The sequence below is a fragment of the Dipteris shenzhenensis genome, chromosome 22 (assembly GCF_047967505.1).
Source record: "Dipteris shenzhenensis isolate YYH24624 ecotype China chromosome 22, Dip_SZ_1.0, whole genome shotgun sequence".
NCBI classification, from domain to species: domain Eukaryota; kingdom Viridiplantae; phylum Streptophyta; class Polypodiopsida; order Gleicheniales; family Dipteridaceae; genus Dipteris; species Dipteris shenzhenensis.
This window is the reverse complement of record NC_141617.1, coordinates 44,888,721-44,959,651: the sequence shown is the minus strand read 5'-3', so window position 1 is coordinate 44,959,651 and position 70,931 is coordinate 44,888,721. Positions and strand designations below refer to the sequence as shown.

General features: G+C 41.3%; 1 protein-coding gene across 1 annotated transcript; it reads right to left on the bottom strand.

Moving 5' to 3' along the window:
• Positions 1–19,284: 19,284 nt before the first annotated feature.
• LOC147888158 (uncharacterized) lies at positions 19,285–60,123 on the bottom strand. Its single transcript, XM_087393601.1, has 5 exons — positions 59,948–60,123; positions 45,710–45,824; positions 27,478–27,567; positions 26,939–27,037; positions 19,285–19,846 (listed from the first exon to the last, which is right to left on the bottom strand). Exons 1-5 carry the CDS (start codon positions 60,013–60,015, stop codon positions 19,748–19,750), a joined length of 471 nt encoding a protein of 156 aa, XP_087249727.1. The 5' UTR covers positions 60,016–60,123; the 3' UTR covers positions 19,285–19,747.
• Positions 60,124–70,931: the final 10,808 nt, after the last annotated feature.

The following is a 70,931-nucleotide window of genomic DNA, read 5'->3' as shown; positions in this document are numbered from 1 at the left end:
CATCATTAAGGCATGCAAAGCTTGCACGATCCTTCAGCTTCTTAAAGATATGAAATGCGTAGTTAGGTATGTTAAACATTTTGTTTCAATTAAAATAAGTTTATTCAAACCTATGAAATCAGACACTTAGGCAAGTGGATAGTAAAAGAATCCAATTTGTAATAACAAACCATGAGGATGGCAGAGGGGGAGATTCTTTGGGGATCACAGAGACTCTAGGGGATTTCGTAGGTTGATCATTGCCCCTCTTAGCTATGAGTGGAATTGGAGTAGAATTTAGACATGGTAAATTGTATTGTGAATTTGTGATATCTTTTCTATTTATGCCCCTAATTCAATTAGAGACAAAACTCTCTTATGGGACAGATGCCATTTTAGAGCGAGAACCTTGTTGATGGGAGACTTTAACATGGTGGAAGTTCAAATTGACAAGTGTTATGGCCTTGGTAGTGAAATTAGAGCAATGGAGACAACATTTTGGCAAGAATGCAAGGGATTGGGTGTGCTAATTGATATCTTGATGGACACTTCTTTTACGTGGTGTAGTAACCAATGTGGAGAATGCCATAGAAGAGCAAGAATTGCTAGGGTGTATTTGTTAAAATCTATCTTGGAAGAGACCCTCCTTAGTAGATGTTTTGTACTTACTTCTCTTTTATTTTTTGACCACAAACCAATCATGTTAAGATTGGACAAAAGAAAAGTAAAACTGGCTAAATCTTGGTTAAACAATCTATTCTATTGAAAATTTGTTCAGGAGAAGGTCACAAAAATATGGCACTTAGCTTTTGGGGGCATAGCAAGAATCATTTATAAGTGGCTTATAGAAATTGATAGGACCACTAATATCTTTTTGAAAGGCATTAGGAAGAGGGAAAGCAAAGGCGTGAGCCAAACACAAAAAAGATTTAGAGGATAAATTTCAAGAATTAGATAGTGATATTTCAACATAGAGACAAATCAAATTTAGAGAGTGCAAATCAAATCTACAAGAGAAGAATTTATTGAGGATCAAAAAGCTCAAAACTACACTAGAATCTAGGGGGTGGGGAAAATGAGGATATGTTTAGAATGCCCAAGAAAAATCAGGCATAGGAAAGCATTGAGTCTAATAGTTTGAAGGTATGGTGGTCATGGAGGACTCAAAGCTTCTTAGAGTGGTGGCTGACACTTAGGAACATGAAATTAGATCTACATAAAAAATGAGAGTAAGAGGTCTCTGTGATAGAGCCAGACAAACAGTGTCCAGCTTTGTTTCCCTTTACCTTGATAAGGATTTGACAATGGAAAAATTACAAGGGGCAGTGAAGGAGAAGGCTAAAGAAAAAAACCCAATAGAGGATAGTCTACCAATAGAGTTTTATCAGACTTATGGGATGTGGTAGGATCTTACCTCCTGCTTCTATGTGAGGAGTCCTTAGAGTAAGGATACCTGGTCCAAGGATAAATACGAGAATGATCAAACTCATTCCAGAGGGTGGTCCAAAAGAAGATGTAAAAGATTGCAAACCCCTCACAATGTTGAATACTTGTTACAAGATCATCGTTAAGGCATTGGCACTAAGGTTAAAATTTAAGATGCAGGACTAGATTAGGGAGGAGCAAAAAGGGTTCGTTAGAGGTAGACACATTTTAAAGGAAATTCTCATTCTTTGGGAAGGTATGTTTCCTTAAGGTGGATTTCGATAAAGCATATGATAGGATGGAATGGGGTTTCATTCAATGTACTCTGAAAAATATGGGGGTAGGTCCTAGATTCAAAAAATATGTTGATGTATTGTTGGTGTAGGCAAGCGAAAAGGTTGAAATTAATGGTAAAACATCGACCCCCTTCAATCAAAAAGGTTCATCAAGTAGGGATGCCCTCTCTTCCCCATTTTGTTTGCTATAGCAAAGGAGTTAGAATGGCTCATCCATGAAGGTGTTGATAAAGAAGCTATCAGAGCGAAATTAAGATGGAGGGGGGGAAATGAATTTTGAGTCACCAACTTGCTATCGACACAAACCTCTCCTTAAAATGACCTATAGTTAATTGCAGCTATTTCCTAGTGCTCGAATACTTTGTGCTTAACCTTAAGATCTCTGATAAATCATAGTAAAGCTAGGATAGAGAAAGCTTGCTAAGGTTAAATGGAAATTTTATACTATGCCAAATAAGTTGGGTGGATTGGGTATAGTGAATATGGAGTTTTCCTCATACAAATTTATGGGTTATTGGATTCTTAAGGCTCTCTAGAACCCTGGTACACTGTGGGGCTCTCTAGTTGAGCTCAATATTTCCAAGGCTCAACCTATTAGGTGTAAACGCTAGAGAGACCTACCATAAGGAGTGGCAGTGTTGCTAAAGGTTTAGAACTTTGGAAAGGGATATGTAGAGCTTGGGGGACTTTCATAACCTTTTTGGTTTGGAAAGTCTTCTCCAAAAATATAGGAACCTTCTATAGCAAAGACTCCAGTTGGTTGTCTATCATCTAGAGCAACCACCCCTTGAAATATAGAGCGATTAGATGCATTAGGGATAAACAAAAAGGGAGAGAGAATGAGGTAAGATCTTTGGACGAGACACGGGGTCATTGGAAAGGGATGATGTGCTGAAGGAGATTACAAATTAAAAAGGTTTGACATTTCTCTAATCCAAGAGAGGATGGACCTGTGGGACAAGGAATCTCTCTCTTGGATGGGTGGCCAATTACATCCTTCCCTCAAGGAATATAGATGGATGGGGAAAAACTCTATTCTCCCAGTGCAAGCTATAGTGGACACTCAAGAGGCAGTGGTCAAACAGCTCTATCGGAAGTGGTATAGGAGAGACAAAGCATAGACTTGGTTCAAGAGATTTGATAGAATCTGGCAAAGAGACATACCCAAAAAATAGGCATTTTTGCTTTAGGATAAAATTGTGTGGACTACTAGTAGGGCAAGGAGGATTGGACAGGGTGATGGAAAATGCCAAAGCTACAAAAGAGCAAATGAGGACATCCCCATATGTTCACGAATTGCATGCATTTTGTCAAAGTTTGGGATCTAGTTAGAAGTAACATTGTTGATTTTCCCCCTCATTATGCATATATATTTTTAGGGGTTGTGCATAGTTTTATTAGGAGCAATGTTTTATGAAACATTTGGTCTCAGAGATGTTATAATGTTTTTAGAGGGGAGTATGTGGATGTAGGATATGTTATGATAACATGGTGGTTGACCTCAGGACCACGTTGAGAATTTGGAGAAAGTGGATATGTAGTTGCAATAAGTCCATAGCTATCTACAAAAAGATACTGTTATTGTCAAGCTTGTAGCAAAGACATGGCACTTGGTCGCGAAATCCTTTGACAATAATGAAGGCCCTAAGGAGGATGCCCCAGTGAAAAGGAAGATAAAGGATATGCCCCCCAAGACCAAACATGTAGAGTCAGATCCCCCCTAGAACCCCTCTACTATCCTTGGCTACCTGCTTCTCCCCTTGTTGGTTTAGATCTCTCTTCTAAAAGGTGCTATAGAGATATCCCCCCTTCCCTCCAAAGGGATTTGCTAGCTAGTGTCTTCAAAATATCTATTCCTTAAAATCCCCAAGTGCTTCACTCATCAATTGGTCTTGGTGTGCCTAGTGCTTCACCAATCACCCCTAATGGAAAGATCCCAAAGGTTACTGACAAAAGACTAGGTCACCACAGGATGTTCCTAGTACAAGAAAGACTGTCACTAAGACTTAAAAATCTACCCCTGGGGATGGAAAGGATACTGTGGCCCCTTCACTTTTAGCTCCTTATATAGCTCCAAGTCAAGTCCCTCCTTGTCCTTTGCATGTTCCAATGGTGACAGTTACACCTGCTGTTGAATCCCATCAACCCCCCAATTCTATGTCTAGATTGCGTTGAAGTCTAAAGATTAGATGGACCAAATCAATGAACATTCTGAGTCTCACTAATCCCTTGGCTATTACTCTAGTGTATCACCCTCAGCTTCATATAAAAGAAGAATAATATTGAAACAAGTCATGTTTTTAAGGCCTACCCTTTGATTCTACAGTTTTGATGTTAGATAGGATTACCCCCTAGTCGTTATTTTGGCAAAGATCAGATGTTTCTCTTTTTAATAGGGTGGGCCAAGAAATATTTTGATGTAATATAACAAACCCTCTTTTCTCAGAATATATATATATAGACACAAACACACACACACACACACACACACACACACATGTATGTATGTAATAGCTATATTAAAATATATTTCAATGTAATTATAATAAGTATGTTCAAACCTATAATTAAGTTTAAATACATTTAATTTATTAAAAAGTAGGTTGATTATACTAAAATATACTAAATTTAATTAAAATAAGTTCATTTACACCTATATTTCATTTATTTAGCATCAAGTTACTATTAAGTTAGATGGTAGATTACCTTACTTTACTTTAGTTTAGATTAACTTACCTTAGTTTACATTGGTTATTAGTATTAGGTGAACATTAATAGTTGGTTATATTGAAATATATTTTACTTTTGAAAACTAGGTTATTATAAAACCAAGTAGTACAGTAGCTTTAAAATACATTTACTTTACTCACTATCAGGTAGTAGTAATAGTTAATTATACTAAGATATATTTAATTTTAATTAAAATAAGTTTATCTAAAACTATATTTAATTTAGTCAGAAGTAGGTTAGCATTATATTGGTTAGTAGATTAGCTTTATTTACATTATGTTTGATCTTATGTCAAGGTAAATGTTCCTTGTCGACGAGTAGGCAAAGATTCGCACCTGACTCACCCATGCTCACCTTCTCAACCACCAAGCTCCAACCTACCTGCCATCATAACATTAAATATATTTCTTTAAACTTTAGTCAATTCCCTTATGGTTCAAATTTTTTAGACAACAACAAGATCTAACCCTTCCTAGCCTTTTTGATGGACAATATGTTATCTCTTAATAAATCTATACAATATAACATTTTAATAATATTTGGAACTACTTTCTTGATAGATCATGTCCATAGAAAAGGCTAGGAAGAGTTAGATTATGTGGTTGCTTTAAAGCATGTGAACTACCACGGGCATCGCCTAGTGCAATGCCTCCTACTCATGGTGGTGGGAACCTTGCAAAGGCTAGGAAGGGTGGATTGTGTGGCTGCTTGAAAACATTTGAACCACCATGGGCATTTCCTAGCATGATGAACCCTACCCTGTGGTGGTGAGAACCTAAAAGTATCAAGAAAGTCTTTGTTCCCAAGGGTTGGGGTGAGTTTTGTTGATAGATCAATGTCCATAAAAAAGGCTAGGAAGTGATGGATTGTGTGGCTACTCTCAAACATTTGAACCACCATGGGCATCGCCTAGTGTGTGTGATAACGTGTACCCCATGGTGGTGAGAACCCAAAAGTACCAAAAAAGTTTTTTGTTCCCAAGGGTTGGGATGAGTTTCATTGATAGATCAATGTCCATCAAAAAGTCTAGGAAGGGTTGGATTTTGTATCTCTAAAACATTTGAACAAACATGGGCATCACCTACTACAATGATCTCTACCCTGTGGTGGTAGAAACATAAAAGTATCGAGAAAGTTTTTTTCCCAAGGGTTGGGATGAGTTTTGTTGATAAATTGTTGTCCATAAAAAGGCTAGGAAGGGTTGAATTAATTAGTTGCTCTAAAACATTTGAACCACCATGGGCATCACCTGGTACAATGACCCTTACTGCGTGGTGGTGGAAACCCAAAACTACTGGGATAGTCTTTGTTCCCAAGTGTTGGGATGACTTTCATTGATACTTCATTGCCCATCAAAAAGGCTAGGAAGAGTTGGATTGTGTGGTTGCTCTAGAACATTTGAACCACCATCACAGGCATCACCGAATGTGATGACTCCTAGCTCATGTTGGTGGGAACCTAGAAGTACAAGGAAAGTCTTTTCTCCCAAGGGTTGGGGTGACTTCATTGATTGATATTTGTCCATCAAAATGGCTAGGAAGGGTTATATTGAGTGGTTGCTCTAAAACATTTAAACCACTCATCGCCTCGTGCAATGATCCCTAGCCCCCATCCCATGGTGGTGGGAACCCTGAAGTATTGGGGGCAAGTCTTTGTTCCCAAGATTTGGATGAGTGTCATTGATAGATCATTGTCCATCAAAAAGGCTAGGAAGTGTTGGATTGTGTGGTTTCTCTAAAACATTTGAACCACGATAGGAATCACGTAGTGCAATGACCCCTACCTCATGGTGGTGGGAACTTGAAGGTACTAGGAAAGCCTTTGTTCCCAAGGGTTGGGATGAGTTTTTTTAATAGATTATTTATATAACAAATTAACTTAAATTTATCATATTGGGCCTTTGGACACGTGCTCTATTGTTAGGGTAACTTTGGACACGTGCTCTATTGTTAGGGTGCAAGACTTCAAAAATATGAACATAAATTTTTGAATTGGAATAAGAAATACAATTTTGGATGATGTTATGAATTCAAAACTTCATGAAATGATAGGAAACAGTGGATCTATTGCAAGAATTACAAATTTCCAAACCAACCTTCACACACCCATACATGTAGAATTGAAGAGATATAAGGCACAAATGTGACTTCTCATATGCCATGGTATGTATACACATTAGTAATGACTAATCTAAGAGTGAATGCTTAGTGCATATCTTGTAAGGAATATTTGTGGTATTACATTGGCTTAGTCCATGGTTAGAGTTCATGGTCTAGACTCAAAGCTGCCAAAATGTTACTAAGATTAGTCCGCTGGAAGTTAGTATACCCTATATTGATGCAATCATGACATCAATCCAAGAATATGCCAAAACTTAGAGAGAAGAGCTCGATGCAATTCCAAGGTTCCAAATACCCCTAGGCATAGCTATCTAATAATCCTCAAAAGAGTGAATTGATTGTGCAGAAATAGAGTGTACATGCACATATGAAATTATAGTGCCACCAATTTTTGGCAACATGCCAAGGCTATGAACCCATACAATATAATGTCATCCAATCATGATTGTACAAAGTAAAAATATAGAACCATAGATGGAAAATTATGTCTCTTTTCCATTGTCATGGAGTAGATGTGAGATAAGCATCACATTGCTAATTTAGAAATCGTATTATGACGATACATATTATTAATTTTAATTTTCTAAAATTTATTATTATCAAATTGTGCTTACTTAAATAACAAAAATTGAAGTTTCTATTTCTGTTTTTACAATTCTTATTTCTATTTTTGTTTGCACATTGCCTATTTCTATTTTTTGTATTTTTAGTTCTGTTTGTTGTCTTGTAACTTTTATATTTTATGCAAGATGATGTGAGAATTTAAAATATAGAAAATGATAACTTTTAAGAAGATTGATTTCATATCACTAAAGGACACAATTTCTAAATATTTTTAGAAAGATATGAAGGTGAAAATGATCACATGAATTATGGAATAGATTTTACTGATTCAATGAGGTTTTATTAAGAAATATTCATCGATAGTTTTGTGAGTTTGATGATGATGACAATGATCTAAGTGGTACACATGCTCACATAAATGAAGATATTCATTATCACATGGTGAAAACATATTCAATTTTTTAATTCAAAAGATTAGGTGCAGTTTCTAATTCCTAAATAAATTTTCAGTTTCTATTTTAATTCAGATATAATTCTAGCAAAAATAATCTTACATAAATGTGAATATGATGTTAATAATATTTTTTATGATGATGGGATGGAGAGTGCATGAAAGTTGAAGGTGTTAAAAAGAATCACAAGAGTGGAAAGATCCCAAAAGAGTTCTCAAACAATGCCAACTTCATACCCACCACAATTGGTAAGCGATCAATACACAAATGTAAATGAAAAGATTTGACTTCTCATCCATTTTTGGGCTTCCTTACTAATCTAATCTACATGTACATCATATTGAAGTTAAAGAATGGATCCTGTAGTGACAATTTCTTCATCATATGCATACATACAATTTGATGACCATTATCATGAATATCATCAACTCAAATACTATTTTTCTCCAAAGCAACATTATCCTCCCATAGAATGCCATGGAATTTACAAGTTCCATTCTTGAATTATATGAATGATCCAGATATTGATTAAATCCTAAACTAGACTTGTTGTAAGGACTTATGGGTTCAGGTTCTTCAAAGAATAAGTTGAGGAGCTTCTTGTTTATACATCATATTGATTGCAAATATTGGTCACATCCAAAATATCTAGCAATAATTTGATCTTATTGAGAGTAAAATAAGTATCTTCATGATCTTGTCTTAGACCCTTGATCATGCATCTTCTTGCTACACCAACTATCTATAAAGAATCCGAAACTTACAAGAATTGGATGGCGTTTGCACTTGACCTTTTGGGATTTTCAAAAGTACATTCTGATTGACTTTGATGTGATACACAACTAGCTTGATCATAAACAAACCCTTCTAGGAACATGATCATAACCATGTCATTCATCATCTTTATGATCAGATTCAAAATTTGAATTTTTGTCAGATTTTGGCAAACAAATACACTTGTGAAATCTAAACTCTGCTTTGAGTCTCAAAAATATCCCAAATGAGTTGAGAATATTAAGAATCATGCCTACTGAGTTCAACATACCAATTATATGATTTAGTAAACAAATTGAAATAATTTGAGAGCTTTGCTTAAATTTGCTTCACAATAGAGCAAAAAACTTCATAACATTGTTGATTAAATAGCAATGGATAATCTTTATTCCAATAACCTTGTTGTGAATAATTTTTGCATAAATGTAGATAGTTATTTCCAATTAGATAATAATTAGATAATATTTCTTCCAATGACCTTTTTGTGAATAATTTTTGCATGAATATAGATAAAGTTCTTTCCAATTATGAGCATAATTATTTTGTGTTCTTAGAATTTCCTATGATGATTAGAATTCCAAAATCAAGAATAGAGAGGAATATGTATACAATTACTTTACATTTAGATTGAACAATTTAGATTCCAGATTCTTGTACAAGTCTAGTTCAAGATTCTGATTTAAGAACTCCACTATCACTTTCAAAAGAGGAACTCTGTTCATCGGATTAAAAGTCATCATCAGATTTAAGAACTTTGCCATCAATTTCAAAATAGGAAGTCCATTCATTGGATTCAAAATAGGAACTACATTGTCATTAGATTTAGAATACGAATTCTGGAATTGGATTCAAAATAGGAACTCCATCATCAGATTTAGGACAAGAACATGTATTTTGGAGCCAAATCCAATTCCATTTTGTCTATTTGAGTACTCTATTTCAAAACTCCATATTTTCAAAACACTGAACTGGAACTAACTCTTTGTCTAAGTTTAGAATGTACTCCAAAAGGTTTCCTAACTTTTGTCAGAATTTAGTATGTCTATCTGAATGTGACTTAAACAATTCCAACCTTTCCATCGTACCTTTGTTTGTCTGTGCATTATGACACTTTGCTTCGTTCTTCTATGTTGCTAGCTTGCAGTTCATTTGTTACTTTATTTAATTCACTCACTTAGACTCATTTTGCTAGCTTTGTTTCGTATGTTGATACCACTTCTTTCTACCCACATCCTTCTATTGGGTGGTTGCTTTTAATCCTTGCTTAGATACTCCCTCGTATTTGCTGGGCATGTCGCTATTTTTATCCTTATGAGCTTCCTTCTCTTTTCTCACACAAGTTGCTCGATTTATTTCATATGTAGGCTATACATTAGGGTAGGCTCCCTTTAGACTAGTTATCATGACATGAGGGAGAAAAGTTACTTATATTGAGATAGCCTTTCCACAAAATAAAGTGTTATTCTCCATATAAGTTGAGTGTTTCATCAAGGTTGGTTGTCCCTTCAATGAATACTGCAGCTTCTACAAAGAGGTCTTTTTTTCTATGAGTTACTCTCACAAGATAGGCTCTCTCCCAAACCAAGCCGTTCCTTTTCTTTGATGTTTGTAATCTCCTTTCCTCAACTAATATGGTGATTGTCTCTTAGTATTGTCTCGTCTCAAACACTCCTGAAGTATTGATCTTTGCAATTAAGCATAATTTTCTACCTTGCATCTCACAATTGCCTCATTTTTCATAAACGATCAATGCATTTCTCCAACTTGGTTAATTTTGAATGAATAATATTCACTCGGTTACTGTAATCTATCTGTATCTTAACCGTGCATTGAATATGCTCATGTGCTTTTGTGCTCTTTCATTCGACTCTATTGCTCTAGTTGATTGACTAGCAGCTATCATTCCAATTTTGGCTTTCTAGAGGATTACTAAAAATCAAGTGATACAAAACAATAAACTTCATAAATCCCCTATTCGAGTAGCAAAAAAATATAATTTATTCAAAAGTCCATATGTTTCCTGAATGCTAGAAGGTTAGATATGCATATAACTTTAAATCCACTAACACTAATTTCACATCACCCATAAGAGAGTTGGTATGCTTCATTGCCACGTCATCGTTAGTATCAAAGGAAAACTCTACTACAATCAAGTTCTCTCTTTCCACCATAGTAATTGAGATCACCAATGGAACATTCCACACAAGTGAGGTGTTTCCAAGGACTCCTTGAATGGATTAGTCTAGATTCTATGCATATGTAAATGCTTAGTTTTTTTAACTCTATTCACTCTTGGAACCAAACCCATGTTTCTTTGTTTTACTAAAAAACATCCTTCCCCAATGATTTACTCTTACAATGTACTAATCCAATCAATGCAACAAATTGATGACAAAGTCATATTTTGGTGCATGAAATTTACCTGATGGTGCAAAAAGACATGATAATCATCTAAGTCATGCCTTGCCCTTTGATTCGATATGTAACTTGACTCCATTTGGACTTGTAAATGAAAAGATACAAGGACGTGAAAATGTCATCTTTTGGGCCAAAACAAGGAACGCATTAATGCGCTCCTTGTGTTGGCCCAAAAGATGACATTTTCACATCCCTATATCTTTGCAAGTTGTCAAAAGAGTTTTAACATCCCTACATGGCATGATTTAGATGAACATCATTTTTTTGCACCATTAAAAAAAATTGTGTGCATCATAATATGAATTTTGTGAATTTTTTGCCAATTTGGTGCACCAAATTTAAAGCAAGGTTTCCCATAATAGGGAGCGAGAAGACACTATCTATTTTGGCAACCAAAAAAAATTCCAAACTTTGAAATCCTCTACCTTTTAATTGCACTTGGGGGGTCACTCTTTATAAACCCATAAAGCATGTGGGAGCAAGCTTGTGTTAAAAATTACCCCTATTCTTGCATTTTACTATTTTCTCATGTGATTGATTAAACCCTTGTATGGGTTTACATTTCAATCTTAAAATTGTGACACTCCTTCATAAATCTACATAAATAAATTATGTTAAGTTGCTATTTTGTAAATCTTGTCATGCACATAGAAGGCATGTAAGTCCCCCCATTAAAAAAATACCACTTAGTGCACTAAAGTGCTATGTTACATGTTTATGAGTGACCCCCCAGGGTAATTTCCAAAGCCAAATGCGGTCACGTTAAAATAGTCCTTAACTTTGGACTACTCAATTTCAAGAAATATGACACATAACCCCCCTTGTGAATACTTGCTACTTCAAGCAATTATTTTATGGGACACTTAGATTCTTTCTTTGCTTGCTTGATTTTCCTACTACTACAACAATCGTCTCTTGCTTTTTTGGGCTCGCTCACTTTTTCCTGCCTGCTCTATTGACTGCCTTGACTTTTGGCCCTATGCTTTAGTCTTTACTTAATTAGGACCTATAAGACTTTGGATCAATTTGCTTCTTAGAAATTTTATATGTTCATTGTTATCCAGCCTTAGACTTCTTTTACAGTCGGTTGAAACTTGAGTAGTGAGAACCTCCTCCATATTTCAATCACCTACTTTCAAACCTTTATACTTGAACTCAGTGGAGTAGGCTTTAGTCAAACATCTCTTTAGGTCCATTGCTTGAGAGTATTGACCCCTCTGAGTCAAATTAGAGTGTCATTTGGTCATGATAGATTAAACGCCTTTAGCTACCAATCAACCAATCTTTGAATTGGAGAGATGCATTTGTTTGTTGACCTTTGTGCTCGAAAGTGCACATTTTTCCATTAGAGCCATGGGAAGAATTTTTGGGTGACTCCCTCATGTAAATTCACGTTTCTATCAGTCATCCAACCCTCGTCCAATGAATTGAGCCAATTTGTTGATTGTTAATGGTTACGTGAAAGGATTTTACTTCTACAAACTGTTACTTGCAAACTCTGATATTTGATCTGCCTTCACCAACGTCTCATTCTTTCCTTCACTCCCGGCTGCTCTATTTGGAGCCTTTTGATCTTGGTTCCTCTAAACTTGGGTCATCTTTCACATTAACGACTTCTTGCAAGTTGCCTAAATCTCCACACAAACCTCTTTGTTTGACCTTGTCAAGAGCATTTAGACATTTGATACATTCAACTTAATCCTTTTTTGTGTGCCCCCTTATGGGGCATTGCCTTATTAGATTTTCTGCCCATTCGGAATTAGTACTTATTGTTTTACAAGATTTCATAATTCTAACTTGTTGTCTTCGATGGTTTCGGACCACCACATTTGTGCATGCCATTGGCGTGTGTGTCATAGTTGCTTGCTGGAACTCTAGCTGGTCCCATGCAATGGTGACCCTTCACTATATGGCCATGGTGATGGCCAATCTTCATGTCTCCTTCCGTCGATGGCTGCTCTGGGTTTCCTTATGTGGATGGCAGTGTCTCCATTCTCCATTTAAATTGGTTGTGTGCTTAATAAGCTATCAATAAGAGGGTGTTCACATTTCTAGTAGCTTAAATTGAGTTAGGAGAAAGTGTAGCTAAAATGTTAATTAGGAGATCCCTACGGCCGCTTTGGTGTTGGTAGGTAGTTGCTCATTGGGCTCTGGCAATTGGAGTAATGCATCTTTACATGATGTGGCTCCTTATGTTGGAGAAATCATAGCCAAAGAGTGTGTGTTGGTGTGTTATACTAGTTCTAGCTACTAGTGGTTCATGTGTGAGTGCCACTTGTCACCTTGGGAGTTATCCCATATGCACTTGGTACTAGAGTGTGTGTGTCTAGTCTATAAAGGATACCATTGTACACACTACGACATGAAGATACTTTAGCATGTCCATCATCAAATGATTATGTAAGACTTGTGGTAGGGTATGACCATTTCCACTAGGTTAGCCAATACTACCCACAAAAGATATCAAATAATAAAGGGAAGAAACTAAAAGGATACTCAAACTAAAAGGCTACTCCATGAATATTTGGATAGAAAAATGCAATGCAAAGGCACAACATAAGTGATGACAACAATGGAGAATTCAAAAACACTAAAGGAGTTATTATAGAAAAGCAATTCAATCCAATACATGACACAATGTCAAGAAAAGACAACATGAAAGAACATGACAAGGAAGAAATCCAATGTGTGATATGAACTCACAATCATCTACCTACCAAATAATATGAAACCAAAGCCATCATGTAGAAATCAATTCAAATATAAATAAGCACATTAGAAAGAAATGAAACAATGACAAGAAAGACAAAATGGAGCTTTGTATCATACATTTGATAGTCAACATTCAACATTAGTATTTTACATATGCAAACCTTTAAATAGACAGGGAAGGCATACATAGTCAGCCAGAAGTACTTTCTCGATAAGAAGAATCAAAAGATCCAAAAAATTTTGACAAAGGTATGAATCATGTCGACAAACAAAATGCATCAAAAGAAATAGAAGACCAATGAATGCATGGTCAACTTCAAGAGAAAGAACAACTCCAAGACAATGGTAGTCATAACAAGAGCCAAATAGACTAGTGTAAGAAGAAGCAAAACGAAAGAGACCAATATATGGCCAAAAGAAAGAGAAAGAACAAACTGCAAGACAGCATAGTCAACAAGAGTCAAATGGACTAATGTCGGAAGAAGCATAATCAAAGTAGAAAAATGCCAAAGTCTTGATGATGGTGATGAAATTTAGTTAGAAAAAACAAAGAAGAAGAAGAAACACTCATGAGCTTAGTCCACTTTGCAGTCCAACCAGATAACATGGACAATTGCGAAGGCCACATGGACAATTGCAAAGGTATCAAGAAAAGGAAAGCACAAGTCATGTAAATGGCAACGATAGAGACCCTAAACATGAAAGTCATCAAAAAATATTGACAAAGTTAAAAGACAATTAAGAACTATACAATGACGAAAAGAAAGAAGTAACCAAACTCTATAGAAACATCCAAACAATAAAGGTTTTCAATCTATGCAAATATTGTGGCAGATTTATGTATTGCACCACAGTGGCATCTATGACGAAGATAAATCAATCTTGATAGTATGTCAAATAGTGCTAGAAAAAATTGACTTTTAAATGTGTTTTTATCGACTAGAATTATAAAATATCAATTTTTCCATGGCCGTTATTTTAAGGACTAAAGGTTTAGAGATTTTAGTCTATAAAACCGACTAAAATTTGATTATATATAAGAGTAAAGTTTATTTTATGAAGTTAGAAAATCTTTGTTGCTACCATTGGTATCAATTCCATAAGAGAAAAGTCTATCAGCAAAAATAGACATCCATTAACATCGACAAAGTTCCAAAAGTAGATTTAAAGACACAAACATTCCATTGCTGTCACACCATAACCAATGAAACTCCTAGCACTTCTAGCACTCTTGATTTATCTTCTTATATAAGTTATACAAGTGTACTTGTCTACAATCAAAACTATAAGTAAATACTTTGATATTGTACAAGAATATGTGCTCATTGTACTATATCCTTATTATTTCTATGTCGATTTGCCTTATTACTCTAATTGCTACCTATAGCTATAATTACTAATTTTTGCCACATATTTGCCTAGGTTTCTTGTGTCATAGTTTCACTTCTAATCAGCTCACCTACCACCATCGCAGTGTAAAAAGTTCAAACTTATAATACTATTATATGGAAGATAGTCTTCAACTTTCACCAACATTTAGAGATTTCATGGATAATGATGAGCTACTAGAAAGAAAAAAGAACAATATCATAAGGTTTTAACAAACTAAAATAGTCAAGGATGTGTTCAAACAAAACTTCAAGATTATGTTACCACTCTGAGCAATCCCTCATTGCCAAAACTTTTCTACAGTATATACTTATCAATCACAATTGTCTCTTTCTATTCATCTAGAGTAATCTCATTGTTGGATAAGTTTTAAGTTTAGTGATGCCCTTAATATGTTTAGTTTTCATAGCTCTCAATTGGTGTTACTAAAAAACTTTTGTACTATTTTTAAGGCTTGGTACTCGTGCCTATTTGTATATATGTGTATCTTATAGTCTTTGTCAACAAGAATTTTCATCCATGACAATTACTAGTAACTACGAAAAAATCAATAGTTGCTCTTTGTATTTTGATACCAAGACTTTATATTCAAGATGTTTGTATGAATATCTTTTAGTAGTTCTTAAATAGCCTGCATTTGAGGTGTAGCTATACATTAGTGCACCATCTCTTTATTCCATGATCCATCTTGACTTGTACAAGACCTTGGGGCCTTATTCTTAGGGACCAAGCATAAGTTTCGAGTGTGTATTGGTTATGGATGCATGATTTTTGGGCTCTTTGCTTATATTTTTGGGTTTTGAACTCATTTTGGTGGATCCTGGGTTCATTGGTCTCGGAAAACTAAGGTCTAAATTTTGCTTGTAGTATTGGGTCCTAGGATCACTTAATATGAGTATCGGGCTATGTGTTATCAATGGTTCTAACTTAAGTATTTCATTTATCCAGATTCTTAGTGCCTGGGGTTACTTGTTCTAGTGTCTCGAATTTTGTGGTCTCAAATTCTAGGGTCCAAGCTAATCTATTTCAAATTGTGTAAACCCATATTTTGAGTTTTGAGTCCAAAGAAACCTAGAACTTTCAAGCTCCAAGGTTCTTGGGCTGGGTCTAGTTCCTCATTCCGGGTTATAGGTTGGCTAGCCCTGACTCATAGCTCACAGACTAAAACTAAAAGATTAGTGGACAAAACCTTAATCAAAGTCTAGGGCTAAATACTAATGTATCGAAGGCATTGTGTTGCTACCAATCCCATCATACATTATGTGGCTTGGAGGACTACAGTTATGACCTCAAAGTGGGATATCTAAATAAGGCGATAAGGATTGTATCGTAGGGGCATTGAGATAGCTATGTGAAGCCCACTTACATGGCACAACACTACATGGAAGCAAAAAAGGAGGGAAAATAAATAATAACGAGAATATCAAAACCTTCATGGCTACTTCAAGTCTACTATTGAGAATTTGATTCATTGCACAAAGCTGACGAATGAGAGCAATGAAGTCACTATGTGTGTAACCAACAACAAAAGGAAAAATTAACTCATCAACTGTCAATAACACTACATGTCCACCATGATACTTGTTGCAAAGACAAAAAGGCTTGCAAGAATCAAGAAAATATTATACAAGCTAAAGTGAAATGCAAGGATCCAATAAAAATGAAAGCTTTCGTGTATCCATGGTGCTTAAAGTAGTCAGAATTGTTCTTTTTTACTAATGATAAACTTGGGCTTCAACACTTCAAGTTGTACTTTATCATCATTTGACAAACACAAAGAGCATGTAAATCACCTTTACACTAATACCTGATACACTTCGAGGCTATATATGGATTTCAAGAGGCAAAAAAAAACTATGTCAAGTTTAATTAAAACATGAGCAACATCAATCATTTGCATGTAATCTTGTCTTTAATCTGCCATGTATCAATTCATGTGACCACAAGGACTACAACCCTAAGAGTATTATGAAGTCCAATCATGTCTAGTCCCTTTGCTCATTTGTTAGATTTAGTGAAATCTAATGTCATATATCATCACACATCATGGTTAATGTCTATTCTCATCTAGATTTGTAAAGCTTGTGCTCTCATGCCCTTCAACCTACTCCCTCTACCTCATGCATGCCATGCGAATGTCACTTCATTAGCATGATTAACTCTTATCTATAGTAACAATTTAATACATGCTCAAAGAAGAAATAAAAAACACTTCTCTTGTGCACTTCTTTCTATGAGATCGTCAAACTAATTGTAAGCTAATATAAAGTTTTAGAAACAATCAACTAAAACCACTCAAAGCAATGCTTTGGTTAAATGCTCTTTCAATGGATGCCTCATGTATTTGAATGCCAAGCTCCTTGGGTGGAGATTGTTAAATGGTTTGTCAAAAATGGTAAAGGCAAACAAGTGGGCACATGAGCTCTCTTACATGGTATGATAACATTTGTTCATGCTTTCGGCTCAAAATCTCAAGCTCTGATCTAATAAATGAACTAGTGGATGCATCAAAAGCTTGTGGATCGTTGATGACCTAGAAAGGAAAGCAAGGTCTCAAAGGCGATGCCAACCAATATGAGGACCTCTAGTGGAGCTGGACGATTAAACCTCTTGCTCTAGTGCTAAAAATATGCATAAAAAAGGCATAGTTCCTTAGCAAATACTTTACGACATTTGACTTGCCTTTTGTAAGTCCTGGAGGATGTTCACACTAACTACTTGCTAGAGACAAAGCAATGGCTCTTCTCTAAAGAATCCTTGGACTTGTTGTCTCCTAATTGTGTCTCCTCAATCAACTAGACTTAATCAATGGAGTGTTGATTACTTTGAAAAAAATTATTGTGAAGGCAGTTTACAAACTACTAGCCCACAAGAGATCATTGATTGGGGGCTCTATATATTATTTGAAAGCTAGAGAGGAGCTCAGGATGGTGGAAAGCACGGTTGAGGACGATTTGAAAGGGATTCCAAGCAAGGAAAGCAAGGTTCTTGCCATGGAAGACTCTTCACTACTTGCTACTAGTCTAAAGTAGGATGTCCAAGTGGACAGCAATTAAGACGATGTGTCCCTACGGTTCTACTGTAGAAGAAGTCCGGCATCTGATGTGGTCTCTAGTAAGCCGAGGTATATGCCGAAAGTTAAAAGCTGCGGTAGAAAGAGCCAAGACTACGGCGAGGTTTACTATTGGTTCTAAATGGAGAAGTGTCTTTAAGGGGGGGACAAAGGGTCTCATCTACAACGTCCTAACACCATTTGAAAGCAAATCTTAAACACAAAGATCAACAAAAACTCACTCTTGAGAATAATAAGAACAAATACCGTCTTTAATATTTTAAAGCTAACTATTCTATTTGTGCCCTAATAGAACCAAGGCTTAGGATAAGCTCACACCTTCATCCCTTTTCAATGGCTCCCCAATACTTTCCAATATAGCTATAGCTGCAACAACTCCTTAACTAAGGTATCTCTTTTCCCCTTCGCAATTCGGTAAAGGATAATTTGCATTGGAATCCTTTGGTTTGAGAGGAAGGTGCAAGAGAATGTGATCTTCGCATTGATATGTACATTAAGACGTCATGTTGTATTTTGTTTGCCAAAAGCGCATGGCAAAAGCTTTTACATTTAGAGGGACATCATCTTTCTGATCTTGGACATTCTATTCTTGCTAGAAGTATGTGTACATCTACCTTTGATTCATATACAAAGAAAAGACATCTTCACAAAAGGTCCAAATAAAGGTAATGGCAATGTTGGAATAAGAAACCCGACTAGGCTTGAATACTAATATCTTATATACGCAGCTCCAAAAGGTATCACATCACAAATGTGAGGAAAAAAACCCAACTCGGTGAAAAACAAGGGGCCAGGATAACTCTGGAACGCCACTTCTCCTGGCACCAAATACCCAATACTTTCAGCATGAGCTCATAAGCTTACCACTGCTTTTTCATCCTCACACAAGCTAACCCACTCCCTTACTCCCTATTTGTTCTATGCTTACCTCTCTGCTCCCTATAAGCTCATCTCCCTTCATTACTAGTACTTTGACAAGTTTTATCCTACGAACATTCTAGAATCAGGAATGTGCCCATTGATGAGGGTCTACAATTCACTGCAATTCTGTTTTTGGCCATCATCAAATCCTAAACTTTAGGAGGCCTCAACACAAAGCACTTCTGTAAGAATATGACATTCCCAGCATTCTATAATGACTGGCGGATATATGCTGCCGACACCTAGTTGTCTTTATATCTCAAGTTTGCTACTGGATTTAGAGCCATGTCTAAACACAATGAAGTTTTGTTGGATCACAATATAAAGGTAATACAACATAGACATTGCAATGGATGCCGCCTCCAATGAAGTCTCATTCCAGTGGATCGAGGAAGTTTAATTAACTTGTGCATTTCATAAGGTTGTCATAGTCATATGAAGAGGAGCCATCATGGATTAAATAAACACAGACCATCATAAGCCAATAGGTGCTCAAGATCACACCTTCATTTGAAGCAGATCTGTCATGTGTTTGACATAAAAACTGTAATCGACAAGCGAGGTAGATCAAATCAGAAATCCATATTTCTACCATGTACAAGGGAGACTACCAAATCTTGATAAAGCCCAAATATGCCCTGATAATGGCTGCAAATCAGCGATGTATATAAGACTAAAATACACCACCTTAGAAGAAAGAAAACCACCTCTTAAGGATATATGGCTAGTGGGATAAATAGCAGAAACAGTACAGTATTCTTCACTAGCCTGACAAAACAATGCTGCCACCTTAAGGCAGTAACTCAAACCAGATGGACAACCTACAGTGATGCAAAACTTGTTATCAGATGATACTTGTGCCAATAAATACAAATTGACTTTTGCCGCTCGTCATCAATTTCCCTTCATCTTGACTACCTTCTTCTTCGACTTCTTTGCAGCATAGTTTTTCATACCTAGAAAGAATAGGAGAGCTCCAAAGAGGGAGAGATTCTGCATCACCAAGAGAATACGGAATCAGTCTCAGTCTCACTCTCTCTCTCTCTCTCTCTCTCTCTCTCTCTCCCCCCCTCTCTCTCTCTCTCCTTATTTTTCCTTGGTTGGTGGCCATTTGAGAGGGAACTGGTTTTCCCTGCTTTTTTCCTTGGTAGACTTTGTAATAGGGTCTCAGGGATATGAAAGGAATACAAATCAGCTCTCTCTCTCTCTCTCTCTCTCTCTCTCTCTCTCTCTCTCCCTCCTTATTTTTCCTTGGTTGGTGGCCATTTGAGAGGGAATGGTTTTCCCTGATTTTTTCCTTGGTAGACTTAGGAATATCCAAAGAAAGTGGCTGCGATACTGACTTTGCCAATCCCTCAGAGTCTGACCGCGTTGCGATCATTCTTGGGATTTGTCCAATTTTATAGAAGGCATATCAAAGGATATTCCGAAATAGTATCACCATTGACTGATCTGACCTCAGATAAAGTACCTTTTATATGGGGACAAAATCAACAAGAAAGTTTTAACACCATAAAACAAGCTGTGGTCACAGGTTCGGTGTTAAAAATAGTTAATCCCCAGAAATCGTTGTTTCTCGAAACCGATGCAAGTGGCATTGCGGTAGGAGCATTTCTCCTTCAAGAGGGAAGGCCAATAGCCTTTGAAAGCAAGAAGTTTTCTCCCTCTCAAATAAATTAGCCAACTCATGAATTAGAGTTGTATGCGCTTATCCATGCTTTGAAAACATGGAGGCATTATTTGTATGGTTCAGAGTTTTATGTGAATGTGGATCATGATACTCTGAAACATTTTTGTAAACAGCCTGACTTGAGGAGCCGCCAAGCTAGGTGGGCAGAGCTCATGCATGAGTTTAATTTAATGATTCGGTACCGAAGAGGCAAGGATAATAAGGTTGCTGATGCGTTGTCTCACATTATGCACAAAATGAGTTTCACAATATTAGAGAGTGCTCTAATGACCAAGATCAAAGAAACTCAAAAAGTGGATGAGTTTGTCTAGAGCTTATGGCCTAAAGCTCATGTGTTAAAACCCAGGGAAAACGAAAAGGATGACCTGGCATCCAGAAAAGGCCAAACTTATGCAAGATATACCATAAGGGATGGTATGCTGAAAAGAAATGGCAAGGTAGTAGTACCTAGTCAGAATGATCTCAGGCAGAGAGTCATTCGACAGTGCCATGATAGCCCATGTGCGGGACATCCAGGGGTCGAAAAGACATATGATCTCATGAAGCGAGATTTCTTTTGGCCTAAGATGAAAAAGCATATTCATGAATATGTGACACGGTGTTTCTCGTGTCAGGTAAGTAAGGCCGAGCGGGTGAAGCCACCCGGACTTTTACAGCCCTTGGAAATACCACTGAGTAAGTGGGAGAGCATTTCCATGGACTTTATTGTAGGGCTGCCTACAACGCAAGGAGGGTATGATTCTATCCTTGTGGTGGTTGATTTGAACTGGAGCCATTGCTTAAGACGGCACCAAATTTGGGCATGTAGCACTTATTTTATCAATTTAAAAAAAAGTGTCATGCATTAGGTACCTAGGTGCGGGTAGACACATTGGAATGCCCAAGACCTTAAAGGGAGAACCTTAGTCATTTAATTGGGCTACGTGTATCCCAATTGAGTAAATGGGTGGTACAAAGAGGTGTGACCTCTTCATATCTCATTGTGAGCTTTCTTGTTGACATTCACTCACCTCACCCACTCACTTCCTACACATTGTTGCATGTGAACCTGCCTCGATGCCTCCATCACATAAACAATATGCATTGTTGCACGCCAATCCCTCCCTTACAATGTTAAATGTAGGCCATCTTCTCCCAATTCTAGTGATGCCCTATGGGCCCTGGTATGTGCCTTGTAGGCATAGTTATAGGCACTTAGTTTATTTTGTGCCTTTTATGCCAACTAGGACACTTAGTCCTATGTGACACCTAGGACACTTAGTCCTATGTGACACCTAGGACACTTAGTCCTAGGGTCTAGCTACAAATACTATGTACTTTTCTTTTCATAATACTCTAGTTGACGTGATGGCTGCTATCTTTCGACTCTTGTACCTTGTACTTGCTCTCTCGTTTATCGATCCTACAATGGTATCAGAGCCAAGGTCTACACTTGTCTTCCAGCTCTCCTCAGCCCCTTGAGCCCTCCATTGCTCATTGGAAGTCTGCTCCTCTGCTGGTCGTCACTGCTCCAGCCTGTTCGATGCTCTCCAGCTGCTGTCCAAGGCTTCCAGAGTCTTTTCGTCTCCACAAAGTGCCTCATTGCTGTTTCCAGGCTGAGGCGACTGCTTCTAGGCCCCAGCTGCAGCTTTTTCGAGATCTTCTACAGTACCCGTGGCCATCTGTCGCCACTTTTGTACTGCAGATCCAGGCGCCCAGCTCCCGTGACCTCTCCAGAGTCATCTGCAAGAGATGTCCTGCTATCGCGACCTGTTCAGAGCCCTCCAAAGGAGACACTAGCAGCCACACACTCAGTTCGAGGTGTCTGAGGGCTGTTCCAGCTACGCTCCAACCGCCTTTTGCACTTCAACCTGCTGCAGCAGCTCCGTGGTCTGTTATACTCTACCTACAAAGGTCTTTTAAGTCTCAGCCATAAGCTCAGAGGACCAGAAGCTGATTCACAAGCAACATTTGCAGTCTTTTACCTTTTTTGACAGCTTTCACTATCAAACCCTAATTTCCAACAGAAAAAATTAGGGCTTTTGACATCTGGACCTTCAACCTGTCAATACAACACCTTGGACAAGGTTGACAACTCAAATCATTCCAAAAATTGAAGTTTTCAGTCAATTTCAGGTTCAGGACTGTCACATTGTGCCATGTCATCACTCAGGTCAAGAAAATTTGGGGCTTTTGTGTTGGGAGCTCAATTTCAGCTGGTAACCTTGTTTCTATACCTTGCTGCACATATTCTCAGTCTATTTGCTCTTTCTATTTCATCATCTGAGCAAGAAAAGGCACAGTATTGCCTTCAGCCTCCTGGAAATATCTGTTGTTAGCTCACAGGTGTTTGGGACAATAAATCATATTTTTGCAGTTTAAAGCCTTGAGGCTATACTTTGGTCACTTTGTCAGTGCATTTGTATCAGTACTATTTACAATGGCTGGGAATAATCACAACTTATTTGGCATTCTTCGTGAAGATGATAAGTTGGATGGGACCAACTATCCGATGTGGTCCTATCTCATGAAACATATTATTATTGCAAGGCACTTTTGGAATATTGTTTCTGGGGTTGATCTGAGGCCAGCCAATGCTACAGTGGTTGCCTCTACCACTGGTCCCTCCGCAAAGGGTACTCCTCCTGATGCCTTATCTTCTAGCACCCCTGCTGTTGCTCCCCCAACTCAAGAACAATCAAGATGGGATGCCAAAGATGAAAATGCACATTCCTGTTTTGCTTTATCATGCAAGAGGATCATTATTCCACACATCCGGTCTTGCAGGACAGCAAAGGATGCTTCCGGTCTTGCAGGACAGCAAAGGATGCTTGGGACAAATTGGCTTCTCTTCATCAGATTCGCTCCCAGATGGCTTCTTGATACATTGAGGAACAGCAAACAAGATCAGCCTTTTTCTGCCCAGACAAGGTCAGGCAATGACAGATGCATGGTCACTTTCTTGAGTTTGCATTCCTTGCTACAGCTTGCAATGAAGAGCCTTTGTGCCATAAAGATGCTTTTGATAGCAAAGAGTGGATGCATGCAATGAAAGCTGAGTTACAATCCATTGCCAAAAATGACACATGGGAGTTAGTAGATCTCCCACCTGGCAAGCATGCCATTGGTACCCGGTGGGTCTACAAATAAAAAAGGAAATCTGATGGCAATATAGATCGACACAAAGCCCGTTTTGTTGCAAAAGGTTATGCCCAACAAGGGATTGACTTTGAAGAGACATTTGCTCCCACATCCAGGATTACTACCATTAGATGTGTCATTGCCATTGCAGCCCATCATCATTGGCACGTGCACCAGCTTGACATCAAAACTGCTTTTCTTCATGGGGATCTGCAGGAAGAAGTCTATGTCACACAACCTCCTGGCTTTGAGGTTGTTAATTCTAAAAACAAGGTATGCAGGCTTAGAAAAGCCCTTTACGGTTTGAAGCAGGCACCCAGGGCATGGTATGCCAAAATTCATGCACACTTACTATCCCTTGGTTTTCAAAATAGCCCCACAGAACCCACTCTTTATGTCCGTGGGAGTGGATCTGATTTTTTAGTGCTGATTTTATATGTGGATGATATGCTCATCACAGGCCCATATACTCAGCATATTGCAGCTTTCAAGGTTGATTTGCAGCAGGTTTTTGAAATGTCGGACAAGGGACAGCTTCACTATTATTTGGGCATTCAATTTGCTCATGTTGAGGGGGATATCATGATGTCTCAATCCAAGTATATTGGACAGCTCCTTGATCGTTTTCAGTTTGAGGATTGCAAGCCAATCTCTACACCAATGGACCTTGGCTTCAAATTTTCAGCTCATGATGGGAGCCCACCATGTGATATCACTCTTTACCAGCAGGCTGTTGGATGTCTCATTTACTTATGTCACACCAGACCTGACTTACAGTATGCAGTATCTCAGCTCAGCAGGTTCATGCACATGCCCAATTCACAGCATTGGCAGGCAGTGAAGAGAGTCTTCAGATATCTCAGAGATACTCAGGATTTAGCCCTCTCCTATGGTGATCAGGGTTCACTTACCATGCATGCTTTGACGGATAGTGACTGGGCAGGTTGTTCCGACACCAGAGTGTCACATACCAGCAATTGTTTTTTGCTTGGCAATTCATGTATCTCTTAGCTGTGAGGCTGAGTACAGGGCAGCCTTCACCGCTACAGTAGAGTGTGTCTGGCTTCGACGGTTACTTACAGATCTTGGTAGTCGCTAGACATTCTCCACCACGGTCTACACTGACAGCCAGAGTGCTTTGGCCATTGCGCGTAACCCAATGTTTCATGCGCGTACCAAGCACATTGAAGTTCACTATCATTCTGTTCGAGAGCGGTTGTCGAGAGGAGACATAGAGTTGTCGTATGTTCCCACAGAGCACAACATAGCAGATCTATTTACAAAGGCACTTCCTCGTCCCAAGTTCAAAGTCTTCCGACAGGCTTTACACTTGGCTCCCTTTGTTACATGATCTGACATACCTTGCACATTCATAGGTGGCTATATCTTTTAGGGATGAACATGTGCCACCATGACCACAAAATACCAGAATACTTCAGCCCATACCATGGAGGGGGGTTTGTAGGCCATCTTCTCCCAGTTCAAGTGATGCCCTATGGGCCCTGGTATGTGCCTTGTAGGCATAGTTATAGGCACTTAGTTTATTTTGTGCCTTTTATGCCACATAGGACACTTAGTCCTATGTGACACCTAGGACACTTAGTCCTAGGGTCTAGCTACAAGTACTACGTACTTTTCTTTTCATAATACTCTAGTTGACGTGATGGCTGCTATCTTTCGACTCTTGTACCTTGTACTTGCTCTCTCGTTTATCGATCCTACATTAAATCCACCCAAAACCCCTTATAGGTAGTATGTACCGTGTCCCACAAGACTATTATGATGAAAACAGCTACTTAGAGAAAGCATGCTCACATTATACAATGCATGCTAGCTTCTATGGAGAGCTTGTACGATGCCTGGCATGCCTTTTGTGCAAAACATACCACATTTCTCTTTGTTTAACCTTATGCATAGATTAGTATAAAATTTGTCTAGATCTGAATGTGTCATCAATCAAGCGACAATTTTGACAAATATATTAGATCGAGGAATTCATCATTTCACCATGGTCAAGAAATATGTGCGAGCTCTTCGATTTAGTATTGACAATAGGTTCAAGGAAGAAAATTGACTAAACAAGCTAAACCAAAATAAGAGGATGGTTCTTTCCAAGATTTTGCCCAAAGAAGCGAATATAAGAAGTATGTCCTCACAAGCATTGTGCCAAAAAGAGAGGTGCAAAAGTAAATAAAGAGGTGCAACGGTATACCATTGCAATAGACACAATCCCACATGGACGATCACAAGCTTTATATAAATCTTGGGAGGAGTCACACCACTATATAACGAGAAGTGGCCTATTGTGCAAAGTCATAGCCACACACTAACCATAAATGGGGTACATCTCTTCTTTGTGCCTCTTTGCTATAATTTCAAACGTAGCAAGTTAAATCTATACAATGAATTTTAAAGGTTTTCTAAGTCACCTTGAGGATAGTATCAACCTATGAATTCACAACTTTCCAATATACAAATAGCTAAACATGTGTTCACACAAGTTATTGCAAAGTTTCAGTGAAGGTTGCAAAAAGGAGCTTCCTCTTTTCAAAAAAAATTCCCTAGCAAAAAGATCAAAAAAAGAGAATTCCCCTTGGTGCCCTAAGATTTATCATTATTTATAGATCATATCTAAGAGTTATATCCTCTATTATTAGAAAGAAGAACCATTCCAAGTCACACAAAGCTTCCTAAGCACAACCCTTATAACATAGAAGCACCACGGCTAAAGATTTGTTCAATGGGAGCAACAAATAGAAGATACAATGAATACATGACTCATGGTACCTTGAATGCTTCAACCAAAAGGCATTTTGTCCAAACTTTCACGTTTCAAAGCACTTGTCAACTGGTTCTATATTATTTACCCGTTGCCACAACTATTCATGTAGAACCTCCAAGGGAAAATCAGCACTACCTTGTTGCGCAGCCTCATGGACCTAGATTATCAAATCGTTGACCTAAAATTAACCCAAGATGGGACCCATAACTGCCTAGCTAGCCCGACATCGACATTTTATGTTAAAGGCCAGCCCTAAGCTAAGGCCTCAAAAATGGACTTTTAAGGATATATGGTGCAACATTGACTCCAAACATTACAAAACTAAACAAAGTCCATTGATTACTCTCATCAATATATAAAAATTACATGATTTTGTCATCTGAAACTTCAATACTGCATTATTAAAGGCCACTAAAACGATGAATAAACATTCAAGATCTAGAGCCACATCGGAGATAGAAACATTATTCAAAAGGCTAAAATGAGGGCTTACCTTCAAGAACTGTATGAATTCCGTTACATAATCAGGGCTAGATATGTCGTAGTTGTAAAAGTCGTGCATTATAGGAGTGACAATTCCAAGGAATATGAGCTGCAACAATGATTATATGACAATCTTTGAAGTTTAGAAAAAAATTAACCATGGTGGTGATATAATTTATTAAATAAGATAAAAAACCCAATTACAGCATCGTGCATTCATATAACAAAGGATACTCATCATTAAACAAACATTAACTACATAAACCCACACAATCCAAAGATGTCTTTCAATTAGCCCACCAAAAATAACAGTGCTAGCACACGTTGAACAATGCAACTGATACCTTTAGACAAATTCCAAGGCATAATGATCTATGAACGACCTAAATGCAAAAATGGCATTCTTGCATATGCAAGTAGAAATGACCTTCTAATACTATATGCTCCAATGAAGGCCAAGAGGTTGCACCAAATGACTCAAATTATTAAAATGCATTCCCTACGCAACCATCACTACGTGTTAGATCACCCTATGTTTTCAATCCATACCAACAAGTAGGCTCCCAAGCTGGTACCAATTGTAAAAAGGATGCCCCCAAGACCTTCCAAGGCTATTGCTGCCATTAACAAATGTTTAAGCTGCCAAACAATGAATAACATACGAATGAGAATTTTGATAATAGCTATTTTAAAGCTTAAGGAAAACACCCAAAAAAAAAAAAGAGCTGCACTCAAATCTTGCACATTGTATTTAGTACAAAAACTAAAACATTTGCAATAGACTATAGGATCCGCTTCGGTAAAACATCTCATGGAAAACATCAATTGTGTCTTGTTCAACAACAAAATACTAATAAAAAACACCTTAAATAATGCTTTATTTCATAAAGGTCCACAGCAAGCCGTTGCACTGTGTAACAAAATTAACCCTATCTAATCTCAAAACTAGAATTAAAATCCCATTACAACAAAAAATATTCATTCCCAAAATTATACAAGTGCTTTGTGGATAAGCTGGTGAGAGTATGGCATCGCATGTACGATGCGAGTGCTTCAACAATTGCAGTCATAAATATGTATATAAACAAACTACGAATTTTATACACATTTTGGGTGAGATCCATTGAATATTACATTACAAGAATCAGTCCCAAGAACTGAGACCTTCAATTACAGGCATCAGAAGATTTCATTACATGATAAGAAAGTGGAATAATCTAAATCCAGTGCACGTAGACAATCATAAAGCGATTGCCGTAGAGATGCCTGAAAGAACTGATATTTAGGTACAATCACCAAAGACCCGATGTTTATGGTCCTTTCAAAGGGTTCATAAAGCCCAATAACAAACCCAGTAAAAAATAAGATCAAAACCCTGCCTAACAGTAAAATTCAAACAACCAAAAATGCTTTCTAAAAGAAGCACTAGGGAAACGAGCTTGAAGCCGTCGTCGTAACAAAAGCAAGAAATCTCGTGATTCAGGGCAATGCCAAAAAAGATGGGGCATAGATTCCCTCAAACACAGTCATCGTCTACAAGTGGCAAGTGCAGTGTGACGACGAGCTAAGAGCTGCCCAAAAGGAAGAATCCCAATCAAAACTCACTATAAGAAGAACTTTTACCGAAGTGGGAGTTTCGAATCCCATATATGCTGCTATCTTTTTTGCCACCATCGAGAGATGCATGCCATGAACCATACCAATAGGATCAACCACATCATCTACATGGGAAATTCCTTTAAAACAAAGAAAATAAGAACGACAGGGTTCCTGCAAAGTCAAAGGGGAGGACATAGGTAAATTGGCATGGGCGAAGATTATTAAGAGTGAAGTTTGCTCCATAGGTAAATAAACTTGACCTTCTCATGGAGGACATAGGTAAATTGACATGGGTGAAGACCATTGTGAGTGAAGCTTGCTCCATTGTGAGCTTCATCAACTCGAAATACAAGGTCCTTGCCATCTTTCGCACCTACTCTGTAGTTGAAGAAGACTCAAAGACATGTTTTGTTGCTATGTGACTGCTCCTTGAGCGGCTCTATGATGTCCAAAATAAGCTTCAAAAGATGGTCGTGTCTGATGAGTTTAAAGAATGGTTGAAAGGGAAGTCAAGTTTAACTCAACATGATGCTAAAAGCATTCAACAGCTTTGCTTGAAGGAGAATTTTTCGCAAGAGATTACGCCTTTGTACAAGGTATTGCGCATGACAGACATGGAAGGGGCTACTTTTAGGGCTTCTCCATCACTTCATGAAAGAGGCCATTACGGAGATTAGCGCCTCTACCATTCTAGAAACGGATATTAGTCCATCATGGTAACTCCATGACCATAACCTTTTATTTGATTTTCAATGTAAATTAATAATATCTAGAGTCTAACTTGTCGGAACCTTCATGCCCCTTTTTCATGAGTCATGACTGCTACTTTTTTTAATGATATATGATATATCTTTAGTTCTTTTGACATGAATCATGATGTATCTTCGCTTCTTTTGCACCTATGTAGCATGTTTGAGTTTCAAGAATCAAGTCATTATTGGAGTCTTTTGCCTTCAACGGTCTTCATCTTGGTCCTGTTGAGGATGTGAATGGCTGTGTTTACAGCTTCACCCCAATAAGCTCCGGAGAGGGAATTCCCCCTCGACCTGGTCAAATCCATCTCTATCACTATCCGGCACTTCCGCTTAGCTACACCATTTTTCTGAGATGTGTGTGTGGTTGTGAGCTCTCTCTTGATTCCATGCTTCTTACAGAAAGCATTGAACTCACCAGATGTGAACTGCTCAAAAGGCATTCACAACCTTCCCTAATTCTGTCTCTACCTTGTCCTTTCATTCTTTGAATTTGTCGAAAGCTTGTGACTTCTTGGCCAAGCAGTACACCCGAGGTCATCCTGTTGTAGTCATCTATGAATGTAAGAGAATATTTGGACCCTGCAAATGAATTAATAGACATGGGACCACAAATGTCGTAATGAACCAATAGTTGTTACAGTAGTTCCAAACTCTATTGCACTAATTCGATCACGATTCTTTCCTATTTCCCATCTCTCTCTCTCTCTCTCTCTCTCTCTCTCTCTCTCTCTCTCTCTCTCTCTCTCTCTCACACACACACACACACACACACACACACACACACACACGCACACACAATTTGCTGCATAATCTTACAATTAGCAGAGATACCATGCCTACAAGAGCAGGACGCATGGGAAAAACGAGATTTGGAGACAGCTATGGCAGCCCTCTCTACAGGAACAGGTCATAAAGGTACTACAATTGTACCCACTTCTTCTTTCTTGGCCTTTCTCTTTCCTCCATTCTTCTTGAACCTTCCTGCCTTGTTTCCTAATCTCAGCTAATGTGGCTAGCTCTCACCCTTGATTATTGTAAAATTTCTTTCTTCCACATCAACTTTACAACACAAACAAGACAAAAGTACACACATTGGGGGTTAAGCTACAACAAATGAGGGGTAAGCAAATAAACATCAAATGGGGGCTAAAAAGTAATGGAAGAGATCAAAGCAGAAAATGCAGCTCTTAAGAAAGAGATGGAGGCCATGCAGGCTACCATGAATGGTAAGCATGCCGAGTTCGCACAACAGCTCAACAAGGGAAAAGAAGTGGTCAAAAAAGGATCAGCAGGTCCTGAAAAAGAACTCATTAGAGGAAGAGAAAAGGAGGGCGAACAAAGCAATCGATGTCCTAGTTAGAGGCCTTGCAGTGGGAGACACCCCAATGGTAGATGCTCAAGCCCTATTCACCAAGGTCCAACATGGGAACCAACCTTACGTGCGACGTAGCTTGGAGAGTAGGGAAGACAGAGAAGACCCTTAGTACTGAAACTCCGGACAGCAGTAGATAGGTCCACCCTTATGAGCATGAGAGCATCTCTGAAGGGGACCAAGATCTACTTGGATAATGACCTCACCCTTCTACAGCGGGAACACAGAAGGGAAGGTATGACACGTGTAATGGCAGCAAGGGAAGCAAATGGGCTGCCTACAGGGATGGCAACGTGATTATCCAGAAAAGAGTTGACACAGGGGAGAAGGGAGAAGGGGAGAAGGAAGAAGGCAAATTATGATGGTATCGGGCCCGGGAGGGGAGTGCACAAAGCAAGCTGAGTATAGCTGTATGGAACTGTAATGGTACCCTTTGGTGACTCTAGTGGCTTCTTGGAGACATACACAGATAGAGAGATCATCTTCTACACCGAGACACATGAGAGCCTAGAGAGAGGGCTGCCCACACTGGCAGGATACACCGGGGAGTCAACTCATAGGAGAACTGAGGAGAGAGAGTGGAGTTTAAGAGGCGTAGCTGTCCTTTTCAAGACGGCATGAAGAGAGGAACATGCACGTCATATGTGTATACAAGTCCAATTGCTAGATACCCGACCAATCTTCATTGCAGTATGCTACTTCCCCCCAGACACATCATTATATGCTCATGAGGTCACTACAGAGGGACACAGCCCCTATAAGACGATACATGATGATACCATAGAGTTCTCCAGATGAGGAAACACCCTCCTTCTAGGGGACTTCAATGCAAGGACAAGAAATTGTAGGATTGAGTAGAAGAGAGAGAGTGCAGGTAATGTTGTACGGCGTCAATTGTACGGCGCAAGTACAGCCTTGTACGTTTGTAGGCCATACTCTGGTGGTTCTAGTGATGCCCTATAGGCCATGCATGGTATGTGCCTTGTAGGCATAAATAAAGACACTTATAGTGTTAGTGTCTTTTAGGCCACATAGGACATTTAGTCCTATGTGACACCTAGGACACTTAGTCCTAGGTCTAGGTACTTGTACCTTGTACTCCTTTGTTTTTGGTTTATCCAACTTTGACGTGACGGCTAAGGCGTTTATCATCGACTCTTTTGCTACCTGCACCTCTCTCTCCTACTCAATCCTACAATGGTATCAGAGCTCGGGCTTGACTCGTCTTCCTACTTCCGGTCTTCCTGCTGCAACTATCCGTATTTCTTCCGTACAACTGGTTCATACACTCGCCGTACAAGGCTGTACCTGCACTGTACAATGGTCCGTAATGTACCTGCGACGTACAGTCACGTATCTGCATCGCTGTACATCCGTAGAAATCTGTACCAACACTCCGTACTTGCCCGTACAGGCATCGCACTTATTCCGTACAACAGTACGTGCATCGCCATACAATCGTCGTACATGTGATCCGTACACTGTACCATACATTTGTACCAACCTACATCCGTACAATATACCGTACCTTCTCAATATCTTCGCTGTACATTGTACCTGCGCTGTCCATACAACTAGTACTTCTTTCAAGGTCTTTGTCCAGGTGTTCCACGTACACGGTCATATTCAAGACATTGGTATCTTTTGAAGCTTTCAGTTCATTTCACCTTCTTTGGTCTGCAATCTCCTACTATTTGCAGTACATTGGGTCAGATTACAGGACATTGAGACACTTTTGCAGGACATTGAGTCAGATTTGCATACATTGGGTCACATTTGCAAAAATTTCAGAAAAATTTGGGGCTTTTCTGCATTTGCCCTCTTTTTGGCCTATTTGCCCTCATTAAATTTGGGGCTTTTGCCAGATTTGCTGTTTTTGAAGTAAACATTGCCTGCCACAGTCACATTTGGGTCAGATCAGCATTCGCTTTTTGATTTGGGTCGGAAATTTGCAGATATTTGCTGTCATTTTTTGGACAGCCAGCTTTTGCAGTGATAGCCTTGAGGCTTTTCAGTTTTCAGGTCTTTTTCAGGGTATCACATTTGCTATGGCTGAGAACAATCAAGATTTATTTAGAGTTCTTTGTGAAGATGATAAGTTGGATGGCACCAACTATCTGATGTGGTCTTATCTCATGAACTGTTCTAGTTGCAAAGCATTTGTGGAATATTGTTTCTAGGGCTGATCTGAGGCCAGCCAATGCTACAGTGGTTGCCTCTACTGCTGGTTCCTCGGCATAGGGTACTTCTCCTGATGCCTCTTCCTCTAGCACTCCTACTACTACTCTTCCAACTCAAGAATAGTCAAGATGGGATGCAAGAGATGCAAATGCACATTCATGCATTGCTTTATCATGCAAGAGAATCATTATTCCACACATCCGGTCTTGCAGGACAGCAAAGGATGCTTGGGATAAATTAGCTTCTCTATATCAGATTCGCAATGAAGCTCGCGTTGCATATTTGAGAAGGCAATTACAGGAAGTCAGTATGAATGAAGGTGACTCTATGGATGCATACCTGACAAAGGTCAAGGACCTCATGGAACAGCTTGCCAACATTGATGGTGGTACCAAATTCACAGCTTGTCAGTACCACATTGAATGGACTGCCAGATACATATCAAGGGTTCGCTACAACCCTTCGATTAGGGGCCATGGGTAATCCAGACCACTATTCTTTTGATCAGCTAGTTACTTTGCTTTTGCAGGAAGAGCAAAGTAGAGCTAATAGACAAGCCATTATTCCTGATCATGTATTTGCTTCACAGCAGACAGGAAGAGGCAAGGCTTCCAAGCCTATGGGCAAGCCAAAATCTGCGCATAGCAGCTGCAATTCCTCCCATGCATCTAAAAATACAGCAGATAAGTCAAAGAAGAAAAGATGCAACTATTGTCACAAGCCTGGACCTGACATTTCAAAATGCAGGAAGCGCATTACTTCGGAGAAAAAGAAAGCAGGATTGACAGTTAATGCCTCACATGCTATTGAATCCCATGACCTAGAAGATGCTTCACATGCCCATGCTCTTCAGGATGATTGGGATGGGCTGTCCATTGCTCATTTGATCCCTCCAAAGCTGATGCATTATTTACTGCTAATGATGCTCGGTCCTGGTACTTTGATAGTGGTGCTTCCAAGCATGTCACATCTTGCAGACAGTTCTTTCATTCTTTAGCTGATGTACCTCGAGGGGAGACTGTTACATGTGCTAATAATGCTTCATACGCTGTAAAAGGAGTTGGAGATGTGCAGCTCACATCCATTTCAAGCCATCTTGTTACTCTGACAAATGTTCTTTTTGTGCCTGGAATTGAAGTCAACTTGATTTCAATTTCGGCAATTGCCACTTCAGGTTTCAGAGTTATTTTTGATGGCTACAGATGCCTAGCTTATGATCTTCGTGATGACAATGCCATAGTTCTCACTGGCACTTTGCAAAAGGGGCTTTATCACCTTGATCATCACTCAGCTGCACTTTCTATTGAAGCATTGGCTATTTCAGATTCACAGCTTGCATAAACCCATCTTTGGCATGAGAGAATGGGCCATCTCAATTATAGAGCTCTTGCAAAGCTACATTCACAACAGATGGCAAATGATGTACCTCAAACTCACACAGTTTCCAAACATGTGTGTGAGGGTTGTCTTTTGGGTAAGATGCATCGATTTCCTTTTCAAAAGAATTGTCCAAAACTCTCACAAAAGAAATTGCAGCTAGTGCACAGTGATGTCTATGGCCCAATGAGGACAAATGCCATTGGGGGGAACAAGTATTTCATGAGACTCATTGATGATTTCACAAGATATTGCTGGATATATCCTTTAGAAAGCAAATCTGAAGTTTTCTTATGCTTTCAGAGATGGCTGAATATGGTTGAGAATGAATCAAAATGCAAGCTTGTCACCCTCAACACAAATAAGGGGGGAGAGTATATGTCAAAGGAGTTAGATGCCTTTTTGTCTTCACGGGGCATTATTCACTCATGTACTACTCCTTACATGCCTCAGCAGAATCCTGTCTCTGAAAGGAAAAACAGGTCCACATGGAGATGGCTAGATGCATGCTTAAGGCTATGTCTTTGCCCAATAAATTTTCGCTTGATGCACTGATGTGTGCCAACTATGTGCTGAATAGATCACCTACACGGGCATTGCAAACTATTACACCTTATGAAGCATGGAAAGGCACGAAGCCTTCACTTTCACACATGAGAGTTTTTGGGTCTCTTGCATATGTTCATGTACCATCTCAGCTGAGACATAAGATTGATGACAAGGCAATCAAATGCATTTTTATTGGTTACAGCCAGGAGAGCAGAGGGTATCGGTTATACCAACCAAATACTGGGAAGATTATTGTCAGTAAAGATGTAATCTTTGCTGAACATTCAGCTTCTCCTCTTGTGGACTGCAAAGCTAAGCCAGATGTTGACATGTTTGATGCCTTTGAGTAACATGAGCCTCCTGCAGGCCCTCCACCAAGCAATAATCAGCCACTACCTTATGCTGATTTGCAGGTTTCTCTTCCGGCACAAAATGATCCCACTATTCATGATGCAGTCATTGAAGAAAGAGCTGTCAATAGACAGCAAAGGCAAGTTCCCAGATGGCTTCTTGATACATTGAGAGACAGCAAACAAGATCAGCCTTTTGCTGCCCGCACAAGATCAGGGAATAGACTGCATGGTCACTTTCTTGAGTTTGCACTCCTTGCTACAGCTTGCAATGAAGAGCCTCTATGCCATCAAGATGCTTTTGACAGCAAATAGTGGATGGATGCAATGAGGGCTGAGTTACATTCCATTGCTAAAAATGACACATGGGAATTAGTAGATTAGTAGATCTCCCTCCCGGCAAGCATGCCATTGGAACCCGGTGGGTCTACAAATTAAAAAGGAAATCTGATGGCAGCATAGATCGATACAAAGCTCGTCTTGTTGCAAAAGGGTATGCCCAACAACAAGGCATTCACTTTGAGGAGACATTTGCTCCCACATCTAAGATTACTACCATTAGATGTGTCATTGCCATTGCAGCTCATCATCATTGGCAAGTGCATCAACTTGACATCAAGACTACTTTTCTTCATGGGGATCTGCAGGAAGAAGTCTATGTCACACAACCTCCTGGCTTTGAGGTTGTTAATTCTGAAAATAAGGTATGTCGACTTAGAAAAGCCCTTTATGGTTTGGAGCAGGCACCCAGGGCATGGTATGCCAAAATTCATGCACACTTACTATCCCTTGGTTAAGTCCCTCAGAACCCACTCTTTATGTCCGAGGGAGTGGATCTGCGGGCCCACATACTCAGCAAATTGCAGCTTTCAAGGCTGATTTGCAGCAGATTTTTGACATGTTAGACATGGGACAGCTTCATTATTATTTGGGGCATTCAGTTTGCTCATGTTGAGGGGGGTATCATGATGTCTCAATCCAAGTATATTGGACAGCTCCTTGATCGTTTTCAGTTTGAGGATTGCAAGCCAATCTCTACTCCAGTGGACCCCGGCTTCAAATTCTCAGCTCATGATGGGAGCCCACCATGGGATATCACTCTTTATCAACAGGCTGTTGGATGCCTTATTTATTTATGTCACACCATACCTGACTTACAGTATGCAGTATCTCAACTCAGCACATTCATGCACATGCCCAATTCACAGCATTGGCAGGGAGTGAAGAGAGTCTTCAGATATCTCAGAGGCACTCAGGATTTAGCCCTCTTCTATGGTGATCAGGGTTCACTTACCATGCATGCTTACACGGATAGTGACTAGGCAGATGTTCCGACACCAGAGTGTCACATACTAGCAATTGTTTTTGCTTGGCAATTCATGTATCTCTTGGCTCAGCAAGAAGCAACCAACAGTTGCTACATCTAGCTGTGAGGCTGAGTACAGGGAAGCTTTAACCGCTACAGTAGAGTGTGTTTGGCTTCGACAGTTACTTACAAATCTTGGTATTCGCCAAACATCCTCCACTATTGTCTACACTGATAGCCAGAGTGCTTTGGCCATTGCGCGTAACCCAATGTTTCATGCACATACCAAGCATATTGAATTTCATTATCATTATGTTCGGGAGCAGTTGTCAGCAGGAGACATAGAGTTGTCCTATCTTCCCATAGAGGACAACATAGCAGATATGTTTACAAAGGCACTTCCTCGTTCCAAGTTCGAAGTCTTTCGACAGGCTTTACACTTGGTTCCCTTTGTTACATGATCTGACATCCCTTGCACATTCATAGGTGGCTATATCCTTTTGGATGAACATGTAAAATACCAGGTATTCTGAAACGTTTCCAGAGTACTTCAGCCCATCCCATGGAGGGGGGTTTGTAGGCCATCCTCTGGTGGTTCTAGTGATGCCCTATAGGCCATGGTATGTGCCTTGTAGGCATAAATAAAGACACTTATAGTGTTAGTGTCTTTTAGACCACATAGGACATTTAGTCCTATGTGACACCTAGGACACTTAGTCCTAGGTCTAGGTACTTATACTCCTTTGTTTTTGGTTTATCCAACTTTGACGTGACGGCTAAGGCGTTTATCATCGAGTCTTTTGCTACCTGCACTCCCTCTCTCCTACTCGATCCTACAGAAATAGGCAAGTGGGCCTACTGGACTTCACATATGAGAAAGACCCCCACATGATTCTGGAGATAGATGCAGCAGAGCTTGGGATCCAGAGACAGTATGCAGATACCTCACATGTGACAGCATATGGACGACACTTGAGTTAGGAGCAGTCCACGATCTCATCATCTACGATGGCCTTCAGAGATGGCCATCATCCGAGGGATTCACTTGATTTCCACACGGCGGTGGGACTAGCACAGTAGACCACCTACTGAGACGATTATCCTTTGTCTCACGGATACATGACCTTATAGTACTCGGAGATGACCACATATATCTAGCCTTATGTGTCCTTGCTACTACGCGAGTCACAAGGAGAGCTCCTACCACACCTGTCTGTCTACTTTGACTGTGCCCTTGATCCAGTACATGTGAGTCACTTAGCCATGGAGCTCCCGGACCTACTGAATAATGATTTAGACCTCACCCACGCCTTAGACACTCTTGTCACAGTGGTACAGGATGTTGCCACTAGATCCTTCCCTACGACCCGATCTGCACGGACTCAAGACGGGAAGATGCCTCAAAACCCTTGGTTTGATGACGAGTGCACAGAGACACAAACCCACCTCGCACGAGAGTAAGCCTTGGATCAGCTGACGTCATCCAAGGCACATCGGATCTTCTGTCGGCTGACTCGCCCTAAGAGGCGATCTTTCCTCACACGCAGGATGGATGAGATCATCAGATTCGAGGAGGAGACCCCACTACTTGATGGGGACTTCTTTCGGATGGAAAGCCACTCATTCCCATTACTGACCCAGGGATATGGCACACCTATGCATGCTCCTTATACGATGTCCCGAGGTAGGCACCACCGGATATGTCCTCTATTCTTCGGCCCACTTTCTGTCACTTGTTTACCACACAGAATGTGTGGGCTGCACCCCACCGACTCCACAACCGGAAAGCACAGGATCATGAGGGTCCACGAACAAAGCATTTCGCACATGGGCAGGAGGTCTTAGCCCCGGTTCTTGCACAAATGTTCAACCGTGCAATATGCCATGGCTTCCCACCGGCTTGGAGCACCACCACTATCGTACCAATACACAAAGCAGGAGATCCTATGGACACTAGGAACTATCACACCCTCATGATTGGCCACACATTGGCAAGATCTATGGATCAATACTAGGGAGGGAGATCAACAGTCATACGGAGGCACGAGGGCAGCGAGCACAAGGGTAGGTAAGATTCAAGAGGCAGCACTCTACTCTAGATCACATTTCCACTCTGAGGGCCATCATTGAGGAGACGAGGTCCAGAACACCAAAAAAACTACACATGTTTCGTGGACTTTTGGAAGGCCTTCAACACTATCCCACGATCCCGCATGCTCAAGAGACTACAGGAGATGCAAATACCAAAGACGCTGATCTGGGGTGTGATGAGCTAGTCAAAGGTAGAGTCAGTGCCCCAGGCGGTCTATCGGATTGGGTCGAGAGCACGATTGAGGTGAAGGAGGGCTGCCCCCTTTCACTAACTCTCTTCGGCCTTTACATTGGTGAGATCACTTCCTTCATAGATCGCGTAGGAGGCGAGGGATCAGATATTCTTGTGCGCTGACAATATAGTCCTTATATCATCGTCCACGAAGGGGTTGCAGAGACATCTGTAGGCCTAGAGACCTGACAGTCAACCCGGGGAAGACCAAGGTTATGGTCTTCAACACCTCGCGAGTAGTGCTTCGCCGAATTATCTTTACATATCGTGGCGAGCCAGTGGAGACAGTGCCATCCTACACATTTGGGAGCAATCTTCACAGGACCCATTTTCACGATGACCCACACAACCCAAGCACGGCTCACAATGGGACGTAGTGCTTTGGCTCAATTAGAGCAACAGTGCTTCCAAGCGCACTTCCAGAATGCACCGACGAAGAGTTGGCTTTTCGACACACTGGTACAACCGATTGCTATGTGTGCAACACTCTTCTAGGGATGCAATCTTCCGAGGACGAATTCTAGGATGATTCGATGTAAGCCCTCAGTCCTCCATGAGATAATGCAAGCAAAGTTCGCCATGACACCTCTCCAAGTTGATGCCATCTTTCAAACACATCCACAGAGTCTGGTACTTACCTCACTGGAGACTTCCGAGGTTGGCCTTAGAGTCATCAGGACGACTAGCAAAAAGCGGGACTGACACAAGGTATGCACATATCTGCATGGCTTTCCAAGCACGGTATCCAGATGGATAGGCTTCCCCCTTTTCTAAACAGCATGGACGCACCTCCTGAGTCGAATCCACGAGATGAGATCAACCGTTTCATACAATTAGACCTCCTCCAGCTTCATACATCTCGGGCTTGGGGAGGCAAGCAAGAGCTCCTACCAAGACTAGAGGCATGTAGCACCAGTTTGAGGGTGGTCAACGAGAACTTTGAGCGAGCACTTTGTGAAGAGAGCACATCGGCTTCTGCAATCATGTGAGACTTGTAAAAAGGACTCACCAGAGAGATTGGAATGTGAGAAGATTCTAAAGGAGGAGGAGTCAAAGTGGAACAAGTTGTTTTGTTGAGAAAATGGAGTCTCTCTATTTGGTAAGTATTTTTCCAATAGCAATTGCTGAAGTTTTTTTAGCATCTACTTTCTATTCTTTCTAATTGATTCTATTGGAAGCGTGGTCCGACAAAGCTGAATCAAGCTTGTGTATTTGTAGTTGAAAGTTATTTTGTAATAGTTACAATGCATCTATAACAAGTAATAGAAGTAATAAAAGTGCATTCATGAAGCTACGGAGGTTTTTAAGAAATATATCATTCTTGATCTATTTTCCCTTAGTGAGTTTATAGAAATCTTAGTAATAAAGGTCTATATACCTTTGTAAGACTAGAATAAGTCCAATCATACAAATTTAGAATTTATTGTTGTTCTAAAGATCAAAAATCTACAAAGAAAATAAAAGAGAAAATGAAAGAGAAGAAAAAAGAGGTAAACAAAAACTTTTTAAAGGTCAATCAGTTTGTAGAGGGTTGAGGATACCGCGACTACTTCTTGAGAGTATCAGAGGAGGGATTCATCGCCAGACCCCAATATCTTGAGGACGGAGAAGTCTCCCATGCACTGAGGGTTGCCAAATGGTCAAATGCAGGTTTCATCCCATCAACTGAGGATTGAGTTCAGCGAGAGCTGCAGGTATACCCAAAGAGCAGCGAGTCTGCATGCTATGTACGCTGGGGGCAATCGAGACAGAGGAGCATTTTCCTTGCGTTTGCCCAGCCTAATATCACTGTCTCTACCTAGAGGGGAGTGGCTTTGGTCCTCTATCACGACTGATCCATTTTCATGACACAGGGAGACACTACTGCGACAAATCAGAGAGCAACAGGGGATAGCGAGACCGCAGGACATAGAGGTTGACAGGGCACAGCGATGCATCACTGACTTCTATACATTTGAGTTAGCCCCATGACACAGTGGAGTTGAGGAGGAGAAGCTAGCCGACATGAGAGCAGCCTTGATTAGCAACCGACACAATACCATCGTGAGAAGGACACAGAGACTTCACGCGAGACAGAGTACCCAAAGTACATTCTATTTAGGTCCGACCTATCACAGCACTCCTCAAAGATGACCGATAGAGACGAGGGGTCACTTTGAACATAGCCTAGAGAGTTCAGAGATCAAGGAGACCGCGTCCCCCACCACCACAGCGTGAGACAGCCCAACAAACGCAAATACGGGATATCTTCACAGCTCATCAAAGAGCCATCACTATACTGGCCTTCGGTTTCTGAGTCCTAGCTTCGAGACGGACTTGTCTCAGTTTGTATTTGGATAGATTGATTATGATTATGATTGTGATTATGATTTTGCTAGCATAGATTAGTACTCGGCAAGGGCCCTAGCGCGCCCTTTGCATCAGCCCATTGAGGCTTGTATGAGTTCGCTTTTCTGTGCTCTTTGTCCCATAGGCCTACGAGGCCTCCCGCGGATGTTAATACCTCCACCTCTCTCTCTCTCAGTTCGCTTTTCTGTGTTTTTTGTCCACTAGGCCCACGAGGCCTCCCGGACGTTAATCCCCCTCCCTCCCTCCGTCCCTCCCTCCCTCTCTCTCTCTCTCTCTCTCTCTCTCTCTCTCCACGGGGGAGGGGGGACGATGACACGCACAATCGAGGTCCAATCCATCTCAGCTCTTCTTAAGGGAGACCGCCAGAGACAAGACATCACTCTTGACATAGCCCCACGGATACAAGAGTCGAGGAGACCACATCCTCCCCCACAATGAGAGATAGCTCGACAGACACGCCTGACCTGACTGCCTATGTCGTGCTAAGCATTTATTGCAGAGGACTAACCATAGGAAATTCTCAAATGGGAAACCAAGGCTAGCCAGAAGGCTCTTTTGGATAAAGGTTGCTCTTCTAAAGAGTTCTTCAAAAATTTACACTATAAAAGGCAGGCTCTAAATATATGTCGGGGTTTTGACATCTGGACTTCCTCAGAAGCACATCTTGGTCAAGCGTGTGTCAATCATTTTGCGTGAAAATTTGGAAATCTGGAATTCTCTTCGCAAGAAGTTCTATTTTGCAAGACGGAAGTTATTGCAGCATGTAATCATTTGCTGATTGGAGGCCTATTACACTCAGGCCAGTTATTGGTGGTTGATAGAATAAAAGGTTTCATGTATGATGATCTACATCTTACCCAATATGGCTTTATCCCTCGCAGACACATCACTAATAATATTGCAAATCCCTATGTTGGGATAGAATATGCAAAGCATACTCAACAGGATGTACTCTTGCTGCAAGTGGACATCGCAAAGCTTTTGACACTGTGACAGTCGGATTTCATCTCCTAGACCATGCAATCCTTACTATTTGGGCATCGAATGCAACATGTTATTTATACATTGATAGTAAAGCAGCGTGCATTTTATCTGTCGATATTTCATTCGGTGAGACAGGGATGCCCTCTTAGCGCTTTGCTTTATGCAATAGCTACTCATCCGATGCTTTGCTGTATTGATCTTGTGGCCACTGATGTCTTGCATGGTCTCGAGATACAATGAAGAAAGCCCATGATTGCACAAGCTTAAGCTAATACCAATGAACACAAAAACTGATCTTTCACAACTCATGAGTGCTTTATCCTTGTATGGAATAGCTGCTAGCTTGCACGTAAACTATCAAAAGTCTAAGCTTCTACCTTTACATGCTAAGGATTGGCATAGCTCTCTATGGCTAGGGGAAATTATCTTGCCCAACCCAGCTTGTCTATCATCTTGGCTATCCTTTGGAATGGACCATCACTCGCCGTCAAAAAATAGATTGGGTATTTGCAAAGCTCACGAAGAAACTAGAATGTTGGAAGTTAGCCACTTGGCCTCTTCATGTTTGACTCCGAATTGTAGTATCAATTTTGGTGGTCTAGATTTAGTTTTTCTTGCCTTTGATGATGTTTGAAAAAAAAGACATTTCTTCTTTCATGTCAACTCTTATGGAGACTTTCTAGTGCTCCAAGCATGGCCGTAAGAGTATTAGATTACTCTCTGTGGAGCATCTTTGTTCCCGAATGATGCAAGGTGGCTTAAACATATTAAATATCCACATCCATATTTTGGCTCATAAAGGAAAGATGATGCTGCAATTTCCAGGGTGATCAGCCTTGGACTTCCATGATGTGTCATCTACTTTCGCAATTGGCTACTGCTTCTTTTGGGTCATGGTTACAATGAAACGCGTTTTTTTTAAAAAAAAGTTGCCAGACATTTGGAAATAAAAAACATTTCCAAACGTCTGGCAACTCACTCCATGGGACTTCATTTGGGCTATACTAATGGCACAGTTAAAGACTGTCCTTTTGTTTCCAAAATGTTATTGGCCAAGAAGGAGATTCTTTCTCATCTCAAATGGCATGGTCGTGACTCTCTAGATGGGAATTCCTTGCGTCGAGAGCCTGCACTTGTCAAAGGCATTTGATCGACCCCTTGCTTTGGAAGAACCCAGGAGCTCATATTTTATTTCATTGAAAGGAATTACTCTAGGTGATGATGTACTTTGTGATGACGGTACTATATTGCCTTTTCCTTTGGTGGCCAGACAGTATGGATTGGGGATGCATTATCGACTCGTTTGGCACTATCTTTCTCAGACGCTTCATTGCTTTTGACCAATACCTAGGTTGGAGCTTATGTATCACCTTCTTGATTGGACCTTACATCGGCAAGGTTTTGCTACCCGCCTCTTACATCTAGCTGATATCGCAGTGGCTAGTTTATACAAGGCTTTATGCCTCCTCCTTGGATGTTGCATCATGCGAATCAGCTTGGGTCTTTAAATCGTAATGCCAAATGGTGGCGTAAAAGATCGCAGCAACTTAAGTCCTGCAACTTCCTCTCCGTCGACAAGTTTTTCCATGGCGAGTGATGCTAGGTATTATTATTCCTTTTGGCCAACTCTTGGCACATAGGCATATTACTCCTGCTCTATGTCACATATGTTTGGCTCCCAGGGAATCCTTGCTCCATTTTTTTGAAATTGCCTTGTCACCCGTAACTTCCTGCTATTTCTTAAGCAGCGCATCCCAAGCCCTCTTTCCCACTGCTTTCTTTGGCAAGCTTTTTTGGATCTTCGGCATTCGCCCACGGAGAGCGGTGTTTAATCTATCTTTGACTTGGGTTTGATATTGAGCACTCTAGAGTCTGTGGAATGACAGGAACCACTGAGTCTTTTGACAGCCTTCTCCTTCCATATTCTACTATTTCCGGATGTCACTCAGGCAATCCTTTTATGATTGCATGCCTGTTCATCAGATAGATTACGCTGCCTACTTGTTTTACAATGAAGTTTTCTGATCAATTACTCTATTTACTTGTCTTGCAATGAGATCTTTTGATATCATTTTTGAGGACTGCTTTTTGTAATATAAACATTAAACATACATGGATTTCACACCCCCCAAACAAAAATGTGTGTTTATTTACATGCGCACACAAATGTGTGTGTGTGCGCGTGCGCGTGCACGCGAGCACATATATAGATATATTACACACAAATTTTTTAGTGAAACCGTTGGTTTAAATTAATTGAATGTACAACCACTACCACCTATGGGGTGGCAGCTAAAAGCAGTGGGAAAACTAAAAGATGCAGAGAAATCTCACCTATATGATAGGCATCATATAGGGATATATGCAAAAATGCCTTAAAAATGCATATGTACCTAAGGAGACATGGGAGGGCATACAATTATTCCTATCATGCAAGAAGGCCCAATATGCAATAAACCTAACCCAAGAAAACAAAAGGCATTGTCAGCGAGAGGCGTGAAATATCCCAAATAGCCAGAAGTGCTTGAAAAACGAATGCTTGTGACAAGTTTTCCACATGTTTTACAAAGGTATCCCATAGCTTGTGACATGAAAGCATCCAATATATTATTGTCCCATGCTAAAAACACAAGTGGAGCTGTAAGTATGCCATGATGATTGGTTGCACAATGCACAAAAGCACATACAATGGCCAAGTAGAGAGCTTCAGTAATCCAGCTTGTCTTGTATGCATTGTATCAGCCAATAGGAAATCCCAAGTGCCATACCTGGCCACAATAGCTCATGCAAGTCTTTGGCAGTCAAGAGGAAAAAGCTTAGACTTTTGAAAATTAATATGTAACATAGCCACTAATCCATATAACTCCAAAGCATCCATAAAAGAACCTCTCATTCATAGCTGTCCCAAAGTGAGACAGCTACTACTCATAGGTAGAAGAAGCTGAACAGAAAACACACGATAGCAGCTCCAGTGAAGAACAGCTAGTACAAAAAATTTGAAAGAACACTTCTAGCTGGGCCACAGGAAGATCTCCCATGTAATGCACGTCCAGAAGAGAGCGATGCAGGGAGGAATGGAAGAAATAATAAATATCCACGGTGGAATGTCCATAGATCCGAGAGTAACATGCATGATATAAGGACCACAGTGCCCAATAACACCAACTGAAAAACTGCACACACAAACACACACACACACACACACACACACACACATATAACATAAAAAGTTGTTCACACTGTACCGCCATCTCAAAGAAAAGATATTCCTTGGCCCTTGCACATGTGAATGAGGGCATGTGCAGATATTCAATATGGCATGATCAATCAGAAAAATATTGAACCTAAACTAAGAGTCAATGGTGGCCGTCTGTACTTCCTAGTTGGCAAATGTCTACTTGAGGTTTGAGCTGCCCAAACAAACATGGATCTGCAACTTGCATGCATTCCAGCTAACGGTCTAACAGACATGCAGTTTGAAGCACTCTGGACTGAAGCTGTGCAGAGCTTCCATTGACAAATGTCAGCCATTTATGGACAATATACAGCTTTATCAACAAGATCCACCATCAGTAGACCACAAACCATGAAGGTTCGCATCAGAAAACTGTTCAACTCCACAGGCTTGTACATTACCTGAACTTCGGGCAGAGTAATTCCAAACGCTGTAGCTATATGATTCTTTAGTACAGCTATCTTTGGCTCCATTGCCTTGACCGCGCTCCCTCCATCATTACCAAAATCAGTGATCCTAGTGAGGCCACAGCATCAAAACAGAAGGTAGAGGAGATTGAAAAACAGAAACCGCAGTTGTTCTAAAAGACGGCATTTAAAATTGCAACAAAACAAGAGGGGAGAAAGCAGAATATGACGAACTGTAAAATAAAGAGATTCCCAGTCAACTCGGTACTTTAGCTTAAGAGAGAGGATACACCATACTATATACATACAGATGATGAACCTATGTACACTAGCAACAGACACATGAAATCTGCTATATCAAGGGTATCACGTTTCAGTCCTGAATGCCAACAAAACAATAAAATTCACAGACAGCCTGCCTGCATGCAAGCACACATACACACGAACAAAAGCACATACTCACATACATACAAACTAAGGGTTGCATCAAAAAACTCAATTGACTGAGGAAATCCACCCAATTGTAGAGACTTGTCAAGTTACATACAATCTGCCCAGATTGATACGACATCTTCTCATCTAATAAGCCCTTTGTTACCATCACGACCTCACTACCTGTACCACAATTACTTTCATTCTTACCATCACTATAAGATAGAAGAAATTTCTACAGTCCCAAGGCCACAGTTATCTCCTCGCCTCTTATACTTCAAAGACATAGATGCGCTAACTGTTGGAAATATTGTAATATTAAAGGCGTTGGCCAATCTATTAAGTAAGTCAGCAGGGTTAGGGGATTGAGTTTTAACTCACACTAGGGTTCACCTAAGAGTTTTAGGGATTTGTCGTGTTGACAGCCCTTTGTTATTTCAAGTTTCATTCTTGCAACTTCAATTCACATCTGATATCAAAGTGTAGCATAAGGGGACTAGCTGTGCGGAAACATAGATGAAATGTAGAAAGAGAACTCAAGCATGGGAGACACCAAAGATCTACCTTACTATAGTACAATGCTTTATTCATACTGTTGTACATGATTGCCAAATCGGCATACAAAACTGCACTGAGGCCACTCCCCTATCTAAAACATGTGGGAAATAGAGCTATGCTGCAGAGATAGGACAGAAGGATAGCTGAAAGGGCTGCTGGAGGCTGGGAGCTGGATCCCCAAACGAGGGGCCAGGCCCCCCTTTATATAGCTGGAAAAGCCCATTTTGGCCGACCCACCAAGCCTGAACTGGCCAACCAGCCAGTCGGATGGTTGGCTGGGCTGGTCAGGCTGTTTGCCCAGTCCTAGGGACCGACTAGGAGGGGGTTGAGGCTGCCTATAAAAGGCACCTCCCCCAACCCACTTTCTGTGCATTTTGCTGCCCAAATCTTGCCAAATCTGCTGTGATTTGCTGACCAGGCAGCCAGCTGTCACCGCCACCTGAGTTTGACCCTGGTGCATGTGACAAATCCCCTCTTCTGTGTTGAAATATGTGATTCTAGAGAAGGTAGAAGAGTGCAAGAGAGTGGTATTTAGGAGAAATCTATGATTGAATGAAAGGTGAGAAGAGTCTGGAAGATAAGACATGAGGTAGAGAGATAAGGATAAGGATGCAACCTAAGCTAATGATGTGTAAAGGTGGCCTTGAGGCTCTCTATATAAGAGGCCTATCATTGTATGGTTGAAAAAGAACTTGGAATAGACATTGGATTGAGTGTGCCCATCTTGAGCATCTCCCTTATGGATTTCCTTGTGTACTCTGATCCTCCGTGATCTCGTCTACCTATCTTGGTTTAGACTAGGCTTAGCAAGATCCTTTCTCATTTTTTTGACATGGTATCTGAGCATAGGTTGAGCTAAGCCTAGGTTGTTCTTTTTAGAGTGTTTGTTCATTTTATCATGCTTGCTGTGTAGAAGAAAAAATATTAGCACACTCATGATTATCTTAGGGGAATCATGAATGTCAGGTTATCCCCTTATGTTGAACAATGAAGTAGCCCGTGCAAGAGGCATGCTACAATCGAAGATTTGCTGCTACAAAGAAAAGATTGCTGTGCAAAGACATCAACTCCTGCTATGGAAAGAGAGGAGCTGTTGCTGCGCAGACTGCTGAAAGCAAAAGAGGAGTTGCTGAGATTCTGCTATCATGGTATGGTTGCTACAGTTTTAGGATGCTCAAGGAAGGTACTTGTAAAGAAGCATATACCTAGATGAATCCAGGAACATTCCCAAACTCATCCTCTAAAAACACAACATAGTGCAGTTTCAATCTCACGATAGTCACTCACAAGGTTGAAAACTATAAACTCCATCAGAAGCAGTCCGCTCAAGGAGAGAAAGGAGCAGGTAAAGAAAGAACTGCGTCAAGGAGATGTTGCAGCCAAGACGTCAATGGACGGCAGACCAAGGAAGCACATGCTAGTACAAGGAGAGTGCCTCAAGGAGCTCTCATATGCAACAAAAAAGAACCGGCAACTTGCTCATAAATAAGATTATTGGAGCTGCTTGTGAAGCTAGATGTAATGAAGGGGAAAAAGAGGCCAAGTTAGAGGCCCTTTAGAGGGGAAATGTGGAGGAACTATATAAGTCTCCATCCACCCCCTATTATGGACTTTTTAAATGTGACATCTAATCCTATCTAGTCTCCCTTCCTCCTTCCTGCCTATGCTCACTCACTCTCTCTCTCTCTCTCTTCCCTACTCCCTCTTTATCTCTCCCTCCCTACCTCATTTCCTCTCTCCTACCCTTCCTCTCCCTCTCCCCCTCTCTCTCATTTCCTCTCATTTCATGGGCAGAAGAGGCACAGAAAAGAGCCACCGGACAGGCAGGCTTTCGCAAGGAGCACAGGACAGCCGACCACCTTATTACCTTAAGGGTCCTCATGGATGAATGCAGACTGAGAGGACACACTCTATTTTGTTGTTTTGTGGATTTCAAGAAAGCATTTGACACAGTTCCAAGAGGAGGATTATGGAAGAGAATGCAAGAAATAGGAGTCCCTTTGGCCTTAAGGGTAGGCATCTCTCGCATCTATGAAAACGTATTATGCTGACTCAAACAAACACAAGGTATGTCTGATGTATTTGAGGTCAATATGGGAGTGAAGCAAGGCTGCCCTCTATCGCCTACCTTGTTCGGAATATGCATTGACCAACTGGAGGAACTCATCAATGAATTTGCAATAGAGAAAGGGTTTCAAGGACCGCAATTGGGGCTTTGGACAGTGCTATTGTTGTTATACGCAGATGATGTTGTTCTTTTTGCATACGATCCGGAATCTATGCACAAACTTTTACAAGTGCTTAAGACTTTTTGTAGGGAAAGCGGGCTGCAAGTAAATGTCGGAAAAACAAAGATGATGGCAGTCTGTACCAATCAGCCAGAACATCCCCCTAAGATCACCTTTGATGGACAGATCATTGAGTATGTCAGCACCTTCAAATACTTAGGGGTTGATATCCCGGCAGATCATAGATGGTAGCAATGTATACATAGAAGGATGGACACTGGTTGGGGGAAGTACTACCAGCTTGAGAATGATTGCAAGCACACCGACACTAGGAACTGGAAAATTCAAAATATATTGTTTGATGCATATGTAGTGCAGACAGTATTATATGGAGTGGAAGTATGGGGAGGCAGCATTTCAGCCTCTACATGGAATGATATTGAGAAAATGCAAAAAGCTTTCCTAAGGAGACACCTTGATGTCAAACCCACTACTCCATACTCAATACTTCTGTTGGAAACGGGAAGGGGACCGATTGAATTTCATGCATTGATCAGAGTTATGCAATACCTAATAGAGGTGCAGCAAATGCAACCTGATAGGCTGCCTCATAAAGCATGGAATGCCAGCACAAAGCTTCAAAAGAACTACAAAAGTAAGGTCATCTGCACAAAATGGGCAGCCGACATAAGAAAATGGTTCAGCAGATGGAAAGTGGAAGCATATTTGATCATGCCGCCTAAAAAGGTCAACATGCAAGAGTTTCAACTATCTTTACTGAGCACTTTGCGGAATCACTGGTTGACAAGTGAAAAGAGGGTAAAGCTGGAATATTACCAAGACAACATAAATCCCACATGTTGGTCTACATACATGTCCATAGAGACTCATGCTCAGTCTTATATTAGCACACCTATCCCTCTTCTATATCACAGAAACATCACCAGGTTCCGTACCAGATCTCATAGATTTGCCATTGAGCAGGAAGCTTGGATACACCAGCCTAGACATGCTAGAGTCTGTACCCTTTGTGACATGCAGACAGTTGAGACGGAGGCACATGTAGCTCTACAGTGCCCCCGATATGCACATATCAGTCTTTTTACCACTCGTCTTTTTACCTATCGTCAGGAACTCATAGACTCCTGACCCCTCTCCTTGAGGAGACTCTTTTTACATTGTATCGAGACAGGTCCCATGGGTCATTTTTGGCCCCCCGAGGACGCTAATAAATTCTACTTCTACTTCTACTTCTCTCTCCCTTCTGCTCCTCTATTCCCCCTTCTCCAAATCTGTCCCTACCCCCTTCTCTACACTAGAGAAAAAGATCGACAACATCAAGATGGAAAAGCACGAAAAGGAGTAGCAACAAAGGAATACGACGGCCTGTTTGTGGAGTGCATGTGCACAAACGAAGAGAGCTCAGCCATAACACGGCCGACATGGTGGCTGGAGATGCGGCATCAGCAAATGGGAGGCTGTTCATGATGAGAAGGAAAGAACCTTTGCAAGAAAAGAAATGAGACATGAGAAGACATCCCAAAAGAGATGGCAGCCCAAGAAGCAACGATGAGTTGCCCAAAAAAAAACAAAAATGGCAACAACCGGAACCCTACACGACCTGTACCTTAAAGAGAAAAAAATTGAAGCCAACGTGAAGAAGAGAAGCAAAGGCTACGACGCGGGCAACCACGACACAATAATGACAGCAAAATTGACGACTACGTCCTCGACGTTCATCTCTATGTTTCCTTAGTTGCTAAGGTTTGTTTAGGAAGATTACAACTCACCACATCCTAGTGTACCACATGCTAATGAGCCTGATAGAGCAGAAATTGTCATTGTAATTTAGCACTACCCCTCTGATGACATAGGTATTCGGTTATGACCGGCCTAGCATCAAGGGGAGTGTTGAAATATGTGATGCTAGAGAAGGTAGAAGAGTGCAAGAGAGTGGTATTAAGGATAAATCTAAGATTATGTGAGAAGAGCTTGGAAGATAAGACATGAGGGGGAGAGATAAGGATAAGGATGCCACATAAGCTAATGATGTGTAAAGGTGACCTTGAGGCTCTCTATATAAGAGGCCTATCATTGTATGATTGAAGAAGAACTTGGAATAGACATTGGAGTGAGTATGCCCACCTTGAGCCTCTCCCTCATGGATTTCCTTCTGTACTTTGATCCTTCGTGATCTCGTCTATCTACCTTGGTTTAGACTAGGCTTAGCAAGATCCTTTCTCCATTTTTTGACATTCTGAACTTGTTGCTAGGTGGATGCCTCACAATGCTTTGCCTTGCGACCCCAACTACTCCGCCGTGGCTTGTCACTTTGAGAACTGAGAATGGATGCCTGTAGCTCGTGCCTATATACCTAGATGAATCCAGAAACATTCCCAAACTCAACCTCTAAAAACACAACATAGTGCAATTTCAATCTCACGATAGTCACTCATAAGATTGAGAACCATAAACTCCATCACGCATAGCAAGGACTAGCTACTAAGACATCCCCACTGACATCATCAGCGCCCAACAATGGGTGTAGACCATAGTATAAAAATATGCTCTCACATACACATCTACACACCCACACATACTTGAGCATCCATTTATACAAAGTCTTCGTACTGAGTTTCTGTCGGCACCCCAGAGGTGAAAGGCAGACTCAACCATGACGAAGGCTAGCACTAAAGGAGAAGGATAATCAACAAGTAGTCCAAAAACTCTTCATTCAAGCTACAACTACTTGTGGAGTCTAAACGATTTCATTTTAGTCTCTCCCAAACGAGCATATAAATCTAGCTGATAGGGCAACGCACCATTTAAAATAGAAAGAATTATCGCAATACCAGCAGGCTGCAACTTGGACGAAAACTTCACAAGGTGAAATTTGCATGTTTGCTAATACGGCAAAAGCATATACCTAGATGAATCCAGGACCATTCCCAAACTCATCCTCTAAAAACACAACATAGTGCAATTTCAATCTCACGATAGTCACTCGTAAGATTGAAAACCATAAACTCCATCACACATAGCAGGGACTAGCTACTATGACATCCCCACTGACATCATCAACGCCCAACAATGGGTGTAGACCATAGTATAAAAATATGCTCTCTCACATACACATCTACACACCCACACACACTTGAGCATTCATTTATACAAAGTCTTCGTAATGAGTTTCTGTCAGCACTCCGAAGGTGAAAGGCAGACTCAGCCATGACGAAGGCTAGCACTAAAGGAGAAGGCTAATCACCAGGTAGTCCAAAACCTCTTCATTCAAGCTACAACTGCTTGTGAAATCTAAACGATTTCATTTTAGTCTCTCCCAAACGAGCATCTAAATCTAGCTGATACGGCAACGCACCATTTAAATAGAAAGAATTATCGCAATACCAACAGGCCAAAACTTGAACGAAAACTTCACAAGGTGAAATTTGCATGTCCGCTAATACGGCAAAAGCATATACCTAGATAAATCTAGGACCATTCCCAAACTCATCCTCTAAAAACACAACATAATGCAATTTCAATCTCACAATAGTCACTCGTAAGATTGAAAACCATAAACTCCATCACGCATAGCACTATGACATCCCCACTCACGTCATCAGCGTCCAACAGTGGGTGTAGACCATAGTATAAAAATATGCTCTCACACATACACATCCACACACCCACACATACTTGAGCAACCATTTATACAAAGTCTTCGTAATGAGTTTATGTCGGCACTCCCGAGGGGAAGGGCAGACTCAGCCATGACGAAGGCTAGCACTAAAGGAGAAGGCTAATCGAAAAGTAGTCCAAAAACTCTTCATTCAAGCTACAATTGCTTGTGAAGTCTAAACGATTTTATTTTAGTCTCTCCCAAATGAGCATCTAAATCTAGTTGATAGGGCAACGCACCATTTAAGATAGAAAGAATTATTGCAATACCAGCATTGGACAAAAATTTCACAAGGTGAAATTTGCATGCCTGCTAATACGACAAAAGCATATACCTAGATGAATCTAGGAACATTCCCAAACTCATCCTCTAAAAACACAACATAGTGCAGTTTCAATCTCACGATAGTCACTCATAAGATTGAAAACCATAAACTCCATCACACATAGCAGGGACTAGCTACTATGGCATCCCCACTGACGTCATCAGCGCCCAACAGTGGGTGTAGACCATAGTATAAAAATATGCTTTCACACATACACATCCACACATCCACACATACTTGAGCACCCATTTATACAAAGTCTTCGTACTCAGTTTCTGTCCCTAGACTAGGGCTAACAATAGGGTCACAGCACATGACAAATGTGTCAGACTATCTGTCACAATGGTCCCTAGTGTAGGAGTGCATGTGACATTCCCTCCTACTTAAATGTTGGATGATAATAGTTGTTGAGGGACTGAGTGAATCTGCCAAGCGAGCGTGATCTTGATCACCACCAACAGCTCCTCCCCAAAGAATTGGGGAGTAAAAGTCTAGCACCGGTACTGAACTAGCACCGCTCCAAGAGGTTGAGGAAAGAATGCTCTCCTATACTAACACGGCAACTCAATACAAACTCCTAAGAAACGGTACTATCGTGAAGATTGGACGCCGGATTGACGCTACTACTACACACTCTTGATCCTGGGGTGGTACGGCACTCTAATAGGTTTCTAGAAATATGAATTGCATGCTATCCTCGTGAGCTGGTGAGGACTAATTCGGCTGCTAATGTGGAGGCACTACACTTTGGAAGTCCAACGGCATGAAACTGGCTACCAATTGTTGGCATGCATTCTCCCCACTACGGATGATCCACCGACATAGAAATGATGGTGCTACTCTAGGAACCATTGGGGTGATGATAAAGCCCCTGAGGCTAGGGAAGCTATGCAATGAGAGCTGAGTTACATTCCATTGCTAAAAATGACACATGGGAATTAGTAGATCTCCCTCCCGGCAAGCATGCCATTGGAACCCCGTGGGTCTACAAATTAAAAAGGAAATCTGATGGTGGCATAGATCAATACAAAGCCCGTCTTGTTGCAAAAGGGTATGCCCAACAACAAGGCATTGACTTTGAGGAGACATTTGCTCCCACATCCAGGATTACTACCATTAGATGTGTCATTGCCATTGCAGCCCATCATCATTGGCAACTACACCAACTTGACATCAAGACTGCTTTTCTTCATGGGGATCTGCAGGAAGAAGTATATGTCACACAACCTCCTAGCTTTGAGGTTGTTAATTCTGAAAATAAGGTTTGCCGGCTTAGAAAAGCCCTTTATGGTTTGAAGCAAGCACCCAGGGCATGGTATGCCAAAATTCATGCACACTTACTATCCCTTGGTTTTCAGAATAGTCCCGCAGAACCCACTCTTTATGTCCGTGGGAGTGGATCTGATTTTTTAGTGCTGATTTTATACGTGGATGATATGCTCATCACGGGCCCAGATACTCAGCAAATTGCAGCTTTCAAGGCTAATTTGCAGCAGATTTTTGACATGTCAAACATGGGACAGCTCCATTATTATTTGGGCATTCAGTTTGCTCATGTTGAGGGGGGTATCATGATGTCTCAGTCCAAGTATATTGGACAGCTCCTTGATCGTTTTCAGTTTGAGGGTTGCAAGCCAATCTCTACTCCAGTAGACCCTGGCTTCAAATTCTCAGCTCATGATGGGAGCCCACCATGTGATATCACTCTTTATCAGCAGACTGTTGGATGCCTTATTTATTTATGTCACACCAGACCTGACTTACAATATGCACTATCTCAGCTCAGCAGATTCATGCACATGCCCAATTCACAGCATTGGCAAGCAGTGAAGAGAGTCTTCAGATATCTCAGAGGCACTCAGGATTTAGCCCTCTTCTATGATGATCAGGGTTCACTTACCATGCATGCTTACACGGATAGTGACTGGGTAGGATGTTCCAACACTAGAGTGTCACATACTTGCAATTGTTTTTTGCTTGGCAATTCATGTCTCTCTTGGCTCAGCAAGAAGCAACCAATAGTTGCCACATCTAGCTATGAGGCTGAGTACAGGGAAGCTTTCACTGCTACAGTAGAGTGTGTTTGGCTTCGACAGTTACTTACAGATCTTGGTATTCGCCAGACATCCTCCACTATTGTCTACACTGACAGCCAAAGTGCTTTGGCCATTGCGCGTAACCCAGTGTTTCATGCGCGTACCAAGCATATTGAAGTTCATTATCATTATGTTCGGGAGCGGTTGTCAACAAGAGACAGAGAGTTGTCCTATCTTCCCACAGAGGACAACATAGCAGATATGTTTACAAAGGCACTTCCTCATCCCAAGTTCAAAGTCTTTCGACAGGCTTTACACTTGGTTCCCTTAGTTACATGATCTGACATCCCTTGTACATTCATAGGTGACTATATCCTTTTGGATGAACATGTGCCACCATGACCAGAAAATACCAGGTATTCTGAGACGTTTCCAAAGAACTTCAGCCCGTCCCATGGAGGGGGGTTTGTAGGCCATCTCCTGGTGGTTCTAGTGATGCCCTATAGGCCATGGTATGTGCCTTGTAGGCATAAATATAGGCACTTGTAGTGTTAGTGCCTTTTAGGCCACATAGGACACTTAGTCCTATGTGACACCTAGGACACTTGGTCCTAGGTCTAGGTATAAGTACTTTGTACTCTTTCTTTTCTACTATCCTAGTTTGACGTGACAGCTAATCCATCGACTCTTTTGCAACCTACACTTTCTGTTTTCAAACGATCCTACACTTCAAGGGTGGAAGCTGACCGGAGCTGATGAAGAGACCTCATGGGTGAAGACCCATCAGTTGCATCTTGGATGGAAGCCCTGAGAGAAATAATTGTGGGGAATAGACAACTCCCTCAGGCAGTGGACCCAAGAGGCTCATCTATGGCACCTGCTATGGGTCTACGATGGAAGACGCATCACTCATAGCTGTGAAAACCATTTGCTCCCCTGCTAAAGTTGATCCAGCAGGCTAAGTTCCTGGGGTGAAGGCCCAAAGGAACTAACTGGACATGATAAAGCTATTGGATGGGTACACCCATCCGACGTAACTGCACAAACTAACAGATCCTCTCGGGAGGAAACTTCAAGAGAAGAAGCTGCTGAAGCTGGATGATCCCCATGGGTGGTAGACCCAAGAGTCTCATCATCTGGGCGTGCAGAATGAGCTGAGCTGGCCCCAAGGATGGAAGACCCTTGAGAGCATGTTGAGGAAATGGCTGCACTACCCGCATGGGTGGAAGACCCTAAGGCACTGCACATAGCTACTATGGAAACTGAATGGTCCCCTGGATCGGTAGACCCAATGGAAACCCTTGTCTGAGCTCCTACAAAATAGTCCACTGAACTATGCTCAGAGATGGAAGACTCCCGAGCAAATAAAGGGCGTCTTGCTGATGGGTACTGCGGATGTAGAGAGGAGCTATGAGTAAGCGATGAGAAACTGTAGGTGCTGTAAAAGCATTTGCTCTCGGTCTCACCTACGCCGAATCTCGTATGCTGCCAAGTCGGCACGTCTAGATCAATGCTCGGCCACCTCAAGCATTTTGTTCCAACAGAAGCCCAAAATGGTCCAATGTTGTTGCATCCTCTTTTGTATTCTTTTCCTGCTTGGACTGGTTAAACAAGAGCCTATTCTACTCAAGGAGATGACCATGTTCCCTGAACGTTTGCCTGAGAGCTGCTCCATAGGACTTCAACTGCTGCAACAATGACTGGCAGATGGGGCAAAAAAGTCCCCCATAACCTTGCCCCGCAAGGTGTTAACGCATATGAGTGAAGACGGGAGCCGACCCGATGCACGATGAAGGTTAGGAGGGAGAGGCAAATGGGGGATGGTACTACCACTAGTCCGAGGTAGGGACAAAATACAAAACTAGATAATATCCCAGACATGCTCCCTCCACTACTAACTGAGCCCCCATAACTAAGCTCTACCAAGACTCCTTCCAACCTAATTCACATCAGAAGGAACCATACTGCTCTGATTCAATGTAGCATGCGGGGACTAGCTGTGCAGGAACATAGATGAAATCAGACTTACGGGAAACGGGGAAACGGAAACGGAAACGTTTCGGGATTTTTGAGAGGAGGTGAAACGGGGAAACACATCATCAAGGGGGTTTACAAAAGGGGGTTTAGGGTAATGCATACACACATTTAGAGTGCTCTACCTTCAAAAAAAGTGCACAATAAGCTATAGCTCTACCTAGTACCATTAATATTGATTGTTGAACTTTGAAGATTCAAGTTTCATTGTTCAACCAATCACACAACGCAAATTTCAATTACGCAAGGTGGGGTAATTTATAAATCCTATAACAAGTTACAAAATGGAAAAATGATTCATGATTCATGATATTTAAGAAACGAATCATGATTTATAAATGGTAATTCAGCTTTCAAAGCCCAAATGTCATAGTAACAAAAAGAAAGCTGAAACCCAAAAAAGGCTACATCAGGGATGATATGATCAAATAATAAGCTCATCCTCATCCAGAGACTCAACCTCTGCCTCCTCCTCCTCATCATCATCATTCTCCTCTACTAACAGCGCATTTTGGGTCTGAAACGGTGTTTCAGATGCCGTTTCGGCGTTTCAGATCGCCGTTTCGGACCGCGTTTCGATGCCGTTTCGCATTTCGAGGAGTCTGGCACGAGGGAAACGCCGTTTCAGGCCCAAATTGCGCCATTTCGGCGTTTCCGCGTAACTATGTGTAATGAAGGTGGGAAAAAGAAGGATTTTAAGGGGGAAATAGATGGGAGAATAGTAGGGGAAATGTGGGAACTGTGGGGGACTATATAAGTCAACCCAAAAGGATTGTAAGGGACTTTTTGATGTGACATCTAATCCTATCTACTCTCCCTTCCTCCTTCCTGCCTACGCTCACTCACTCTCTCTCCCTCTTTCCTACTCCCTCTTCCCCCCTCTCTCTCCTCTCCCACTTCTGCTCCTCTATTCCCCTTTCTCCAAATCTGTCCCTACCCCCTTCTCTACATTGGTATTAGAGCCAGGTGTGATTGCTTTTGAGAGCAGGAAGTTTAATGCCAGAGAAATGAATTATCATGTTTATGATCAAGAGATGCTGGCAATCTTGCATGCTTTTGCAAAATGGCACCACTACCTGTACGGTAGCAAGATTAAGGTCAAAACGGATCACAGGACACTCAAGTACTTCTTAACGCAGCCTAATTTATCCATGAAGCAGAAGAGATGGCTGGCTGCAGTTCAGTCCTATGATTTTGACATTGAATATAGAAAGGGGAATAGAGGATGTGGTTGCTGATGCCTTGTCCACCAGGATGTGGTCATGCAAACTGTCTGCCATTTCCACGCTTCATCAGGAGTGGATACTTGGGATTCAGGAGGAATACATGCAAAATTCTGATGCAGCTCCTATTTTTGTGGAGTTATAGAGTCCGTCCAGCCAAGGACATGTTCGATTTCAGCTCCGCCACGGACTGTTATGGTGCAGGGACAGAATTTATCTTGTGCCAGACTCCAAGTACAGGTTGATGGTATTACAGGAAATGCACTCATCCCCTATGTCAGGGCATACGGGTATCACAAAAACATATGAAAAAGTCAAGGAGAGCTTTATTTGGGATGGTTTGTGGCGAGATGTGGTTAAGTTTGTCGGTAAATGTTTGCCCTGCCAACAAAATAAAGTGGACAGCCGGTTACCCGCAGGCCTTCTGCAACCGCTACCCATTCCTGAAGGCAAACGGATTCAGATTGCTATCAGGGCAAACAACAAGTGAAGATTGCCATTCAATCCTTGCAAGACAAAGCATTGACACCCGCATTGTCAGCCTCACATCCACCCAAGCTATGTTCACAATTGGACACAGGAGAGTTTGGCCTTGGAGCGTAACCACATTTAGGAGGTCACCATCTATGGGGGAGGCACGCCCTTGACACCATACACAAGTTCTTTTGGATTCATTGGTACCATGACACCATACGCTACTCAGCACAATCCACCCCGCCAATGCCGCTTGCCTTCACACCAATCCGCTACTCGACACAATCCACCCCGTCACTGCCGCTCCCCACTGGTTGCCGTCTCTAGGCCATATAGGCACGGCCATTACCATTCTAGCAAGATAGATCTACCTCCGGTTCTCATCTCGGCGCAAGCACGAGAAGCAAAGTACATAGGGATGTCCCTTATCTGGATGTCCAATAATGTTATGGAAATGGGTTCTGCCAATAGAACTAGAAGTTATGTTGGTGGGACAATCTGTATGCCTGCCTGGATTTGATCCTTAGCATACCCTTCATCATTCAAGCTATTTAAGATACAAGGAATTTATCGCAAAATCAGCAAGCCCAATCGTACAAGCAAATTATAATGTTGCGTTTATGCAGAGAAACTAAAGGTTGATTATGCAGTCTCAAACTACCAAAAAAAGCCAGATATTCAAAATGGATGCAAAAGCCTGTCTTATCTGGCAACATCATCACTTGCAGAAAGGTATTCAGGTATTTCCTACTATTCTGGAGCCGTCATATTTGAAATAAGCGCTGGTTGCAGCTTGCGCACTTATTGGTATGGAAGCGCACGTTCTGAAAATCACTAGCTTTTGATTGCCCGGCTTCAGTATAACGTCGTAGGCGACTGAATTTCCTTTAAGCCCAGCAGGAGGAAGGGAGACCCTCAACGACACCTTAAATTTGTTCCGGAGGTCAACGCCCCAAAACTCCCTGACAATCCCAAAATGGCTAATGTAACAAAGAAGCTCAGCGCCGGTCTTAACGCGTCATCGAACAATTATTAGGCCGATAAAACGGACGAGCAGAACAGATTATGGTCCTATTTGAGGGAATTATGGAGGCATGACGCGGCATTACGGTTTTTGACAAATTATTGCTGGAGTAGAACACGTAGGAAGCTCATAGAGCGAATGGATAAGCGAGAAGTTACCCGGATCTGAAAGAGTATGAACGAAGCAGAAGAGAAAGGGAGAGAGGAAGAGAGGGCTTACTTGTGCCAGGCAGCGAAGATGAAGATTGCAGAGAAGAGGACGCGACCTGCAAAGGAGGTGAAGCCCATGGCGAGAGGAAACAGGGGAGGAAGGAGAAACCCTAGCTCGCATGCTCAGATCGGAGCACCTCCACTCCAGCGTCTACCAGAGAGACACAAACAGAGGACTCAGGAACACAACTCCGCTCATTTTATACTTCTGTTTTTTTTCAAAGTCGTCTTTCCTTCTCTATTTTTCCTTGCCGTCCGATCTCCCTCCCCATCTCACGGCTCTCTGTACGCCACCTTGCCCCCTTTCCACGTAACGCCACCTTGCCCCCCCCTTCCACGTCCCATTCCATCTTTTTTTTCAACCCCCACCTCGTCCTACCCACCCTAGACCGGTGAGCACAGGGTCCCCAACTGTGGTCAACTCACGCCACATCCTCCAAGATTTGAACCCGTGACATGGGCATTTAAAGCCCCATGCCCAAACCACTAGGCCAAAGCCTTCGAGGCATTGGATCATAATTGGATGCCGCCAAAAGACTAGACTCAAAACACCAGAAAAAAAAAAGGTTGTAATATAATTATTCAAAAAAGAAACAAAGATAGACATGAGACACAATACAGGGTCCATAAGAACTTGATTTTCCTTGCAAATGTCAGGGGTGGTGCTTTATGATTCACTTGACGTGTGCAAAGTTTGTGCCTTTTGCGAAGTGAAGCCCAACATATATGTGAATAAGGCTATGCTCATAAGCGCTCACAATTCATCCTTGGTTACAATCTATATAATATTGTGATGTGGTATTGTCATCTGATGATTTTGCATGCAACTTGGCTATCAAATAGCATTCCTTTGCAATTTGAGATCATGTAAGCGAAGCCAATCTTGCATCAAAGCTCACTTTTCGTGTTTGAATTGGACTCACAAAATTTCTATGGAAAACTCTTAAGTTTGACTTTGAGGTTAATGAAACTCACATAAAATCAATAAAAGGCTCGATTTATGTCAAGCAAAAAGGTGCAAACACTTTCAAGCAAGGCAAGATACTCACATATCCTCTTCTTCTTTAATCTGGAGCTTATTAGAGAAATGACACAAAGAGCTAAAAGTTCTAGGACAGTCTAATTTATAGGCTTAGAGTAGCATTGAGCCAGAACGAGACTATTAGAATGACAAGAAATCATGCTATCTGTTGATACAAGCTGAGATTGTATCAACCTATTAAAACAATAGAAAATCAGATTGTTGGAACACAAATGTCAGCATATTGGTTGTGCACTCAAGATCATCTAATTTGCAGGCTCATATCAACTTTGAGCCAGTATCAGACTATTAGAAGAATAGGAAATCAAACTTAGAAATTTAGAACAATAAGAAAGCAAACTATTTGATATAGGGATTGGACCCCATGGTGCATTTCTCTCCTTTCTCCCTTGGTCCTTTTCCTTTGTTCATGGATTTTCTTTGTTCTTTTGATCATGATTTTAGTGGCTCATAAATTTATGGACATGGATAATCTTTGTTTTGGTTATAGTAGAGGAATGCATTGTCCTCTACGGTTAAGAAGTTCATGAGGTCCAATGTAAGGCGAGTCAGTACAAGAATCCCAACCAAGTGTGATTAGTTCCTCAAGATAACTACATGTACAAGATGTGGTAGGCCTTTAGAGTGCCCAAGATAAGTACATGGGCAAGATGCAATAGGTTAACACTTTTGTAAGTCTTGCTTGTAGTAGGATGAGGGATCTAAACTAGTTGTGAGATGACTTCTCCGATAGAAAGCAACAAAGAGATAAAAGGGGTAAGGAGGAGGCATACATGAAGTCAAGGAATCGATGCCTTTAGTTTATGTCAAATTGACTAAGACTATCTATCTTGGATTTTTCTTGACTATCACTTTGTTACCACTTGTGCTCATTTCTTTTAGTACGTGTTATCACTTTGTTAGCACTTTTATTAGCACTTTTTTTGCACTTGTCAACACCAATGTGGTTGTGGTAAATAGGACTCCATTGTATAGCATATTTTTAGTACTTGTTCTACACTTTTCAATGTCACCATGGTGGCACCACATAGGATTCTTGTGGAAACTCGAGCACACTTTTAGCACTTCTTTGCATTGTTTTAGCAGTTTGTAGCACTACTCAGCATTGTTTTAGCACTTTCCTACATATTTTTAGCTTTTGTCAACTACTATAACCACTATAGTAGGGGGAATGATCTCCTAACACTTTTTAGTCTCTTGTGCAACACCTTTATAGCACTAGTTACCATTTTTTAGCACTTTCCTACATGTCAACACCACCATACGCTACAAGACATGAACCGATGCTAAATACGAAGATTTTTCTTTTAAAATCAAGTGGAAAGTGTTAGAATGTCCGACATTGTTTACATCGCAAAGAAACTGTCGGTGTCATCGTCGGTAACATATGGCCGCCAGTGTCGGTGTGGGAGTCAGTGTAGTCATCGATATATAGCGACATTGCAGTGTTGGTATAGGCATCGGTGTATACCGATGTTTTTACAGAACCAAAAAAATAAGTTGTGGGGGAGGATGGGGCTTGTTTCAGTCCCATTCTGCCCCACCATTTTTTTTTCTCATTAGAATCATGATTAAATGTTACAAATGAGGTGTACATGTTACAATTTTGCAAAAAAGGTCTACAAAGTAATGGCAAATATGCCGAAGTAATGTGTTACAAAATGGAAAAAGTGCCAAACTCTAAAATGGCAAATCCATCGAAGTAATGCACTACAAAATGGCAAAAGTGCCGAACTCCAAAAGTGCCGGACTCCAAAATGGCAAATCCACCGAAGTAATGCGCTATAAAAGGTAGAAGTGCCGAAATACTAAATGACTAAATGTCCTATCCTACTATTGCTCCTCCTTGCCCTCCTCGCCCTTAGTCTCTCTGCATGTGCCTGATCCCTCACCCTCCTCTTCTGCAAGCCCAACCGCTACTTCTTCACATCCAGTCTCTACGTTTGGATCTTCAGATCGTTCAAACATGCCTCCCTATGAATGAAACAAGTTAGAAAAACTAAGAGCGTCGATTGTAAGACAACAGTGATAGTCAAATGATAACAAAGAGGAATAGGGTATACTCACATGACGCCCCGTCACTCTTTCCCAATTGGTGTGGAGGACTCCTTCTTTCTCCTTCTTCTTAAACCAAGGCTTGGCTCCAATCTTGAATGCCTTTTTGTACTCCTCATTGTTTGGAGGCCTTCCAATCACAGATTCATGTGGATCCAAATTCAAATAGTTAGATATGAATGACAAAACATTTGAACGACTGTGGACATATTAGATATTCAGTAGAAGATAAATATATACTCACCACCCATGCCTTGTTTCCTAGTCTACCACCGCTCCCAAGGTGCGAAGGACCTATGGTCTCTAGGCATATCCTCATCGCCCTCCATTGAGTCTCAAATGCATTTGGATTCTCCTTGTGCTCCTTCGCTATCTTCCAATCTTTCAGGTTAGCCCACCCTGGCTTGCGTTTATCCTCCTTAACAGCCTCCCTTAAGTCGTATCTACAACACTTAAGGAGCTCCCCCATGCATGTAAGCATGGCATTTCAATCAAACTCATACCCTCTAGGGCTTGGAAATTGTCTCTTGAGGGCATCTATGATGGTCTCCTTGGCTCTATTGTCCTATTGCTTCCAAGGTTTGAATATATCCTTGGGGAAGTGGGTGCTCATGAACCTCCTCATGTATCTTGTGACCTTCTTCCTGTCATCGTCCTATATAACTTCCCCAATGTTATTTACTCTAAAGGATAGGTCCTCGGGCAAAACAAAGTCTGATGGATGGAGTAGCAGAGCTAGAGCGAGGGGTGGATTGAGAGCTTAAGGAGCGAGAAGTAGGGGAGCAAGTGGTCTCTTGGGTGCTGCAACCTGCGAGTGGAGAGGGCAAGGGACTAGACTGGTACCGCATCTCATGATATAGGGGGGATTTGGAGTGGTGGGAGTGTGCAAACTCATCTACATCTCCCATGCCACCACAGTAGCCTCGACCCTTACTACTCTTTTTGGACCTATGATAGGTACGCCCAAGTGATGATCCCTTGGAAGGGGCTACAAGGGACGACTGTCAACAAGTAGGTGCAATCATCGATGTCCCTAATCTACCCTCGAGGTTGTAGGAGAAGGAACAGTGGAGGTCCTCTGGGACATGAGAGAGAGGAGAGGAGGGAAAGAGAAGGAAAAAAGAGAGAAAGAGCGGGAAAGAGAGGGGAGAAAAAGGGGAAAGAGAGTGAAGAGAGGAGAGAAAAATAAGAGAGGAAAAGAGAAAGAAGACTAGGAGAAAGAAGAGTAGGAAAAGAGAGGAAAAGAGAGAAGAGAAGAGAAGAGAGAAAGAGAGTGAAGAGAGGAGAGAAAAATAAGAGAGGAAAAGAGAAAGAAGACTAGGAGAAAGAAGAGTAGGAAAAGAGAGGAAAAGAGAGAAGAGAAGAGAAGAGAGAAAGAGAGAGAGGAGGGAAAAGAGAGAAAAAGAGAGGAGGGAAAGGAGGGAAAAGAGAGAAAAAAGAGAGGAAGAGAGGGGAGAAAGAGGGAAAAGAGAGGGCAAAAAGAGGGAAAAGAGAAGAGGAAAAGAGAGGACGTAAAGAGAGAGGAAAAGGAAAAAAAAGAAGAAAGAGGAAAAGAGAGGGGAAAAAGAGGGAAAAGAGAAAAGGAAAAGAGAGGAGGGAAAGAGATAGGAAAGAGAAAAAGAGAGAGGAAAAGAAAGGAGAGAAAAAGAGTAGATGGAAAAGAAAGGAGAGAAAAAGAGTAGATGGAAAAGAAAGAAGAGGAGAGGAGAAAAGAGAGGAGAAAAGAGACAAGGGAAAGAGAAGGAAAAAAGAGAGAGAGAGAGAGGAAAAGAGAGGAAAAGAGACGGGGAGAAAGAGGGAAAAGAGAGGGGAAGAGAGGAGAGAAAATAAGAGAGGAAAGGAGAAAGAGGATTGGGAGAATGAAGAGTAGGAAAAGAGAGAAAAAGAGAGAAGAGAAAAGAGAGGAGGGAAAAGATGTTGAGATATTGAGCTCCACTTGTGATATGCCAGGGTGACCGTTGTGCATTTATGTCACTGACTTGTTAGCTGCAGATGCAGTTGGTACACCGCCCATGAATAATAGCTGGATGACAGCTATCCTTATGTACTCTAGTTCGTGGCTCAATTAGTATGCCACCTTAGTTAGCTGAGTTTGGTTTGAGACCCACATATAGGGTTCTTCTATTTCTTTGTACTAGAGTTCTTTTGGCTTTCACAACTAAGAAGAGGAAAACTGTTTTCAGCCTCCACCTTTGTGTGTATTCCCCCATTGTGTATGTGAGAAAGCCGCAAGTGAGACTCCTTCCTTCTCTCCCACTATCTTCACATGGTATCAGAGCCTGGTTCGTGGTAAGGAGCTCAAGAAAGCAAACCAATTTCACGGTGTCCTGGTAAGAGGACCAGTGTTGCTTTCCTTTTTCGAGTTTGGGAACAAATCTTTGCAGGGAGCATAGCCGAAAAGTGCAAGAGTGCATTGTCTCAGATTGTGACTTTATTTTTCTGATTTGAGGTCATTTCAGGGCTCGTTTTGGAGGCGGAAGTTCTCCGCAAGCACTGAGAAAAAGGCCCTGTTTTTGTTGTGCGACCACTGCTCTGCAGGTCGGTGAAAAGTTGCCGTAGAAATTGCATCGTATGCCTGTGCACAGAGATACTGGGAATTACAAAATCATCCTTATTGCCTGTTGATGCAAAATTGTCACTAGGAAGTGACTGTGTGGTCAAATACCAGTTTCGTTAGTTTTGCAGATTTGCCCTTGTGAGGCAGAAGCTGTATTTTTTTGCAGTAACCGAATATTTTGCAGTGTTCTATAATGGCGTCTGATTCTCTTTCAGAGATTGTCACTGAAAAGCTTGACAAGAACAACTTCCAAGCATGGAAGTTTAGAATGATGAATTTCCTTATGGGAAAAGGCTATTGGGAGTTCATTACAGGAAATGAAGAAGAATTAGTTCTTCCTAATGTTCCCAATCAACAGGAAATGCAAGCATTTAAAGGATGGCATGAGAGAGCCAAAAAAGTTATGTACTGGCTGTCTATCAGTATTTTAGATTCTATGATTGTGCATATTCAAGATGCAAGTACGCCAAAGGAGGCATGGGATACTTTGGCAAAAATGTACAGCACAAATATGCAAGCCAAGAAAATGTAGCTCAAGTAGGAGTTGCACAATGTGTAGAGAGAAAATATGAGCATCAATGACTACCACATGAAGGTGAAGAAAATTGCAGATGCACTTGCTTCCATTGGGTCGCCAATGGAAGATGATCATTTAGTTTCTATGACCTTGAATGGTCTAGGAAAGGATTATGCACAGTTTCGGACATCCATTGCTGTCCGTGAAAAATTTCCTGATTTTGAGGAGTTGTTTGCTCTTCTAATTTCTGAAGAGCAGAGAAATGGTGGTGCATCTTCTTCAGGAGGAATTTCAAAAGAAACTGTCTTCTACTCATGCTGGAAGAGGTAGAGGCAGAGGTAGAGCAGGCCGATTTGGAGGCCGTGGTAGAAATCAGAATATGCAACAAACTCAAGAAAACCAGTCCTATGGAGGAGGACGTGGTAACTCTAGAGGCAGGGGGAGCCAAAGAGGTCGTGGTGGATGGCAGAGAGGCCAAAATGCAAACAGCAATGTTGAATGCTACTATTGTGGTAAAATGGGTCATATGGCTAAAGACTGCTACAAAAAGCAGAATGACATTATGAATGGAAAATTGCAGCAAGGCAATTATGCATCCTCTAGTAGACAGGGTGATGATAGAAATGAGCATTTGTTTATGGTGCAGCACATGACCAATTCTGTGACAAGTGCAGAAGAAAGCAATAATGTGTGGTATGTTGACTCAGGTGCATCAAACCACATGACAGGTCATGCAGAGTGGATGCAGGATGCAAGGAAAATGGAAAGACCAGGATTTGTGGAGACTGGTGATGATATTGCACATCCTATTGTGCAGATTGGTAAAATTCCTTTGTCTATGCAGGGTGGGAAAAAGAAATACCTGTCTGACGTATTTCATGTCCCGAATATCACAAAGAACTTAGTTTCTATTGGCCAAATGGTTGAGCAGGGCTTGTAGGTCAAATTTAATCCTCATGGATGCTTTGTTGAGGATATGAAAAATAACGGTCGCTTGATAGCAAAAGGAAAGAAGAAGGGCAGGATGTTTACGTTGGATGCGGACATGCCTGAATTGAGTGCAGCAATGTTTGCACATGGGATCGGTGTAGTTGCAGATATTGATATCTGGCATAAACGCATTGGTCATGTTAATGTACAGCGACTTAAATCAATGCAGGCCCAAAACATTGTTGCAGGATTGTCAAGGTTGCAGAAATGCATAAGGTATGTGAAGCCTATTAATTTGGAAAACAGGCAAGGAAACCATTTCCTAGACATGTTCAAGAGAGTAAGAAGCCATTGGAATTAATCCACTCAGATGTGTGGACTACTAAAGCTGCATCTATTGGAGGCTGTCATTATTTTGTCACTTTTATTGACGACTACGGCAGAAAAGTTTGCATGCATTTTATGAAAAAGAAAAGTGAAGTGTTTGGGCATTTCAAAGCTTTTAAAGCTATGGTTGAAAAAGAAACAGGCCTGCAAATAAAATGCATAAGGTCAGATGGAGGGGGAGAGTACCTCTCAAATGAGTTTGCAAGGTTCCTACAGGAGCATGGCATAAAGCAGCAATATTCATGCAGTCATACCCCATAGCAAAATGGACTTGCAGAGAGGAAAAACAGGCATATTGGAGAGGTATCTTGGGCCATGCTAAATGGAAAAGACCTACCAGATTATTATTGGGCTGAAGCAGTTGCTACAGCAGTTTACATAATGAACAGGACTCCCATTGTAGCAATACATGGCATGATGCCAGAGGAGATGTATACTGGTAGGAAACTAGATATTTCTCATTTGAAAATTTTTGGTTGCATTGCCTATGTTCATGTGCCAGATGAGTTGAGGTCCAAGTTGGATCCAAAAGCTGAGAAGTGCATCTTTATTGGTTATTCTCTACAGCAAAAAGGGTATAGATGCTATAACGCTTCTACTCGTAAGTTTACAGTGAGTAGAGATGTTGTTGTTGATGAGATGAGCAGATTGGCTTTCAGATTTCCAAGGTAGATTTCTCACTTTATGTGAGAAAAACAGAGAAAGGTATTATGCTGCTTGTCATTTATGTTGATGATTTGATCATCACAGGTGATAGTGATAAAGATATCCTTCATGTGAAAATGCTATTGAAGCAGAAGTTTGAGATGAAGGATTTGGGAGATCTGCGTTATTTCTTGGGCATTGAGGTGATTAGATCACCAAGTGGGATATGGCTCTTACAAAGGCAGTATGGATTGGACATGTTGTCCAAATATGGGATGACAGGCTGTAAGCCTATTTCAGTTCCTTTGGAGCAGAATGTGAAGCTGAGCACAGATGCAGGTGAGCTTCTGGAAGACCCTACTATGTACAGATGCATAGTAGGAAGTTTGATTTATATGACTATTACCAGGCTAGATTTGAGCTATGCTGTTGGATTGGTAAGTTAGTTTATGCAGGCTCCAAGGAAATCACATTTGGATGTGGCTAGACGCATACTCAGGTATGTGAAGTCCACATTGCAGTATGGACTATTTTATGAGGCTGGGGTTCAGATACAGTTGCATGGATACACTGATGCTAATTGGGCTAGTAGTATTTCTGATAGACGATCTACCAGTGGATATGTGTTCTCTTTTGGGAGTGCTTCAGTCACTTGGAGCAGCAAGAAATAGCCTATAGTTGCCTTGTCAAGCACAGAGGCTGAGTACAGGGGTGCAACAATGGCTGCATGTGAGGTAGCTTGGTTGCATAAGCTACTTTATGATATGCATCAGTCTACAGATGGGCCAGTTGTCATTTATTGTGACAACATGAGTAGTATACACGGCAAATAACCCAGTCTATCATGCTAGAACAAAGCACATTGAGGTACATTATCACTATGTGCGGGAGAAGGTTTTACTAGGTCTTATTGTTCTAGTTTATCTCAGCACAGAGGATCAGGTAGCTGACATATTCACGAAGGCATTGGGCGCAGAGAAGCTGCGCAAGTTCAGAGACCTGCTTGGTGTGCAGGAATTGGGATTGAGCTCGAGGGGGAGTGTTGAGATATCGAGCTCCACTCGTAATATGTATTCTGGCACTTCTCGAAGATCGGCCTCTGATGGGGTTGAACTAGCCTGACATGTGTCATTTGTACTGGGTGACATAGTTGCATTTATTAATTTGTTAGGCTCTTCTTTTCTTTCTTTTTCTGAAGTCTCTTGATCGAGCTTCATCCGCACATGTGGCTTATATTTCTGAAACTTCTTACATTGGGATAGGGTGATCGTTGTGCATTTATGGCACCGACTTGTTAGCTACAGATGCGGTTGGTACACCACCCATGAATAATAACTAGATGACAGCTATCCTTATGTACTCTAGTTCATGGCTCAGTTAGTATGCCTTCTTAGTTAGCTGAGTTTGGTTTGCGACCCACATATAGGGTTCTTCTATTTCTTTGTACTAGAGTTCTTTTGGCTTTCACAACTAAGAAGAGGAAAACTGTTTTCAGCCTCCACCTTTGTGTGTATTCCCCCATTGTGTATGTGAGAAGGCCGCAAGTGAGACTCCTTCCTTCTCTCCCACTATCTTCACAAAAGAGAGGAGGGAAAAGAGAGAAGAGAAGAGAGGAGGGAAACAGAGAGATGAGGGAAAACAAAAGCAGAGTGTCGATATAAGTGTCGGTATGGGAGTCTGTATATACCGACACCCATACCGATGAAACAAGGGGTTCAAGGGGTTTAGGGTTTAGGGTTTTTGAGGGGGCTTGGGGGATTTTGGAGGGTGAGTGGGTGTTTAAAGGAATATAGGGGGGATTTAGGCCCCGAGGTGTTTGGGGTTTAGAGGGGATTAAGGGTTTAGGGGGGGGGGGGTTCAGGGAATTTGGGCGGGTTTAAGGGGTTTAGGGGGGGGGCGAGGGTAAGGGGGTTTGAGGGAATTTGGGGGATTTGGGCATTTGACTTGACTGGGGGGGGTAATTTTGGATGTGTTTAGGTGGAGAGGATGAGTAGTGATAGCTCATCAGATAGGGGGCCATCTCTCGGGAGTTTGGAGTGGCTTTGTGAGAGATTGCCTTGTCATTGCACACATTCAAGCGAGGGGTTTGTCATCAGCACCGCATTGTCATGCAGCACTTGCAAATGTATGGAGAGGTGCCACCAGAAGAGGATATTGATCGTCATGCTAGTGCATCATCAGTAAACCAATTATATTTGAATGATTCACATGGATATTTATATTACTTGTCCTTGTTACACACACTAACCTTGCATCATTATACAGGATGGGAGAACAACGAGGGAGCACATGCACCACCACCACAGTTCAAGCAAGATGATCTTGAGGATGATCCTCTAGAGGAGGACGAGGGTATGGCGAACATGATGGATTCTATTTTTGGAGGCACCATGGGAGATGGGGGTGAGATGTCTGAGCATGAGTCCGTGATGCAAGATTTGGCATCAACACGCTTGTATGATGGTGCAAGGATGACAAAACTACGAGCTTGTAGTTAAAATATCTACTCATCGAGGCTAGGCAAAGAATTGAGCAGCTTAGGGACTGAGACCACGGGCCACCCAAACTGTGGTGACTGTGGCATGAAAGTGTGGGACTGAGTTCGAAAACTGAACGGTGACTAGGTAAACTGGGTGAGGAACGGAGATGACAATGGAATGGATGAGGCAGTCCTAACGGGGTGTGGGAGCGTGGGCTGACTGAGAGGGAGAGGGGAGAGTGAAGCGTAATGCGAAACAGTGTGAATGACCTTTTTTTGGGATTTGCAGGCCCTTCTTGCCATGGGAATCACCAGATTTCTACCATCCATCCTTTAGACCTCGACATGCTCTATCTAATGTGCATGTGAATGGAGGTTTCTT

Excerpts from the sequence above, each read along its gene's own strand:
- LOC147888158 (XM_087393601.1), bottom strand. The coding sequence starts at position 60,015 with ATGGGCTTCACCTCCTTTGCAGGTCGCGTCCTCTTCTCTGCAATCTTC. Across the intron at positions 45,825-59,947 it reads ATCTTCGCTGCCTGGCACAA|GATCACTGATTTTGGTAATG; the intron begins GTAAGCCCTCTC and ends TGGCCTCACTAG. Across the intron at positions 19,847-26,938 it reads AATTCATACAGTTCTTGAAG|AATCTCTCCCTCTTTGGAGC; the intron begins GTAAGCCCTCAT and ends TTGGTGATGCAG.